The sequence below is a fragment of the Dendropsophus ebraccatus genome, chromosome 3 (genome assembly GCF_027789765.1).
Source record: "Dendropsophus ebraccatus isolate aDenEbr1 chromosome 3, aDenEbr1.pat, whole genome shotgun sequence".
NCBI lineage: Eukaryota > Metazoa > Chordata > Amphibia > Anura > Hylidae > Dendropsophus > Dendropsophus ebraccatus.
The window spans coordinates 158,215,407-158,287,495 of record NC_091456.1 but is presented as its reverse complement, the minus strand read 5'-3'; the positions used below and the strand labels follow the sequence as shown (position 1 = coordinate 158,287,495).

Genomic DNA, 72,089 nt, shown 5'->3' with positions numbered 1-72,089 from the left:
CCCAGGACATATGATAGAATATGAGGGGCAACACCCCGAAACAGCTGTCTGTGGATGAATACCTGGCCTTGGTTTTTCCCTTGTCATCACATTGACTTATAGGGCCACTTAATATGGTGGTTTTGGTTGTTTCCCTACAGGAGCCACCCCTTGGCTGGGTCCTTCCCAGAGGGATATCTGGCTAGTCCTGTGTTTCGAGACTCTTAAATGAGGCTCCACAGGCTCTTCTTTTGCATGTTCATGTTTCCCATGGAGCAATGCACTTAGGATTTCACTGCATTGAGCGCTTTAAGCAGCAGCTGGCAGTGTTATCGTTTGGCTGGTCTCCCTGAGATCAGTGATCTGTTTCCGGTATGGCTCTCCTAGGCATTGCTCCCACCTAGCCAGAATCCTGCTCTACACTGATTAGGGACAACACCCCGAAACAGCTGTCTGTGGATGGATACCTAGCCTTGGTTTATCCCTTGTCATTACATTGACTTATAGGGCCACTTAAAGGGGTAGTGCACCCAAAAAATTTTTCTTCCAAATCAACTGCTGCCATGAAGTGCCAGAGATTTGTAATTTACTTCTATTAAAAAATCTCAAGCCTTCCAGTACTTATCAGCTGCTGTGTGTCCAGCAGGAAGTGGTGTTTTCTTTCCTGTCTGACACAGTGCTCTCTGTTGCCTCCTCTGTCCATGTCAGGAAATGTCCAGAGAAGGAGCAAATCCCCATAGAAAACCTCTCCTGCTCTCCAGACTGGAAATAATACCACTTCCTGCTGGGCGTACAGCAGCTAATAAGTACTGGAAGGCTTGAGATTTTTTAATAGAAGTAAATTACAAATCTCTGGCACTTCATGGCAGCAGTTGATTTGAAAGAAAAATCTTTTTGGTGCACTACCCCTTTAATATGGTGGTTTCCCTACAGGAGCTACACCTTGGCTGGGTCCTTCCTGGAGGGATATCTGTCTAGTCCTGTGTTTCAAGACTCTTAAATGAGGCTCCACAGGCTCCTTTTTTTTGCATATTCATTTGATAGATTATGTCCTGGTAATCTTCAGAAGAGGCTTGTGCCTCGAAACGTGCTATTTTTTGGACCAATAAACTATTAATTTCTACGTATATGGCCTGTCCTATGTTTTTTGGTCTCTCTGGATGACTTATGGGAACAAGGACAGACTTGAGCAATGCCAAGTTATGTAAAGTGATGCAGAATAAGTTTGGTGTATGGATTTTGATATTCTGGGGCTGTGGCCTGTACTATATCTATATCATTTCTTCTAAGCAGTTGTGGTGGTTCACAACTGTACCAAGTAAGCGTGGACCCTGTGTCCCACTCTCTAAAATGTCTGTTTATCTGTTCACATTATAAATCCCAAATTCTCCTATCTGTATGTTTTGGAGGAAAACTGAGTATTTGAAGTAAACGCAGAAAACAGGGAGATCATACAAATTCCTTGCGGATGCTGTCCTTGGTGGGATGTGAATCCAGGACCCCAAAGCTGCCATGCTTTACTGTCCATCAACTGTCAGGAGCAGGGCTGCACTCTAACCCTGATAATTAACCCTTTAGAAGCTGCCTTCATGGCAACCGCACAGCTATTACCACCTAAAATAAGAAATGGGCCAATTCTGTCAGTAAGCTCCTCACTTATCTTTGTGTTTGCCAAATGCCATGATTTCCCATGCTACTCCCTGACATATTAAGGCTATGTTCACACTACCTAAAACTATGGCTGCAGTTCTCGCCGCTGAACTACGGCCGTAGTTTTGCGGGTTGTAACATAGTCTTATGTTCAGTGGGATCCCGGCCGGAGCGTACACACATCGTATGCGCTTCGGCCAGGATCCCATGCAGCGCCGGATAAAATTGACATGTCAGTGAATTCAGTGAATTCCGGCTGCAGAAAGACCTGTCAGCTCTGACGCTGATGCGCCCACATCAAAGCTCCGTGGCCCGGAAAGATCACCCGGCCGGTACTTAAGTACCGGCCGGGATGATCCGGGCTAAGACCGGCCGTTCCTTGACCCGGCCGGTGGTCACGGAACGGCCGGATGTTCACAGCGTGTGAACAGAGCCTAAATCAGTTATAGTTTTATAGCTTGCAGTTTTGGCAGACGCTGTCTGTTACTGAACTGTATGAGACATAGAACTTGCATTTCATCGCCTAACCTATGGAGCCCTTGTAGTTGTGATTCACCTACACATGTTGACTTTGAGGTCACTGTCCTCTTCTCATAGGTCTGCAAACAACTCTTGTATAATGTAGTTATACATATAAATCCAGTGGTGTTACTAGGTCTGAGCATCAGAGGCACATGCCTCTGTGTAAAAAAACTTTTTTTTATTTAAATAAGAACACACCCACACTCCTTGTTGACCATTTTACTAAACCAAAAACTCCACTGTTCATTGGAGTAGTCCACTGAATCGGTGTAATCCTCAGGATACCTGTATCTGAAAAACAAAAAGAGAAACACACAAAAAAGGCAGGGCCAGAACAATCATCACAGGTGTTCTGCTCCTTACAGTATGTAGACAGCTGTTTACAGTCTTGCATTCAAGGGGTTAAGTGAGAATGCATTGCATCCCTACTTAACACTTTGGATGCCATACAGAACAGTTTGGCCCCTAGTGGGTTAGGCGAGGATTCCAGCATGGTTACACAGCAATAACCAGTAGATTAACACCACCCCCCACCCCAATTCTGGCTACAGGGTCTTACTACTTTCTTAGATGTTTACAGATAACTATCAATACTTTTAACAGTGTTTCCGATGGAACAGGATTCAGTTGATGAAGAAATACATCTATAGACACAGGAATTCTAAAGTTTCTGCAGCATTTCCACTGAAAAGCACAGTGATAGATCTCTGCTGTTCTGAGGGTACGTGACATACAGGGGCACAGGAAATGTATGCAAAACTCATGTCAGGATGAGAGCGGCCTCTTATCTGAAAGTATCAGAGAAGAATTTGCATTTAGCAGCCAGGAAGCTATGCACTTGGACTTTACAATGATCAGAAGCTTCAATTGTCATGACAATTCTTTGGGTGGACGGCGGAATCCGTCTGAGCATAGAATGGACCCTATGTAACGGGCTGAACTTCAAGTGGGAGCACAACGGAAAGCGCTAGAAGTTATCCGCATGATTTCCATAGTGTGCCTATACCCTCAGGGTATGCTAACCTTTGAACAGGATCATTTCATTATTTCCCCTATTGCTATCGTTTTTTTTAATGATTGCGCTTTTCTGTGAATGTTTCATTTGAAACCCTTAGAAACAAGACGTATTCGGTCTGATCACTCTTCATGTTTTCTTAAAAAATTTAACAGATCTTACAAATTCTGCCTGGGGTATGAGAAATTATGATCACAACTGTATCTCAGAAAAAATGGAAGTCATAAGCATTAATTATCTGGTGGTAGAAAACTTGGTGGTCTCCTGGGTCTTGCACAGTTGTAAGAAGTCCCATTATATTACATAATTTCAGCTTTTTTGAATTCCTGCTTTGAAAACTTCTGTGCTTTCATGAACATACTTAGCGTTAGAAACTTTTGACTTGCTGTTTCTGTTTTTTTCCAATACTAATTTGTTCTTAGTGTACCTCTAGGTTTATAAAACCTCTCATATATTGTAGACATATCAGAGATTTTGATCTGTGAGGGTCCTGGAGCCAAGCAGAGCTTAAAGGGGCATGGTTGTTAGTTCAATAACTGATGTCAATTATGTCTCCCTCCCTATACACAAGAACATTTGGCACGACTCTTGCTGCTGTTTATCTCTCTCTTAACAAAAGGGTTGGCCGTGATTTTCCGTCACGGCCAACAACCTATCACCACAGACACCATCTGTCGGTGGTTGTTTTGGATGCCCCCACATCGGATGGTTCAGCCGTCTAAAGTTTAAGATGTATGGGGACCTTTAGCTTCAGCAGTTGATGGGGGGCTCAGAACTGCCACCCAACAAAAGGGAGGTGTCTGATGTTTGCATATTACTGTGTGTGTCTTTGGACCTAATGTCAAATTTTGATGGCTGCATTAGGCTTGACATTAGGTCCACAGCGATTTCCAAACACAGTAACATAAGTAACCAGTGGCGTAGCATGGGGAAGGCCTAGGAGGCAGTTTCCCTAGTTGCAAAATTCTAAGGGGCACAAAGTCTGGTGATGCATTCCTACCTACTGGAGGCCTCTACCTAATTTATTTATTTTATTTTATTTTTTTTGGGGGGGGGGGAGTAATTGGTAGCAATTACCTAGTGGAGGAATTATCTACCTATCGGGAGGGGGATCCACCTAATGGGGGATTTTATAACTAAGGGGGACATCTTTGTCATGGGGTGGGGGACTATCTACTAAGGGCATCTACTTATTGGGGCAGTTATCTAATGAGGGAATTATCTACCTACTGAGGACATCTAATGCTGTGGGGGAAATTACCTAGAGTACGTACTGGGGGCATGTACCTAATGGGGAGACATTACCTACCTACTAGGGGCAAATACCCAATAGGGGGGCATTATCTACTGAGGTCTTATATTTACAGGCCCAGATGTTAGGAACCCATTCTACACACCAGGGAGGAGTAAAGGCATACATAGGGAAAAGCAATCTACAACCTGCTCTCTCTTTTTTTCAGATAGCACTTACTCTTACAGTGAATTTAAAGCAACACCTGAAAACATTGTGTAGAGCACATAAAGGACTCAATGTATTTTTTATAAAGTGTTTGGAGGTATATTTCAGTGATTTTCAACCAGTGCGATTTTCAACACATGGTCGGGTGTGCTGCGGGGAAAGTTCCCCAAACTATGTTGCCCCTATGAAACAGGAGAAAACAATGGGGGAGAGAAACCTGGGGATGGGGGAGAAACAGGGGAGAGAAGCAGGGGGGAGAGAAACATAGGGATGGGGGAGAGAAACAGAGGAGATAAGCAGGGGGGAGAGAAGTTTGTTGGAGAGAAGCATGGGGGAGAGAGGCACAGGAGAGAAGCATGGGGGAGAGAAGTATGGTGGAGAGAAGTATGGTGAAGAGAAGCACAAGAGAGAAGCATGGGGGGGAGAGAAGCACAGGAGAGAAGCATGGGGGAGAGAAACAGCGGAGAGAAGCAGGGGGAGAGAAGTTTGGTGTAGAGAAGCAGGGGTTACAGAAGTATGGTGGAGAGCAGCACAGGAGAGAAGCACGGGGGAGAGAAGCACAGGAGAGAAGCACAGGAGAGAAGCAGGGGGGGGAGAAGTATGGTGGAGAGAAGCACAGGAGAGAAGCATAGGGAGAGAAGCACAGGAGAGAAGCACAGGGGGGAGAAGAAAACAGGCCCAGGTTTCACACTGAGTGAGTATAAATACATTTAGAATCTATATTATTAACTATATGTATAATATGTACTGTTTTAGTGTCATTTTGTGCCATTTTGGTTGGTGGTGTGCCCCGGGATTTTTTAAGTATAAAAAGTGTGCCGCGGCTCAAAAAAGGTTGAAAATCACTGGTATATTTAGATAGCCCTGAAATGTCAACATTGGCTAAAAATTCTGCCAAATTATGGAGTGAACATGCCAATGAGTATTATTTTCCATTGGTGAGGGAAATATGTGGATGCTAAAACAAGTAGCTATCTGTGCTGTAGTACTTATTCCAAGACTTTTTGCCCTTGGGTGGCAAAGATAATTCTTTCCAGCTGTAACCATGTCTGTAAAATCCCAGATCTTGCCTTATCTCTTCATCATCATCTTCAAGAGAAATTACCCCCCACCCATCTGCTGTAATGTCTGTTTGATAAATGCATTTGCCTGAAAATTAAAAATAAAAATCACAAAGACAGTTTTATATTTAGATCAGAGTTTACTATGGGTAAGATAAAAAGATAGGCTTCCAGACATACAGCCCTTACCTGTATATCAGCAATTCTGTCTTTGACAGGGCAGCCCTATGAGCAACGACACAAAGCTGCAGAGCCTAGGGCACACTTGTTTCTGTGGTTTTCTCACAATAATGCGTTCCATAATATCACTGGAAAAAGTAATTTATTACAGCATAATCTTTATGTCAGATGTGAAATTTACCAGAAATGACCAACAAAAAGGTGTATGGCAGGGGTGCCCTCCAGCTGATACAATTCCCATCATAGCCAAAGGGTGCCCAAGCATTATGGCTATTGTGCTCTTAAAATGGCTGGAGGGCTGGAGCAGCCGGGTGCTCACGGTTAATGGCGGGCAGCTGCGATCATGCGTTCACCTGCAGTTAACCCCTTTAGTGGATTTAACTGTCAGTGACATAGCATTGACCAGTGTATGCAATCTAGCGATTGCATGTAATAGTCCCCTAGAGGCACTTATAAAGTGTAAAGAAAAAAAAAGTAAAAAAAATATGACATAGCCCCTCCTCCAGTAAAAGTTTAAATAGCCCTCTTTCTCATTTTATATATAAAACACATAAAACAAATAAACACATTATATATTGTGGTACCAAGGAAAACTAAAAATGGTGGCACAAAAAAATAAGACCTCAAATGGTCCTGTAGGTTTAAAAATAAAAGCACTAAGGCAAGGAGGAAAAAACTAAAATGCAAAAAAGAAAATTGGTGCGGTCCTTAAAGGGAACCTGTCACCCCCCGTGCCGGGGTGACAGGCTCCCGACCCCCCGTTAGAGACCCCTATACTTACCTCATCCCGCCGGGTCCCGCTTCTGGATTCGGTCGGGTCCCGGAGATCTCAGCCGCTGCAGCCCGGCGCGCGCGCTGAGAGATGAGTCCAACACCCATAGAGAATGACAGGAGAGTCCAGCGCTCCGTCATTCTCTATGAGCGTTGGACTCATCTGTCAGCGCGCGCGCCGGGCTGCAGCGGCTGAGATCTCCGGGACCCGACCGAATCCAGAAGCGGGACCCGGCGGGATGAGGTAAGTATAGGGGTCTCTAACGGGGGGTCGGGAGCCTGTCACCCCGGCACGGGGGGTGACAGGTTCCCTTTAAGGAGATGATGATAATAATAATAATAATAATAACTAGATTTGCATTTCCAGGGAAATACATAGTGCTTGAAAAGAGCGCCCCTTTACATGTGAATTCCTTTTAACTTTAATCCTGGGTGCCGTCCCTTTAAGAGCGACTTGGGTCCCATCCCTTTAAGAGCAACTTAATGTGTAATGTGTGTTATTCTGTGAATAATTTTTTACCGCCGCACTACCCCTTTAACTCCCGTCCCTTTAAGAGCAACATGGGTCCCTTTAGGAGCGACCTGGGTCGCTTTAAGAGCGACATGGGTCCCTTTGCTCTTAAAGGGACCCAGGTCGCTCTTAACGGAACCCAGGTTGCTCTAAAAGAGACCCATTGCGCTCTTAAAGGGACCCAGGTAGCTCTTAAAGGGACCCAGGTCGCTCTTAATGGGACCCATTTCGCTCTTAAAGGGACCCATTTCGCTCTTAAAGGGACCCAGATCACTCTTATAGAGACCCAGGACGCTCTTAAAGGGATCCAGATAGCTCTTAAAGGGACCAATTTCACTCTTAAAGGGACCCAGGTCGCACTTAAAGGGACCCAGGTTGCTCTTAAAGGGACATATTTCGCTCTTAAAGGGACATATTTCACTCTTAAAGGTACCCAGGTCGCTCTTAAAGGGACCCATTTTGCTCTTAAAGGCACATATTTCGCTCTTAAAGGGACCCAGGTCGCTCTTAAAGGGACCCATTTCGCTCTTAAAGGGACCCAGATCACTCTTATAGAGACCCAGGACGCTCTTAAAGGGATCCAGATAGCTCTTAAAGGGACCAATTTCACTCTTAAAGGGACCCAGGTCGCACTTAAAGGGACCCAGGTTGCTCTTAAAGGGACATATTTCGCTCTTAAAGGGACATATTTCACTCTTAAATAGAGAGACCCTGGTCGCTCTTAAAGGGAAATATTTCGCTCTTAAAGGGCCCCAGGTCGCTCTTAGAGGGACCCAGGTCGCTCTTAAAGGGCCCCAGGTCGCTCTTAAAAGGACCCATTTCGCTCTTAAAGGGACCCAGGTAGCTTTTAAAGGGACCCATTTCGCTCCTAAGGGGACCTATTTCACTCTTAAAGGAACCCAGGTCGCTCTTAAAGGGACCCATTTCGCTATTAAAGGGACCCAGGTCGCTCTTAAAGGGACCCAGGTTGCTCTTAAAGGGACCCAGGTTGCTCTTAAAGGGACCCAGGTCGCTCTTAAAAGGACCCATTTTGCTCCTAAAGGGACATATTTCGCTCTTAAAGGGACCCAGGTAGCTCATAAAGGGACCCAGGTCGCTCTTAAAGGGATCCAGGTCCCTCTCAAAGGGACCCATTTCGCTCTTAAAGGTACCCAGGTCGCTCTTAAAGGGACACAGTTCGCTCTTAAATGGACCCAGCTCGCTCGTAAAGGGACCCAGGTCGCTCTTAAAGGGACCCAGGTCGCTCTTAAAGGGACCCAGGTCGCTCTTAAAGGGACCCAGGTCGCTCTTAAAAGGACCAATTTGACGCTTAAAGGGACCCATTTCGCTCTTAAATGGACCCAGGTCGCTCTTAAAGGGTCCCAGGTCAATCTTAAAAGGACCCATTTTGCTCTTAAAGGGACCCATTTCGCTCTTAAAGGGACCCAGGTCGCTCTTAAAAGGACCCATTTCGCTCTTAAAGGGACATATTTTGCTCTTAAAGGGACCCAGGTCGCTCTTAAAGGGACCCCTTTCGCTCTTAAAGGGACCCAGGTCACTCTTAAAGGGACCCAGGTCGCTCTTAAAGGGACCCATTTCGCTCTTAAAGGGACCCATTTCGCTCTTAAAGGGACCCAGGTCGCTCTTAAATGGACCCATTTCACTCTTTAAGGGACCCAGATCACTCTTAAAAGGGACCCAGGTTGCTCTTAAAGGGACATATTTCGCTCTTAAAGGGACATATTTCACTCTTAAATAGAGGGACCCTGGTCGCTCTTAAAGGGAAATATTTCGCTCTTAAAGGGCCCCAGGTCGCTCTTAGAGGGACCCAGGTCGCTCTTAAAGGGCCCCAGGTCGCTCTTAAAAGGACCCATTTCGCTCTTAAAGGGACCCAGGTAGCTTTTAAAGGGACCCATTTCGCTCCTAAGGGGACCTATTTCACTCTTAAAGGAACCCAGGTCGCTCTTAAAGGGACCCATTTCGCTATTAAAGGGACCCAGGTCGCTCTTAAAGGGACCCAGGTTGCTCTTAAAGGGACCCAGGTTGCTCTTAAAGGGACCCAGGTCGCTCTTAAAAGGACCCATTTTGCTCCTAAAGGGACATATTTCGCTCTTAAAGGGACCCAGGTAGCTCATAAAGGGACCCAGGTCGCTCTTAAAGGGATCCAGGTCCCTCTCAAAGGGACCCATTTCGCTCTTAAAGGTACCCAGGTCGCTCTTAAAGGGACACAGTTCGCTCTTAAATGGACCCAGCTCGCTCGTAAAGGGACCCAGGTCGCTCTTAAAGGGACCCAGGTCGCTCTTAAATGGACCCAGGTCGCTCTTAAAGGGACCCAGGTCGCTCTTAAAAGGACCAATTTGACGCTTAAAGGGACCCATTTCGCTCTTAAATGGACCCAGGTCACTCTTAAAGGGTCCCAGGTCAATCTTAAAAGGACCCATTTTGCTCTTAAAGGGACCCATTTCGCTCTTAAAGGGACCCAGGTCGCTCTTAAAAGGACCCATTTCGCTCTTAAAGGGACATATTTTGCTCTTAAAGGGACCCAGGTCGCTCTTAAAGGGACCCCTTTCGCTCTTAAAGGGACCCAGGTCACTCTTAAAGGGACCCAGGTCGCTCTTAAAGGGACCCATTTCGCTCTTAAAGGGACCCATTTCGCTCTTAAAGGGACCCAGGTCGCTCTTAAATGGACCCATTTCACTCTTTAAGGGACCCAGATCACTCTTAAAAGGGACCCAGGTTGCTATTAAAGGGACCCAGATCGCTCTTAAAGGGACCCAGGTCGCTCTTAAAGGGACCTAGGTCGCTCTTAAAGGGACCAATTTCACTCTTAAAGGGACCAATTTCACTCTTAAAGGGATCCAGGTCGCTTATAAAGTGACCCAGGTTGCTCTTTAAGGGACCCAGGTCGCTCTTAAAGGGACCCAGGTCGCTCTAGCAACATGGGTCTCTTTAAGAGCGACATGGGTCCCATACCTTTTGGAGTGACTTGGGTCCCTTTAAGAGCAACATGCGTCCCATCCGTTTAAAGGGACTAGGGTCCCGTCCCTTTAAGAGCGACTTGGATCCCGTCCCTTTAAGAGCGACTTGGGTCCCGCCCCTTTAAGAGCGACTTGGGTCCCTTTAAGAACGACTTGGGTCCCTGTAAGAGCGACATGGCTCCCGTCCCTTTAAGAGCGACTTGGGTCCCTCTTAGAGCGACTTGCGTTCCTTTAAGGGCGACCTGGGTCCCTTTAAGAGTGATCTGGGTACTTATAATGGTAAAGATCATTGCTTGGTTACCATGACAATCTTACTCATGTCAGTGAAACAAAATCATTAAAGGGGTTGGCCACTTTATAGTAAAATTGCTTAGTGTACAGTATTAGTAAGTGTACTCACTGTATATACTGACAGCAGCTCCCTGTGTACCTCATAGAGCTAATATCACACTTCCCTCCTCCAGGCTGGGCTGCCCTGCTCTGTGGTGTTTCTGTCCATAAGATTGCTTACATGGAGAAGCATGTGACCATGCCCCGCCCCCCAGTGTCCACCACACAGCCTGTGTATGTCTATGGAGAACACAGTGGACAGGGCCTGGTCACATGCTCCTCCATGTCAGCCATTTTATGGACAGAAACAAAACAGAGCAGGGCAGCACAGCCTGGTGAAGAGGAGTGTGATTTTAGCTCTATGAGGTACACAGGAAGCTGCTGTCAGTATATACAGTGAGTACACTTACTAATATTTTGTACTAACCTATTTTGCTATAAAGTAGCCAACCCCTTTAAGGACCTTCCATATGTATGTTAAGTCCACTGGGCCCCCTCAGTCCCCACAGGTGCAACCGGAGGAGAAGGCGGCTGCCAAGGAACACAAGTGTGAACAAGGTGTTACTACTCGCCATTGCACCAGCAGGTAAAATGGGAGAAAGAGGAGGTACTTTTAATATATGCACAGGTGCTGTTGTCCCCTGTTGTCACTTGCTTTGCAGGGTTGGCGGTCGCTGACTGACACAGTGTTGATTAAGTGTAGGGACTCATGTGGGCCATGGGACCTGCACGTGGTACATGAGGCAATATGGTTTGATCAAATTATATACCAACATTCTGGCGTTGGTTTTTAAATGCAGACGAGAGGCATTAGTGTCAGCCATAGGTGTGAGGTTGCAGCAGCTCCTTTCTTTCTATGTTCGTATTATATAATACAGTACTATAGACAGCAGATGGAAGGAGAAAGGGGTTAGTAAAGCACTGAATTTTAAAGGTGATATATGTGCAGAAATGATGTGCAGCAGGATTATAGCAAGGCATAAGCTGGGAATTGTGGCTTCTTATCATGACAGCTTTTGGAGTATGGTAGGAAACCAGAATGCCCAAAGGATACCCAAACATGGGGAGCACATACAAACACCTTTCAGATGCTTCATTGCAGGGCTACAATAATAACCACTGAGTCACCATGCCCATTTAGGCACTGCGCAAAGTCTCTGGCCTGCACAGCATTAGCTAAGCCCTGCCTCCCCTTCCTGCGTTCCATACTGGTCTCTCTGCTGATAGAGATGGAATTTCCTTAACAACAGGCAATGGAAGGCAGCTCGCAGGGAAGTGAGACACCTAGTGGCCAAGTCTTTAGAGCTTTAAAAAAAAAAAAAAAAAAAAAAAAAAAAAAAGCATTTAGATATATGCTTCACAGCAAGCCCAATGACATGAATGGAAAATGGTTCTGGGCATACTGTGACTTTTGGAGAGGTCGTTCCACGGGGATGAAGCTGAGCTGTCAGCTGCAGCTATTATCTGTTCTATTTACTGGTGTCACTTTTCCCTGTAAGGCTGTACAGATCATATTACAGCAGAACAGGATATTTTAGTTTAATTTCAGGTGTAGTGGTGAAAGTATAAACTGTGTGTGCAAGCGTCATGCGGGTCAGAGGAGGTGCAGGTGCACCCACACTGTCCGGTCCAGACGCCGACATGATGGAAGAGGGCAGACTTGCCCTTACATCAGGAATGGTACAGAGCAGATATTGTAAATGAACATATTGCCCAATATGGAGATAATAAGTACACACTATTGGGTTACCATCCCTGGAAGGTATGGAGTCCTATGATACTCTTAAAGGGACCTCGGACACCAACAACCTGAGGACTCCATGACGATATGTATGTATTACCAATAGGAATTTATTGATTTATCCATCTTTTTGTGTTTGCACCTGTGTTTACTTGCTCTTTCATTAACACTGCTGACACGTTTTGTATTATGAGAGCACTATACCAGCTTATATATAATATTGTACTGGGACCGCGGATACATAGCATACTATCACTAAATGGATATTTATGTTTATATCACATTGTTTCTCACATGTTTAGTATCTGAGAGTGTAATTATGTAATCACTTGTATATTGGACCCACACACATAGAGACTGAGATTTTGAAGTGTATTGTATCACTGTATTGTACACTTACAGCCCAAATGTTGCACTGGTGGTGAAGTTACTTTGGAAACGCTGTCTACTACTGCTTCTTTGGATAGTCATACACACCTGGGTTTGGTTCAGTGAGATTAGCACCCATCTACTATTGTCTTTGGTATTGCTAGGATCTGTATTGATTGTGTACTCCCTGGTTAGCTGTTTTGCCTGACTTATTGCATACAATGAAGCCTGTTGCCTGCAAGTTAGATACAGCCATCGGTGGGGGTCTCAGCACCAAACCCCTGATTGATCAGAACCTCTGAAACGTCAGTGTGACATACCAGAGAAAATGGGGGGGTCCAGCAGCACCAATAGATCGGTAGGTATTTATGTAGATCAGGAGGATGCATGTTGGGGGCGTACAATCCCATAACAGTGAACAATAACATAGAGAAATTCCAAAGTCCGACAGCGTCCACGGTGAAAGAAATCCAATTTTATTCAGCCAAGTGCCGTGCACACATCAGTGTGGCATGTCAAAAGTTTTTCTTTATACCGTGTTCCCAAAAATAATGCAGTGTCTTATAATAATTTTTGCTCCCAAAGATGCACTAGGTCTTATTTTCAGGAGACTGTAACTATCGACCACAGCAGTTCCTGGACAGTACTTGTACAGCAGGGATGGTATTGCAGCTTCAGGCCACCAGGGGGAGCTTACCACAGCACATTTGTACAGCACAGCAGGGACAGAGCGCACAGTATGGTGGCTTCTGGCCACCAGGGGGAGCTCACCACAGCATACTTGTACAGCACAGCATGGACAGTATAAGGTATGGCAACAGGCGACGGGATAACATTAGACTGTGTTCTAGGGGACAAAGGTAATGGTGGTAGGCAACGGGTCTTTTCATGCCTTGCCAGCACATTTACAAGTGACAGCCATGGAAGAGATGATCAGGGTTGGCGGCAGGCGAGGGTCTTAATGCCCTGCATGCAGCTGCTCTGCAATGGACGGTTAAGGTATGGGACATCACAGCTACATGCCCTGGTGTTCTGTTCGATGGGCATGCTTTCAAACAAAAACTTTGCTAGGTCTTACTTTCGGGGGAGGCCTTGTATATAGCAACTCAGCAAAAACTCTACTAGGTCTTATTTTCAGGGGATGTCCTATTTTCAGGGAAACAGGGTAGTTCTAAATTGACGCATGCACACTATGATAGGAATTTATCAAGGGCTTTGGGCCTATTTTTAGGTGAATAATTGGATTTTTCACCCATTTTAGGTCTAAGTTCTATATATAAACCAGTATTCGACGGGCGAATATTTTTTAGATGTGACTTTTTCTTAATCTGCCTGTTTTGAGTATTCACCCAAAAGTTTGCATAATCAGGGATTAGCGCCCAATTTATCATTTGCGACTCTTTAAAAAGTCGCGCAAACAGGTGCAGGCCTACGTCTGATCAATACCAGGTGAATATGCTTGTGCAATTTTTTGCATTTTTGCGACTTTTTACTTACATACATTCACTATGGCAGTGCTACATTTTAATAAATCAGTCACAAGTTATTGGAACAAAATATACACCAATCCCCATTAGAATAGTTGCACACATTAGACTCCATAGTAAATGTCCCCTATGTGTTCAGTGCTATACCAATCAATATTTCACAATTCAGTGGCACACCAAGTTCCTTTGCAGTGGGTTACTTTCATACACAGAATGTTCAATTTATTCACATAATGTTCAAGCTGTCATTCATCTGGCTCTGCACATAATCCTCGTGGGAGCATTGAGGTACAATAAGAAAATCCAATATCCAATAATTCAAGTAATCCACTTATACCTGGTAAATGATACCAATATGAACCCATTGGTCATCGTAACCTTTATTAACTCAGTATGAAGCTAATAAAATCAAGTTCAGATTGGAAAGGAGGGGAGGATTTTTGCCCAAACCTCAGTGTCCCTGTAGTGTGTCCGTATTCAGTATAGTCACTATAGCCCAGCTAGTTCGGGGAATGACAGTTTGAACATTATGAGAATAAAACTATCCAATTACAAAGGAACTCTGTGTGCCATTGAATTTTGGAATAAAAGTTTTTCTTTAGTAAAAGAATCTGTCAGCTCTGTACCAGGTATGGAGTGGCATATCCTGGGAGATAGGTGCTAGGGGGATAATGTAAACTATACCTTTAATTTTGCTGACTGCTGTTTGTAAAGTCAAAGGCAAACCGGTGGTGCTTGTAACTGCTGGAGTCGTGGATCCGCTTTACTACCTCTAGCGATGACGTAAGCCGCACCAGGGAGCCGATTCTAAGGGGCCGCTGGTCTTTACCACTGCCCACAGCAAGGCTGGATGGACTTACCCACCCCCACGTCGCTACCCCTTGCTTGGCTTGCCAACGGTCGGTGGGCGAGATGCAGCTGAAGACTGGTAGGCAGGCAGGAACACTGCAAGACTCACGGCTGGAACCAGAATAGCAGTCACAGGCAGAAACCACAGATAGCAGGAGTCATGGAAATCACTGAGAGCTGGGACCACAGACTTAGGAAGCATGCAGAGGCTCCAGAACCTGGGACAGGAGGAAGAAGGAATTTATAGGGAGCTGATAGGGTGCACAGACCAATTAAAGGTGTACTGCCTCTTTAAATTTCAGAGGAACGGGGTAGTGCGTCCCAGGGGTGGGAGCACGCAAGCTGACAGTGGGGACGCCAAGGACAGAAAGCAGAAGCGGAGCCACGTGAGGCTCCCTATGGGCTGAAGAGGCAGTGGTGCCGGAACCCCTGCACGTGGAAGCCGACAACCGCCGGTGACTGAGAGTGGGAGGAGCTGCAGCCGAGAGCACGGACCGCCACCACGGCTGTGACAGTGTTGAGTTGCAGCAACATGCCTCCCCATTCATTACTTTTATTGTCATACAGGGCTGCCAGCCGACCCTGAATATCAGTCATGCAGGGCAAGGTGGTGTGCCGCTACATGTCAGCACCACCAGTTTATTCAGCTGATATCAAAATAGGCCCTTCACAAACAGTGCTGGGGTATGTATAATCTGATCCCCCTAGCACCTGTGAATATGTGCTTTAACCCCTCACTGTCCGCAGCCCCGCCGCCGCATCAGCCCATCCTCGGCCGCATCCAGCAGCCCGCATCCCCCATCCCCGGCCGCATCCCCCATCCCCGGCCGCATCCCCCCATCCCCGGCCGCATCAGCCCATCCTCCGCCGCATCCAGCAGCCCGCATCCCCGGCCGCATCCTGCAGCCCGCCGCCGAGAGCATACAGTACCTGCTCGGAGGCTGTTGGCTCTGGTCCCGCTAATGAGCATGACCGGAGCCGGGGCGGGGCTGCGGACAGCAAGGGGTTAAAGCCCGCTGCGAATATGTACTATCATCGGGGTGAATAGTACCGGATCCGGAGCGGTTCTCGCTTCGAATCCGCAGAAGTGAGACCCGCTGCGGATCCGGTAGGTGTGAAGGCACCCTAAAAGGGTTATCCAGTGTTAGAAAAACATGGCCACTTTCTTCCACAGGCAGCAGCACTCTTGTCTCCAGTTTGGATGCAGGTTTTGTAACTCAGTTCTATTGAAATAAATGGAGCTTAGCAGCAAACTACACCTCAACTGAAGAAAAGAGTCATGTTGTCTCTGGAAGGAAGTGACTGTGTTTTTCTAACACTGGATAACCCCTTTAAGCTCCATACATTTCTAGCTGTATAAGTGTTGGTTAAACGCTTGATCCCCAGATACACATACACCCTCGGTTGGGCATGCATGTATTCTGAATACAGAGAGGGATGAAAGTCACTGCCAGACTCCACTGGTGCGTCTTATCTCCCTGAGAACAAAAGGATCAAGTATACTGAAATCTAGCAGGCTCAACCATTCTCTCCACTAACATCTGCCTGTGGGCAGTCAGGAGGCCACCATACGCATTAGGCAGTCATCTGATCCCCCTGACAATAGTGTGTTTGCATGACTTTTATCTAATTTCTATGTCCAATTTTTTAGGTCACTTTCTTTTTTTCTATACTTTTTTTTTTTTTTTCTTGCTTGCACAATAAGGCTATAGTTACACAGTGTTATGAATTTGGAAATCTACGGCCATATTGGTCAGCGAACACAACGGCTGTAGGTTTCCAAATTCACTTTGCTCTAATGAACATATCTATTTTCTACGGCCGCAGTTCGCGAACAACGGCTGTAGAAAATAGACTGTTCACACATGAACATCAATGGTTAATTGATTTTCATTCACACCCATACGACCAGCAGACTTCTATGGGTTGAAAAGAATGTCGTATTATCAGCCGGAGGAACGCGTAATACAGCGACCGTTGTTTGACACGCAGAACAACGGCCATTGTATTATAATGTGTGAACGTGTAAGCCTCAAGTATTTAAAAAAAAAAAAAAAAGGATAACAAAAGTAAATCTGCAAAGGTATGAGGAAAAATGCCCTGTAAAATCCACTCCACAAATCATTGCGTTTATATTCTGTATGACTCTCTCAATGCTTAAAGGGGTACCCCGGCGAAAATCTTTTTTGTTTATATCAACTGGTTTCAGAAAGTTATATAGGTTTGTAATTTACTTCTATTGAAAAATCTCCAGCCCAGTACTTCCTGTTCCTGTCTTGGATAGAGAGGTCAGCAGAGAGCACTGGGTCAGACTAGAGAGAATACACCACTTCCTGCAAGACATACAGCAGCTGATAAGTACTGGACTGGAGATTTTTAGATAGAAGTAAATTACAAATCTATATAAATTTCTGAAACCAGTTAATTTGAACAAAAAAGATTTTCGCCGGAGTACCCCTTTAAGTACAGTGGCTTTTGTAGTTGTAAAATATGAAATCATCAAATCTGTGAATATAATTTTTTTTTTATAATAACAATCAGTAAAGTTGCAGCCTGTTTCCATATTCAGACCAGACGGAAGAGACATTCGGACGCATGAGGGAGGTGAATGTTGCCTTTGGCCTAAGGTACTAAACATGTCAGACAATTTCGAGGGCACACTGTGTTTTCAGAATTGCTCCTTGAAAAAGCCAAGTCTGGAATGATCAGCAGACAGGATTATCTCTTCTCAAGGTTATTTCTTGTGCTTTCAGAAAAGGAATTTCCTGTATATAATAAATAATTAGAAAATATCATAAATTAATGAACCATTTCTGGAAATACTGAAGATCGCTGTATTAGAGGTTTAGGACATTTTTAATATATTGTGCAACCAAAAGTCAATGTAATGTTAGACAACGGTGTCTAAAGTGTGCGAAATGTAACAAACAGCATGAGCCACTGTGATAAATCTGGCATATGGTACTTTTACACGGAGCGATAATTCGCCCGTTCGCACGATTAACGATTTTGAATGAACGATGTTTTTTTTATAACGATCAGCGTTTAGACGGAACGATACATCGTACGGAAAATCTCACACATAGGGAAAATCGTTGAAAGACTGTTTACACTGAACGATCTGCGAATTTTTTGCGAACGATCAACGATGATTTAAGAACATGTTGAAAGATCAAAATGACTGATTTCTCACTCTTCGTTTGATCGTTTGCAGCGTTTACACGTACGATTATCGTTCGAATTCAACCGTTATCGTGCAAAAACGAACGATAATCGCCCCATGTAAAAGGACCACAAGGGTCCTATTACACGGCCCGATCATAAAGTGTAAGGAGTGCCAATGTATCTGCTAGATCGGTGCTCATTTACTGAGCAATTACAAGGGCCAACTATCGGGGAGCAAGGGCTGGACAGACATTGTTAGTGATGTCTGTGCAGCCCTTGCCTATAGTGTAAAATAATAAACTTTTTACTTACCTTACCATGTTCCTGGGTGTCCTCAGGCCTTCTCCGCCTTCTTTTCCCTTCTGGTCTTTGCACTGACAGGCTGCTTAGCCAATTACTGGCAGCGGTCCTGTCTAGGCCAGTGATTGGCTGACTGGCGTATCAGTGCACAGACTGGACCAGAACGGAACAGAAGTCAGAGCTGCTTTATTATTTTATACTACAGTCATCAGCCATCGGCCGTGCATTGCTATTATATCTAGGTCTGGACAATATTAGGTCTGGACTTAAAGAAACACTTAGCCGATGATAGTTTTATTGGCTGAGTGTTCTCTCTTTTACACGGAGTGGATAATCGGCATTGGTGCACTGCAGGGATTGTATATGAGGTTGTGTTGTGACCCACAAATGGCTGCAAATCAGTGGATCAATGGAGATGGATTTCTTGCCACTGTCAGGTCATGTCCATTTCTGGGTCACTCCTAGCACTTACTTTGGCTGTGAAGCAGCACAATCCCTGCAAGTGACATGTAAATCTTCACCTGTGTGATTAAGGGCCAAAGTTACCCTAGACTGACTAGTTTAAAGGGGTACTCCACAAAGTAGTAATCATTTATTTAATACATTACTTTAACAAAGTTATTACTTTGTACTATAACTTTATTAGAATAACTGTATTATTTTTTATTTATACATCATTTTACGGTGAGTGACAGCAGTAAGAGACAATGAAGCAATATGGGCCTCTTTGCTGCCGCCACTGTTAGTGTGGGTAACTGCAGGGTTGTCCAAGTCCTGTCCCAGCTCCCCTGCTCTGATCCAGCAGTGCCACATGACATAGATACAGAGCAGCCCTCCACCAACCTATGTAGTTTATATTATTATTAGAATATACAATACACATGGAGCTGTCTGTCAGTATCACTCTGCACAGTGATCAATAATCACCATGCACTGTGCATTTTTGGAGGCATGAAACAGATGTTTTTTACCTCAAAATGAGGTTGAAAAAACAACATATGTACATAGCCTCACATGTGCCTGGGAAAATTAATATGGAGAATTAAACCAATAAAGCTGTGTCTTTGATCTTTATAAATCCATGAATAGCTTGTCTTATTTTCAGATGAATTAGGTGTGTCCAATGATAAAGGACATAATAAGTTACTGTTCGCTATCATGACTTTTACACTTATGTATAAAACTACTAACAACACTCATAAATACTTTGGGATTGAATATAAGAATCGAGAATCACCATCAACTATGTTGTATATTTTTTTCTAAAAGCGAATGTACTATCAGGTACATTAGTACATTACTTTGGGTTTTTTACCGTAGCGGATCAGCGCTGACATGGGATGCTGGTGGCGCAGACTTTTTTTTTAACCTCCACCCACTTCCTGCGCACTGAGCAGTGGGGGCAGGCCCGCCAGCCCCCAATATGAACATATCCCCTCCCCTCTGTGACAAAGCTCCATTAGAATCATTGTAACCACGTCACAGAGAAGGAGGGGGGTTCGCCACACTGGGGGGTGGCGGGCTAGCCCGCACTGCTCCGTGCTGGTGCTCGGTAACAGAGCCAGGTGGCGGTTTGAAAAAAGGACCGTGCCACCCGCATCCCTGTGTCGGCACCGATCTGTTAAGGAAAAAACCCACAAGGGATTTACCTGATGGTACATTTGCTTTAACCCCTTCTCGCCACAGAAGTTTTCCCTTTCATTTCTTTATCTCCTTTCCTTCTAAGTTCAAGAACATATTTATTTTTCCATCCACATAGGGCTTTCTACTTTTGAAGTTGTACTTTTTAATGACACCCTTAATTTTACCGTAATATAGGGTAAAACACAAACACAGCACCTTAAAGGGGTGACAGGCTCCCGACCCCCCGCTACAGCCCCCTATACTTACCTGATCCCGCCGGCACGGGGGGTGACAGGTTCCCTTTAAGTCAAGCCCCTTCCCTTATTTTTTTGAAATTATTGCGAAACAGGTGGAACGTTTTTTTTTATCTCTGCTTTTATATCTGATAGATTTCCTTTAACAATTCTCAAATTTACATAGTGCGAACCTGGCCTAAGGTTTATAGATGTCTTATATAAGTCTGTGTGGACAGAGCTGGAAGAGAATGTGTTCAGCCGGTACTTCTCCTGGCTATTAGCGATTAGTAGGGGTCCACTGAGACCATCGAATGACATGGCAAAGGTTTTCTGAAGTGACAGTGCCCATTAAAGCACGTTTTGGATGACACAATGGTTATACAAATTGTTTAAGCTTTGAAAAGGTAAATGTTTTGCTATTTTTTCATCACGTTACACCAAATCTAAATTAAACCTCTTACCTTTCTAGGGTGCGTTCACACCTACCGCATCCGCAGCTTATTTTTCCGCGGAAATCCGCAGGTCTGGTAGTGCAGATTTTAACCTGCGAGAAATCCGCGTATGTGTGCGTTTTGCGGTTTTTCTGCAGCAAGTTTATCGCAACTGAAATGTCCGTTTAGAATGAGAGACATTTTAAACGGACATTTCAGTTGCGATAAACTTGCTGCGGAAAAAACGCAAAACGCACACATACGCGGATTTCTCGCAGGTTAAAATCTGCACTACCAGACCTGCGGATTTCCGCGGAAAAATAAGCTGCGGATGCGGTAGGTGTGAACGCACCCCTAGTGTTTTGGTTAAATATATAAAAAAAAGTATAATTAAAAAATAACTTGTGTTGAGTCAGCACTAAAATGCACGAGTGTTCATTACGCAAGTCCTTGAGTACTCGACTCAAGTAACTAGCCCCACTGAAATCAATGGGAGACGCATTTACCAGATGCCCCCTACTGCGGCAAAGCGGAGAGTGTCTGGCTCAACTATTGAATTTTTTTATTCTAATTTTTGTATATTTCGTTTCTTGGAAAACACGTGTAAAAGAAATATACAAAATTTTTAAAACATTATACAGTTTTGGGGCTCCTGGCATCATAATGACTGATGATGCTGGGAGCTCCGAAACTCTTTTAATATTTGTCCTACTGCACTGACACACTGTGTCAGTATAGTAGTGCAGATATTTAAAGAGCACCCTAAGAAGCTCAGACAAGAACTATGCTTAACCAAACATGTTCGCTCAACACTAAAAATAATGTTTGTTAAGAAACCAGATATGATATGTGTAAGTATTTCGTTTTTGGCTGCTCGGGGCGGTATTGTCTTTCCCTCATGCTTTAGATTGAAAATTAATACTAGTTTGTTTAGGAGCTGTTTTCCACGTGATTGACCTCTTTTAGATACTATCATTGTCTGGTTAACCACTGTTTGTTGTGAAATTGTTAGCATCTAGTTCTGGTTGCGATTTGTATCATGAACATGTAAGGCTGGGTTCACACCGTGTTTTTGCAATCCGTTTAACCCCTTAACGACATCGGGCGTAAACTTACGCCCTCGCGCCCTGGTACTTGGCGCATCAGGGCGTAAATTTACGCCCGATGTTTCCCCGATCGCTGCGTGTTCGCACACAGCGATCGGGGAAGATGGCCTGCTATAAATCATAGCAGGCCATCTTAGCTTCTCGGCACGGGGGGTGGTTAACACCCCCCGTGCTTACGATCGCCGCTATAGGCTGATGAATTCAGATCAGCCAATAGCGGCGATCGGAACCTTTCCGGGTCATTGGTGACCCGATGACCCGGAAAAAAATGGCGGTCGGTGCTGTCCGAGGACGGCACCGACCGCCATTACTGTAAAAAGTAATGGTGGTCACCGTGCCACCGGCCCGATCGCCGTGAACGGCCGGCCGGCCGTTCACGGCGATCGGGCCGGTGGCACGGCGATCAGAGTCCCACAAAATAATAAATACCTGCCCTGGACCCCTCAGCTAGGTAGCCGAGGGGTCCAGAGCAGGTATTTGTACATTACTCACCTGTCCCGGGCTCCTGATCGGCGTCTTCCGGGTTCGCGGCGTCCTCCATCTTTCCGTTCGGTCTTCGGATCTTTCCGGCGGTCCCCGTCGTCTTCTCTCGGTTATTTTCGGCTCCAGCCTCGTCATTTTCCGGAATTTGCGCTCTGCTGCCCTCTAGCGGCTGATAATACACGTATCAGCCACTATAGGGATGTTCAGAATGTAGAAAAAGTTTTTTTTTTTTTCCAAATTTTTTTTTTCTATTTTCCGCACCCTATCGCCGCTGAGTGTTGATCAGCATCGCACGAAAGTGCGCTGCTAATCAGCAACTCCTCCTTTTTGGCGTAGGGTGTTTTTTTTCTATATTCTACTGCCACGGTCTGCTGATAAGTGCCGCACATAAGTGCGGCATTTATCAGCAACTCCTTTGTTGGCGTAGGTTTTTTTTTATACTTACTGTAAAAAAAACACGTAAAAAACACTACATTACACCACACTACATTGAATAAAGTTTGACACTACACCACTACATACCCCATATACCAATCCCCATATAAAGATGGCCCCCAGGGTGTTTTCGGCGTCAGAGGGATACGTTATTATTGCCTCCGACACCGAAACAGCCAGTGAGGATGAATGGGGGGATCCTTCTTTCCTCCATTCATCCTCATCATCCTCATCATCCTGTGACGTGTCTGGGGGTAGCGTAGCGTACGCTGCCCCCCAGACACGTCTGTTCCGCCAGTACTGCCCCAATAAGAGATGACGGTATGGTGTGAAATTCTACAAACTCTGTGAGCGTACCTCAGGGTACTCTTACAGATTTAGGGTACGTGCACACTGCGGAATGGCGAAGGATAACCCTTCGTGCATTCCGCAGCTGGCACCCGCATGTCTCGTGTCATAGACTCCATGTTATGCACAGGCGGATTCCGTCGTCCATCCAAAGAATGAATACGTTGGACGGAGAGCGGAATCCGCCCGTGCATAGAATGGAGTCTATGACACGGATGGAGACGTGCGCCTGCATCAGTCCGCCGGCGGGTGCCAACTGCGGAATGCACGAAGGGTTATCTGTCGCGATCCCGCAGTGTGCACGTACCCTTAGAGTGTATGTAGGAAGGGACACCCGAATGCAGCCCCCAGATGCCCCCTCCCCCCCCCATCCTCGGAACAAGTGGGAAGATCATCCGGGAACTGATCTTCCCACTGCTTGATAAAGGTCACCACCTGTACGGGGATAACTTTTATACCAGCACCCCCTCTTCCGGTCCCTCGCTGCCCGAGCTACTGTAGCTTGCGGCACGATACGAAAATATCAGAAGTAGTAATAGCGCCCTAATATTTAGTAGCCATATAGCGGACCCAGCGCTTCTGGATATGAAGGACCCCGTATCGCACCAGGACAACATTTTCCAGGTGACGTCCCCCACACTGGAGAACAGGAGACCCCAGAAGAAGTGCAGAGTGGGGTGTAACAGGGGGATCAGGAAGGACACCATTTTCCCGTGTCACACCTGTCCTGATCGCCCCGACCTCTGCATACTGGATCGCTGCAAGGCGCACCACACGTCATCGGACTTCTACATTATCTAAATTCTGTCCCTTATTCCTATTTCAGGGGTCACGTTGATCCAGGGATTATTCTGATCGCCATTATGGAGTCGGGAAGGAATTTTTCCCCTGTGATGAGGCTACTGTCGTCTGCCTCACAAGGGGTTTTTGCCTTCCTCTGGATCAACACAGGTTGAGTTTGATGGACACCTGTCATTTTCAACCTTATAAACTAATAATTGGCCTAATACTCCCAAATAAATTAGAATTGTCCCTTTTCCCCAGCTAAATAGGTATGGCCGCCATTCCCATTAGAGGATGCCATGATGCAATTACAAAGCCTCTGTGCGGCCAGGACAGTAGAAACCCCCCACAAGTGACCCCATTCTGAAAACTACACCCCATAAGGAATCTAACAAAGGGGGCAGCGGGGATATGGCCCCCTGGTGACGGCCACATTTGGGACGTGAAAATAAAAAAAAAATGGTATTTTTTATTTTCTCGGCATATGTTCTACGTAAGTGACTGTCACCAGTGGGGTCCATATCCTCACTGCACCCCTTGTTAGATTCCTTATGGGGTGTAGTTTCCAGAATGGGGTCACTTGTCGGGGGTTTCTACTGACCTGGCAGCACAGGAGCTTTGTAATTGCGACATGGCGTCCATCCTCCATTCCAGCCTCTAAATGGCGCTCTGTTCCTTTGGTGACTTGCCCTGTGCCCATATGGCACATTATGCCCACATGTGGGGTATTTTCGTACTCAGGGGAAATTACCCTACACGTTTTGTGTTCATTTTCTTTTTAAACCCCTTGTGGAAATGGAAAAAATCAAGGCTAGACCAACATTTAGTGTAATTTTTGTAAAGTTTTTACTCTAAATCATTAATCTTGTCATGATTTTTTCATTTTCACAAGGGGCTAAAAGATAAAAAAAAACAATAAATGTGTAGAGCAATTTCCCCTGAGTACGGAAATACCCCACATGTGGACATAAAGCGCCATGCGGGTGCAGGGTAAGCCTCCGAAGGGAAGGAGCGCCATTTCGTTTTTGAAGGCTGGATTTGAATGGAATGGATTTCAAGGGGCCATGTTGCATTTAAAAGGCCTCTGTGTTGCCAAGACAGTTGAAACCCCCCAGAAGTGACCCCATTATGGAAACTACACCCCTCAAGGAATGTAACAAGGGGTGTAGTGAGCATATGGACCCCACTGGTGACGGGCACAAATGTGGAACAATGTGGCGTGAAAATGAAATATTACATTTTTTACACTATAATGTTGGTTTAGCCTTGAATTTATCATTTTCACAAGGGGTTAAAAGAGAAAAAAACACACAATATGTGTAGAGCAATTTCCCCCGAGTCTGTAAATACACCACATGTGGACATAAAGCGCCATGTGGGCGCAGGGCAAGCCTCTGAAGGGAAGGAGCGCCATTTGGATTTTGGAGGTTGGATTTGGCTAGAATGGATGATGAACGCCATGTCGCATTTACAGAGCCCTCGTGCTGCCAAAACACTGGAAACCCCCCACAAGTGACCCCATTCTGGAAACTGCACCCCTCAGGGAATCTAACAAGGGGTGCAGTGAGGATATGGACCCCTTGATGACGGGCACATTTGTGCCATGAAAGTGAAAAAATAAAATTTTTTACTTTTACGTCACATTGTTCCACATTTGTGCCCGTCACCAGTGGGGTCCATATGCTCACTGCCCCCTTGTTAGATTCCTTGAAGGGTGTAGTTTCCAGAATGGGGTCACTTGTGGGGGGTTTCCAGTGTCTTGGCAGCACGAGGGCTCTGTAAATGCGACATGGCCCTTGAAATCCTTTCCAGTGAAATTCAGCTTCCAAAAGCCAATTGGCGCTCCTTCCCTTTGGAGGCTCGTCCTGCGCCCCCTTGGCACTTTATCGCCACATGTGGGGTATTTCCGTACTCGGGAGAAACTGCGCTACACATTTTGTGTCTTTTTTTTCCTCTTATCCCTTTAAGAAAATGAAAAATTGAAGGCTAGAACAACATTTTAGTGTAAAAAAATTTTTTTTCTTTTTTCACGCCATATTGTTCGGAAAATCTGTGAAGCACCTGTGGGGTCCAGATGCTCACCGCACCCCTTGTTACATTCCTTGAGGGGTGTAGTTTTCTAAATGGTGTCCCTTTAGGGGTGTTTTTTTAGGTTTTGGCACCCCAAAGCCTCTGCCAACCTGAAGTGGTACAGTCAGAAATGACCAAATATAACGGAGGCATTGAAATTCACTAGGCGCTCCTTTGTATCTGAGGCTTGTGGTTGCGTCAAATAGCGCAATAGGGCCACATATGGGGTATTTCTATAAACTGCAGAAACGGGGCAATAATTATTGGGGTGCATTTCTCTGGTAATAGGTTTATAATTATGAAAAATATTGGATTACAATTAAATCTCTGCACAGAAAATTTAAATTTTCAAATTTCTTACACACTTAGCTTTTATTTCTGTGACTCCCCTAAAGGGTTAAAACACTTTCTGGATATGCTTTTGCAGAGTGTGGGGGGTGCAGTTTCTGAAATGGGGTGCTTTGTGGGGCTTTCTAACATACAGGCCCCTCAAATACACTTTAAACCTGTGCAGGTCCCTAAAAATATCTGATTTTGAAATTTTACTGAAAATTTGGAAATTTGCTGCTAATGTTTTAAGCTTCCTATCGTCTAAAAAAAATGAAAGATCGTTTAATAAATGCCGCCAACATAAAGTAGACATGTTGCTTATGCTATTTAATATATAATTTATGTGGTATAGCCAATTTCTGTATACGCAAAAAAGTTTCAAAGTTGGAAAAATGCAGTTTTTCACATTTTTTCACATTATTTGGGTTTTTTTCATAAAGATTCATTATGAGTATCGACTCCAATTTACCAGAAATGTGAAGTACCATATGTCACGAGAAAACAATCTCAGAATTAGCCGGATAGGTAAAAGCATCCCGAAGTTATTAATGAATAAAGTGACACAGGTCATATTCATAAAATTTGTCTCTGTCATTAAGGCCATTTCAGGCTCTGTCCTTAAGGGGTTAATGGATCTGTTTTTTTTTAACGGACAAAAAAAATAGTGTCAGCAACGTTTTTGTGTCTGTCAAGAAAAACGGATGCGTTTTGATCCGTTTTTTTTTATAATGGAAGTCAATGGAAAAACGGATCAAAACGGATGCACACAACTGCATCCGTTTTTTTTCAAAAAACGGATGAAAAAAACAGATTGCAAAAACGCAGTGTGAACCCAGCCTTATATAAAGAGGAGCGTGCATATCTGCATCATGTATTAATTATTAAGTAATTTCCTACTTAGAAAACTGGTTGATTTGATAATAAATCGCTAAGAAATGAATGATTTAAATTCTTTCTCCAACGACATAAAAGTTTATTTAGGAGAAGAAAGCTGGTAAAATGTAGCTTGTATATAAGTAGGTGCTATCCCTTTAACATTACCCAGAAAATTAAGGGTCCTATTACACGGGGCGACTATGGCCCGTTCATTTTAGTAAACGTGCGCCCATCTCCTAAATCAGCGCTTGTTTACTGGACCTATTAGACAGCCCGATAATTGGGCAGTAAGGACTGCATGGACATCGTTATCAATGTCCATGCAGTGCTTGCCCAAACACCTTAACTCTCCCCACTTCAGGTCTTCTCTCCTGTGCTCTGCAGCTTCCCGGTCCTAGCTGACAGGCCGCTCAGCCAATCCCAGGATGGGACTTTTGTGGCCTGAGATTGGCTGAACAGCCTGTCAGCTGAAAGGACGCTCAGATGCTACTGCTGCCAGGACCGGGAAGCTGCAGAGCAAAGGAGAGAAGACCGGGAGCGGGGAGAGGCAAGGTATCAGGTGTTTGGGCAATCGTCAGCAGTCGGTTGTGCATTGCTATTACACGTAAGTTTCAGAAAGTTATATAGCTTTGTAATTTACTTCTATTTACAAATCTCAAGGCCCCCAGTACTTATCAGCTGCTGTATGTCCTGCAGGAAGTGGTGCATTCTCTCGTCTGACACAGTGCTCTCTGCTGCCACCTCTGTCCGAGTCAGGAACTGTCCAAAGCAGTAGAAAGTCCCCATAGAAAACCTCTCCCTGCTCTGGACAGTTCCTGTCTCGGACAGATGTGGCAGCAGAGAGCACTGCGTCAGACTGAAAAGAAAACACCATTTCCTGCAGCACCTACAGCAGCTGATATGTATGGGAAGACTTAGGATTTTTAAATAGAAGTAAATTACAAATTTATATAACTTTAAGAAACCAGTTGATTTGAAATAAAAAAAGATATTCGCCGGAGTACCCCTTTAACGACTTTATGGCCAGCTCAATGATATACGAACAAATTTTCATTAGTCGTTTGACCGTTGTCCAAGCACACACAAAGATTATTACCTAAATTTGAACTATATACCGATTGTTCACACAATAATCTTTCCATGTAATAGGAAATCCCCTAGGATGCTATAAAGATGCATTTTCACTTCATGTAAGCCTCCATTTTATGGGGAAGTCAAGGATTTGTCAAACAATAGGAGCTGAGACACAGAAACAAAAATAATGAGTCTCTTGGTAACTATTTGCAAACAGTGTAAACTGCCCCACCACGATAAGGTGGACTCATATCAAGGCAGATCCTACACTACTATGGCCTCTCCATGGCGTGTAATACGCCTATGCTCTGGGCATGCAAGATCCGTCTAATACCTGCAAAATAATTGCACCACCTGGGTGGGACAGGTGGAGTGCACGACCAAGTAGAGGCAGCCAGTCCCCCAACTGGAACACAGAGCCATCGGAGCTGAGAGCCATCTTTTATGAACAGCTAGCTTACGTTCTTTCTGCTGGTTTCTTAGATTCTTTCTGTACATAGTCTTATTTCTTTTGTCATTATCACAAATATATTAATAGAAAAGACATAAAATTTCAGAAATTTAAATTCTCGTTTAATTTCCTTTTTGGGCCATAACCTTTATTTCCACTCATTATTACGCTCCAGGAGACCTTGCACCCTTCTAGTTAAGAGAATGTTTTCACCAAATTCTTTTACCAAGGTCCTGTATGAAAACCCTCCAGCCTCTATTTTTCCTCTAAATACACAGTCATTATTATGACCACTTAGAGAGAGTGTGTGTGTGTTATTGTGGTGTAAGCACAATAGCTACTGTGGTGGAAGCGTATTGTGAGTGGATAAATGGCGCCATTGCAAATAAGCAATATGGAAACTGGAGCACCATGTACCACTGATGTGGTACACGAGAGGTGAACGTTGGCTATGTGGGCTGACATGCTACATGTGGGCAGCTAAACTGCCAATATGAACCAGGGGGCTACCAGATGGGTGTCTATAGTTCATCCAACCCTACAACATATAGGGCTCCAAAGCAGATGGTCACGGCACCTTTGCTACTGAAGCTGCATCAGCCATATTAGAATTATAGAATTCTCAGATAAGTCACGTTTTCTGCTTCATTGAAGGGATGGACACTGGCGTGTCAGGCGGGCAACATTGGGGAACAAACACCCACATGGTTATGGTATATGGAAAGTTTTCATGGCATTCTCATCCATTGGGAAGGCGCTTTTAATGGATTCGGATGTAAATCCATCTTTGCAGATAACATACGCCTATACATGCTCATTGTTCTTGTCCCCCATTCCGACGACTATAGGGCGCAACATCATAGGTGCCCCATCTCCGCACTGCTATGTCAGCTACTGCCCGCTTAAGTGGGGAGTGTTACATAAGTGGGGAGATTTATCAAACATGGTGTAGAGTGAAACTGGCTCAGTTGCCCCTAGCAACCAATCAGATTCCACCTTTCATTCCTCACAGACTCTTTGGAAAATGAAAGGTGGAATCTGATTGGTTGCTAGGGGCAACTGAGCCAGTTTCACTTTACATCATGTTTGATAAATCTCCCCCATGGTGTACATATCTGAAATATTTGACATGTTTAAGCCAATACCAGTAGTGAAACCAATACAGGGAGTAACTATAAGGTTATTTTCATACAGGCAGATTTGTTGCAGAAATTTCTGTGACTGAAAATGTTTCATACCTGCGAATAGGGTTTTATCTGCACTATATGCAACTGTGATGAGTCAGTCACAGAAATTTTGCAACAAACTGAGCACATGTGAATACACCCTAAGGCTATGTTCACACTACGTAAGTCTCCGGACGTAGCGCGTTCCGTGAATAAGCGGCCAGAGATTTACGTAGTTTGCGTACAATGGAAAGTATACGATCTACGCCTGCACAGTTCACACTACGTAAGAACTTACGCCAGGATCGTACGCGGCGCCGTATAAAATGAACCAGACCGTTGTTTGAGGACGAAAATGCCGTAACTTACGCCCGTAGCGTAACATGCGGTCCCGTACGTAGTGGTGATTTCTTCAATTTGCCAGCTTTTTGTGCCGATCCAAAAGGTTCTGTGGGGTGTCCGGGGCTAGCCGAAGATTTCCAAGTAAAAGACCGTTGTCAGATCGCTACGTAGGGCGCTCGGGAAGCATAAGTAGCCTTCGGGCGTAAGTTCACGCTCCGTACATAGCCGGCCGCAAGTAGCGTAAATCCCCGGCCGGAGTTTACAGCGTATATGTCCGGCCGCGAAAATATGCGGCCGGACATATACGCAGTGTGAACATAGCCTAAGGGTGCCTTCACATCACGCAGCGGATCTCATTTCTGCGGATTTGCAGCGGGATCAGCAGCGGATCCAGTATCATTCACCCCTATGATAGCACATACTCGCAGCGGGATTGACATCCCACTTTGAGTATGTGCTTTAGCTCCCTGGTGCCCGCAGCCCCGCCGCCGGCATCCTCCATCCCTATCCCATCATCCCGCCGCCGGCATCCTCCATGCCGCCTCCGAGAGCATACATTACCTGCTCGGCGGCTCAGCTACAGTGAGGCTCACGGCTCCAGTGCACTGATTGGCTGAGCGGGACCGGAGTCGGGAGCCTCACTGCAGCCGCCGCCGCGCAGGTAATGTATGCTCTCGGCGGCGGGCTGCAGGATGCGGGCGCGGGGATGGATGATGCTGGGGATGAAGGATGCCTGGGACGGGGATGGAGGATGCCTGGGACGGGGATGGAGGATGATGGGACGGGGATGGAGGATGCCGGGGATGAAGGATGCTGGGGATGAAGGATGCCTGGGACGGGGATGGAGGATGCCTGGGACGGGGATGGAGGATGCCGGGGATGAAGGATGCCTGGGACGGGGATGGAGGATGCCTGGGACGGGGATGGAGGATGCCGGGGATGAAGGATGCCTGGGACGGGGATGGAGGATGCGAGTATGTGATATGATAGGGGTGAATGATACTGGATCCGCAGCTGATCCGGTAGGTGTGAAGGCACCCTAATGGAAAGATTTGTGCCCTTTCCTACGTTTTGTGTAACGGCCCTATTACACCAACAGATTATCTGACAGATTTTTTGGAGCCAAAGTCAGGAACAGACTATAAACAGAGAACAGGCAATAAAGGAAAGACTGAGATTTCTCCGCTTTCTCCGGTTTAAAAAAATCTGTCAGATAATCTGTTGGTGTAATAGGGCCCTAAGTCTAATATCCATATGCTGCGTTTTCACGGAACGATTATCGTACGAATTTGCGCGATAACGATCAAATTCAATGTATGTGTAAACGCAGAGAACGATCAAGCGACGAGTGAGAAATCATTCATTTTGATCTTACAACATGTTCTAAAATCGTCGTTCGCAAAAAATTCGCAGATCGTTCCGTGTAAATAGTTGTTCACCGATTTTACCTATGTGCGAGATAAGCTTAAGCGATCGCAAAAACGATTTTTCCGTACGTTATATCGTTCCGTCTAAACGCTGATTGTTCTAAAAAAAAACATTGTTCGATATCGTTAATCGTACGATCGGGCGAATTATCGCTCCGTGTAAACGCAGCATTAGGGTGCTATTAGACAAAGCAATTTTTCTTTTTCTCTGAATAACAATCGCAAATGAACGCTTCTGCTAAGAACCTGAAATCATTTACCATCCTACGCGGTATGACAGTCATTAGTTATGATTGCAACTAAGATCACTTGTACACTTGTAGTTTTGTTCTGTTCTACTACCGGTCACACACTGAGGTGGTAGCGGTGACGGCACTTCTATAGTGGTGGGTAGTGCTGTACAGCCTAGCCAGTGATGGTACTGTCGTGACGCCAGTGCTAGTTCATCACACAGGTGTGATTGTATACCTGCTTTTAGTTGTGGCTGGCTGTACTGTTCCCCAGTGGTCTGTGACCTGCCGAGCTGTGATGGGTCCCTTGGGCTCGTCACAGAGTGGGGAGATGACCCACCCAGACTGTCAGTACCAACACCCACAGAAAGGGGAGTGTGACCCAAGGAATGTGTAGGTGCTGGTGCAACTGAGTCCCAGTAGAGTAAATAGAATGGCTTTACTAACAGTCTCTTGTAATACAGGATACGCTGGTAACAGATAACATCTTGAGTACAGACTTGTGTTCACTGGATCTGTGCTGGGAGATACTGTGCTGAGTTAAACAGCAGTGCTAGCGTAGCTTAGTGTTGAGCAGTGAAGAGGAGTTTGTCATGAGAGCCCCAATCCACGGGTACTTGTGCCCGTGTTTCATCTAACCACCTTCTGCCCTGCAGTGTTGGGGGACCCATCCTATCAGGGTGACACAAGCCCCAGACTAGGTTACTTGGGCGAATCTAAGTGTCCGAGGGTGTCCCGGTTTCACCTGCCCTGCAAAATAGAGTACGTAGACCTTCGTATGATTGCTTTGCTCTATCCAGGTCAGTTCCTCTGTCCTAGGACACTGCCTTGCACTGTTTAGAGAGGTTCATGCCATGGGCTGGGGTGATCTTTGACTTGTCCTCCTTTTGGGGTCTAACACTGCATAGTGTCTGTAGTTATACTTTTAGAAGTGAAGGTCTCTGAACTCTCTAAACACGTGTCTCTGACCAACTAACACAGCTGGACTGTCCCGGACAGGGATTCTGACAGAGCCAGACCCTGGCTAAGTTCAGCAGGGATGCCTGTTCTGTGTGTGTCCTACTCCCCAGAGAGTCAGAGGGAAACTGATACTACACTTCCTCTACCCAAGTGACTACTTCCTATCAAGGTATGTAAGAGCCCCTGTGAGTGGTGGAGAAGAGAGTGTGTAAAGAAAGAAGTATAGAATACTGACATCTGGTGGCGAAACTCATAAATATATTAATCACAACCATATTTTTGAGTACAAGGTTTTTGCGACAGGTGCCATACAAGGAAGACCCGTGGTGGGACACCACACACTCTTATATACGAACGATGGTAATAATGAATGGTAAGCTCAAAAGATGTAATGAATGACATACAAAGTTTTGTGAAGGCTGTATTACACTGCAAAATTTGATAGCCTTAGAAAGCGCCGACCTGTCAGGGGAGGAGTGGAGCAGCTGCCCAGAAGATCCTTAGATTGTCTTAGATTTAAGTCAGCAGCAGTCTGCCGCTGCCACTGCCCTATTACTCAGTGACAGGCAGCAGTCCCGTCACTGACATGATAGGGCCCGGTTCAACATATTGAAAAACCACTATCAGCAGTTATCATACAGTACATGTCAGCTGATCGTGGTCTTTTAACATTACGCTATTACGCCAAGCGGTCCGTAATGGCCGATAATCTTTTGGTGTAATATGGCCTTTAGTCGTTTGATCGTTGCCCGCACACACAAGAAAAGATTATCGCTTAAAGGGAACCTGTCAACCCCGTTGCCGGGGTGACGGGCTCCCGACCCCCCGCTGGAGCACCCTATACTCACCTGATCCCGCCGGCTTCCGCTTCTTGAGCCGGTCGGGTGACTGAGATATCAGCGCCTGAAGCCCGGAGCGCGCACTCCTCAGATGAGTCCAACGCTCATAGAGAATGGCAGAGCGTCGGACTCACCTGTCATTCTCTATGAGCGTTGGACTCATCTGAGGAGCACACGACCGGCTCAAAAAGCGGGACCCAGCGGGATCAGGTGAGTATAGGGTGCTCCAGCGGGGGGGTTGGGAGCCTGTCACCCCGGCACCGGGGGTGACAGGTCCTCTTTAAGTAAGAACAATTTAACGACTTTTCGCACGATAATCTTCCCACGTAATAGGGTCCTAAATTGTTTCACGTTTTCAGAAGGTGTAAAATGGCGACTACACTGAAGCAACACAGAACTTCAGTGGCAAGGTACCCTGGGAAATGTACAATGTAAGTAATCTGCAGTGGAAGCTGTGACTGACCCTATTATAATCAATGGCATCTGTCGGGCGCTGCTGGTGTTAGTCACACCTCATAGCTATATATATATATATATGTTATCTCTTCATGTCATGTTACAAATACACAAGTCCCATCATGTCCTGACAGAATATGGGAGCTGTGGTGCTGTAAGAGCCATAAGATGGTGAACACTGCAGTAGAATATGAGCAGGTTACAGAGAGGGCAGCAGATGGGGCACAGGATGGCACTATCTCCTATATAATCCATTGTCTCCTATGGAGCCTGGGCTGGCGGCAGGGCACCGGTCCCTCCTCACCACAGACATGCACATAGAAGGGCAGGAGGCGGCTGAGGCGGCACGTCCCTGTCCCGGTTGCCTCACACGACCTCTGCTGCAGCTCTCTGGTTACAGTATGCCCCCTCCCCCGCCTGGCACTCAGCCACGTCTGTGCAGCAGCCTGGCGGAAGGTTCAGGCCTCGGCTCCCGACCAATCTCTCGTCCCCTGAACGTGCGGCGGAGAAGTGACGCTGGCGGGCGCCAATCCCTGTCCGCACAGAGCGGAGGGGCTGCTCCCTGTCTGCAGAATGGGGATCATACGAGGACTGAGCTCTCGTAGAGGAGGGGGCGCTCCTGCACCCCACCCGCAGCAGCAGCAGGAGGAGGAGGAGCTGCGCCCCGGGAAGGGCCGGCCTGCAGGCGGCGCCAGTGCGCACCATTGGCTGCCAGGCTCTGGCTAGCAGACTGTGGGGGACTTTGAGTTGCAGATTATTGCAGACTAAGCAGTCTGGCTGTGCAGCAGCAGCGGCAGCACAAGCGCTGGGAAGCCGGCCAGGCAGCATCAGGGTCGGCTCGGTAGTAACCGGCGGGGAGAGGCCCGGCCTCCTCTGCTGCTCCTCTTCTTCCTCGGAGTCCCAGCACCCCTCCGTGCAGCAGCATGCCCCCCATGCGGCCACCCCTCTGCTAACTATGTACAAGTGAGGACTGAGCGGAGCCGTCTGCCTGTGAGTATGGTCCGGTGTCCCCGGTGCCCTAATGCCGGCTGGTACCGGGAGCGCGCACTCAATGGCTTTACCGGCTGCTACTAGTTGCAGAAGAGCAGGATGACGTCACCCCCGGCTCCCTGGGCTGACAGCTCCAGTCACTTCTATGGCATTGTATGGGCAATGGATTAGCACAGTCCTGTATAACTGCTGCTCCTGGACTATGCATGCATTACTATTACTATATATATTCCTATATATTCATTATAACTGTGACCTCCCCATACAATGAGCAGACTGCCATCTCTATGGGATCACTAGGACCTAGAAGCAAAGTTGGATGATTGACAGGTCTGATCCGTATACAGCCGGTACTGGAATAGGTGGTGATATTCCTTGAGGTCTATGTCTTTTACCATATTTTATATCAAATTTCCTAAAAATAACAACCGGTGTCAGGATCTGGGTTATTGTTCTGCCATGATCAGCCCATAGATAATCCCCTGGGGGGGGATTGTGGTTTTTGGCTGATCCTGTCGGTGAATCACTAGGTGCACTTCAAAGTTGTGAACGTGTCTATTTATAGAGCAGCTCTGCAAGGACATGCCGCCAATGGGGGGGAGACGCCGCCAATGGGGGGGGGGGGGGAGACGGCAATGGGGGGGGGGGGGAGACGGCAATGGGGGGGGGGGGGGGGGAGACGCCGCCGGCATCCTGGAGATGGAAGACAGAATAGTCTCATGTCCCCGCACCTTCTGATAATATGAATGATATAGTGTGTGAGATTGAATTATATTTGTATTTTGTCCTGGCAGATTGGTCATGGATTGATACATGTATCCTGGCAGATTGGTCATGGAATATTACATGTATCTTATCCTGGCAGATTGGTCATGGAATGATACACGTGGAATGATACATGTATATTATCTTATAAGATTGGTCATAGAATATTACATGTATGTTATCCTAACAGATTGGTCATGAAATATTACATGTATGTTATCCTTGCAGATTGGACATAGGATAACATACATGTAATATTCTCTGTCCAATATGCAAGGATAACATACATGTATTACTCCATGACCAATCTGATAGGATAACCTACATTTATTTTCTATCAGATTGGACATAAAATATTACATGTATCTTATCCTGACAGATTGGACATAGAATATTACATGTATGTTATCCTGACAGATTGGACATAGAATATTACATGTATGTTATCCTGACAGATTGGACATAAAATATTACATGTATCTTATCCTGACAGATTGGACATAAAATATTACATGTATCTTATCCTGACAGATTGGTCATAGAATATTACATGTATGTTATCCTGACAGATTGGTCATGAAATATTACATGTATGTTATCCTTGCAGATTGGACATAGGATAACATACATGTAATATTCTCTGTCCAATATGCAAGGATAACATACATGTATTACTCCATGACCAATCTGATAGGATAACATACATGTAATATTCTATCAGATAGAACATAATCTATTACATATATGTTATCCTGACAGATTGGACATAAAATATTACATGTATCTTATTCTGACAGATTGGTCATAGAATATTACATGTATCTTATCCTGACAGATTGGACATGGAATGATACATGTATATTATCTTATAAGATTGGTCATAGAATATTACATGTATGTTATCCTGACAGATTGGACATGGAATATTACATGTATCTTATCCTGACAGATTGGACATGGAATGATACACGTGGAATGATACATGTATATTATCTTATAAGATTGGTCATAGAATATTACATGTATGTTATCCTGACAGATTGGACATGGAATGATACATGTATGTTATCCTTGCAGATGGACACGTGTGTTATCCTGGGGATGGAATAATACACACACCTTATTATGTATGTATACTTATATTTTGCTTTTCTTTCTGCAGATTGTTCTCCCTGTGGTCATGGCCACAATGCAGCCTCCACACTGCTGCCGGCTTGTTAGAGTGGTAAGATCCCTTAGCCATCAATCTCTTTGTATTCTTTCTATGATTGTGTTGAATAAACCTAGTATATGTGATTGCTGTATAACAGTTATATCCTTGTCCCATGCTTCAGCCCTGCCTTCTCATACATAATGTGGCTTCGCTCCTCCTCCGGCTCCTGGTTCCTTCGGGGACAATAGCTGCTCGCAGTCTTCACTTGGCGTGATGCAATGTTTCTTTTCTGAACCCAGAGATGACTAGGGAAGGATATGATAACATAGCTTGTCATTCTTACAGAATTAGGTCAGCGGTGCGGAATGAAGTTGGTATGTGTCATTAGATGGATTACGCCGCTGTTTACACACACAAAGCGTCTATTGGGATTCCCTAGGTAATTTAGTACTTGACCCTGCCGACACAGTAACAATGCTGAAACGTATACTGTAACAAGACCTCTCCTGCCATTGTTACTTATATGTCCTGAAATTGAATCCTATCTGTTACTTGATGTGCACGCAGTCCTATATTTAGCTTATAGTAAAATGACCTTACAATGAAAGTTAAAGGGGTTATCCAGGGAAAATCTTTTTCTTTCAAATAAACTGATATGATAAAGTTATATAGATTTGTAATTTACTTCCATTAAAAAAATTTAAGTCTTACCATACTTATAAGCTGCTGTATGTCCTGCAGGAAATTTTGTATTTTCAGTCTGGCATAGTGCTATCTGCTGACATCTCTCTTGTTTTTCTATGAATCCCCATAGAAAACCTCTCCTGCTCTGAACAGTTCCTGTCTCGGCCAGAGATGTCAGCAGAGAGCACTGAGTCAGGCTGAAAATAAAACATTTCCTGCAGGACATACAGCAGCTGAGTATGAGAAGACTTGAGATTTTTTAATAAAAGTAAATTACAAATCTAAATAACTTTCTGAAACCAGTTGATATGAAAGAAAAAGATTTTCGCTTTACAACCCCTTTAATGCTTCTATTATAATACTGGAGGCAGGTAACACAGAATCATACCAATGAAAATGGGGGAGGGTCACAGCTCCCCCTCCCTGTGCAACGACTTTTCCAAAGCAGTTCGTGAAACATTCAAACACCAATTTCAGATGTCTATGTAGCTTCTACAAAGCAAGTATCTGCACCAGCATCCTCTTATTCTAGCGACAGATTGGAGGACTCAATGCCCACACTGATCAAGACTTCTGATAAGTCTCTATACTGAAACTTTAGATATACATTAAAGGGGTAGTACACAAAAAATTGTTTCAAATCAACTGGTTCCAGCAAGTGCCAGAGATTTGTAATTCACTTCTATTAAAAAATCTCAAGTCTTCCAGTACTTTTCAGCTGCTGCATGTCCTGCAGGGAGTGGGATGCTTTCCAGTCTGGAGAGCAGGAGAGGTTTTCTCTTTCAATCTTTTTATAAAATGTTCACACAATAAATGTCATAAGTACAACATTATATTAAAGTTTCGTCAAAGATATTTGAGCTATATCATAAACAAATCAAGTCAGCAACAATGTATATAGAATAGCATGAGATTTATATATATCTAAAACAGTGTTCATCGGCATAGAGGGATTTGCTGCTGCTCTGGGCAGTTCCTGACATGGACAGAGGTGGCGGCAGAGAGCACTGTGTCAGACTGAAAAGAATAAACCACTTCCTGCAGGACATACAGCAGCTGATAAGTACTGGAAGACTTGAGTTTTGTAATAGAAATAAAATACAAATCTCTGGTACTTTCCGGCACCAGGTTGTTGTTTTTTTTTTTTTCTTTAAGCATTCTTACTTTGGAACACTGAGAGGTGCCGTCTTGATGCATGTAAACAAAAAGGGCAGCATCTACCTGAGTAGTCCATTGGCCAATCGCAGGCAGCTGGCACCTTTAGTCTGCTGGCAGTATCTGCGGAGGAGATATGAGGTTCTTTGGAGCATTGCACGGTTAGTATAGGATTTCTCCAGCTTACAGAGGGAGGGATTTTAATAATGTGCTATGAAGTAACTCCTGATAAGAGAATTCCAGAAGAGAATATTTCACGTTGGAGCCTGGTGTTCATCTTCCTGGCATGCTGTGTACTGCTCTTGGAAGCTGGCCAATATTCCATATAGTGCAGACACAGCCATCTCACACTGAGAGTTTCTGACATGTTTTAAGATCTGTGTGATAAGTGTTGTTACATTTACGTTTAAAATGTGCAAATAATCTCACCAAGGAAGGGGGAAGGGTGTAACATAGAGATAGAATAGAATGGATACAAGAAAACATTCTATAATAGAACCAGTCACTTAAAGGGAATCTGACAGCTGTAATTCAGGTTCCAAACTGCTGACACTATTAGTGTCAAGAAGACACTTGGTATCTTTTATATATTTGTCTGTGCTTCCATAAAGTAGAAACATGCTTGATTTACAGACATCTAGAAGCGTAGCCTTAAGCAGGGATAGTGATGAGAGGGAGAGGCATTCTAGTTTGTTTCAATTCAGGAGATTGGGTAAGAGTGTGTTTACACAGACAAATTTATCTGAAAGATTATTGAAGCCAAAGCCAGGAATGCATTTGAAAAGAGAAATCTCAGTCTGTTCTTTATGGCCTATTTTCTGTTTATAGCCTGTTCCTGGCTTTGGCTTCAATAATCTGTTAGATAAATCTGTCTGTGTAAACGCACCTTAACCCCTTTGTGCTGCAGCTAGTTTGGGCCTTAATGACCAGGCTAATTTTTCAAAATCTGACCTGTCTCACTTTATGCTCTTATAGCTCAGTGATGCTTTAACGTATGCTAGCGATTCTGAGATTGTTTTTTCGTGACATATGGCACTTTATGTTAGTGGCAAAATTTGGTCACTACTTTGTGTGTTTTTTGTGAAAAACATCAAAATATCATGAAAAATTAAAAAAATTTGCATTTTATGAACTTTGAAATTCTCTGCTTCTAAAAAAAGAAAGTCGTAGCACATAAATTAGGTACTAAGTCACATTACCAATATGTCTTCTTTATTCTGGCATAATTTGGTAAACATATTTTACTTTTTTAGGGTGTTATGGGGCTTAGAAATTTATCAGCAAATTATCACATTTTCGTGAAACTGATTTTTTTAGGGACCAGTTCTTTTTTTAAATGGATTTAGAAGTCTGGTATCCTGAAAACCCCCATAAGTGACCCCATTTTGGAAACTACACACCTTAAAGAATTAATCTAGGGGTATAATGAGCATTTTAACCCTACAGGGGCTGGAGGAAAGTATTCACAATTAGGCAGTAAAAAAAATTGAAAATTTAAATTTTCCAATAATATATACGTTTAGATTAAAGTTTCTCATTTTCAAAAGGAACATGAGAGAAAAAGCACCCCAAAATTTGTAATGCAGGTTCTCTTGAGTACAACGGTACCCCATATGTGGGCGTAAACCACTGTATGGGCACACAGCAGGGCTCAGAAGGAAGGGAGCGCCAATTAGCTTTTCCAATGCAGATTTTGCTGAAGAAGTTTCTGAGCGCCAGGTGCGTTTGCAGTGCCCCTGTAGTGTCAGCAGAGAGAAAACCCCCCATAAGTCACCCCATTTTGGAAAGTACACCCCTCAAAGAATTCATCTTGGTGTGTGGTGACCATTTTGACCCCACAGGTATTACAGGAAAGTATTCAAAAGAAGACAGTAAAAATGAAAAACTCGAATTCTTCCAATAATATGTTCGTTTAGTTTGAAATTTCTCAATTTCACGAGGAACAAGAGGAAAAAAGTACCCCAAAATTTGTAACGCAGGTTCTCCTGAGTACAATGGTACCCCATATGTGGGCATAAACCACTGCATGGGCACACAGGAGGGCTCAGAAGGGAAGGAGCGCCAATTAGCTTTTTCAATGCAGATTTTGCTGCAGAAGTTTCCGAGCGCCAGGTGCGTTTGCAGTGCCCCTGTAGTGCCAGCGGAGTAAAATCTCGCCATAAGTCACTCCATTTTGGAAAGTGCACCCCTCAAAGTATTCATCTTGGTGTGTGGTGACCATTTTGACCCCACAGGTATTAGAGGAAAGTATTCAAAAGTAGACAGTAAAAATGAAAAACTCAAATTTTTCCAATATTATGTTCTTTTAGTTTGAAATTTCTCAATTTCACGAGGAACAAGAGGAAAAAAGTACCACAAAATTTGTAACGCAGGTTCTCCTGAGTACAATGGTACCCCATATGTGGGCGTAAACCACTGTATGGGCACACAGGAGGGCTCAAAAGGGAAGGAGCGCCAATTAGCTTTATCAATGCAGATTTTGCTGAAGAAGTTTCCGAGTGCCAGGTGCGTTTGCAGAGCCCCTGTAGTGTCCACAGAGTAAAATCTCCCAATAAGTCACTCCATTTTGGAAAGTGCACCCCTCATAGAATATATTTTGGGGTGTGGTGAGCATTTTGACCCCACAGGTATTTGAGGAAAGTATTCAAAAGTAGACAGTAAAAATGAAAAACTCGAATTTTTCCAATAATATGTTCCTTTAGTTTGAAATTTCTCAATTTCACGAGGAACAGGAGAGAAATGTCACCCCAATATATGTAAAGCAGGTTCTCCTGCGTAGAACGGTACCCCATATGTGGGCATAAACCACTGCATGGGCACACAGCCGGGCTCAGAAGGGAAGGAGCGCCAATTAGCATTTTCAGTGCAGATTTTTCTGAAGAAGTTTCTGAGCGCCAGGTGCGTTTGCTGAGCCCCTGTAGTGTCAGCAGAATAGATTCCCCCCAAAAGTCACCACATTTTGGAAAGAGCACCCCTCAAAGAATTCATCTTGGTGTGTGGTGACCATTTTTACCCCACAGGTATTAGAGGAAAGTATTCAAAATTGGCCAGTAAAAATGAAAAACTCGAATTTTTCCAATAATATGTTGGTTTAGTTTGAAATTTCTCAATTTGACGAGGAACAGGAGAGAAAATTCACCCCAAAATCTGTAACGCAGGTTCTCCTGAGTAAAACGGTACCTCATATGTGGGCATAAACCACTGTATGGGCACACAGCAGGGCTCAGAAGGGAAGGAGCGCCAATTTACAGGAGCAAAACCGCAGCTAGTAATGGTTATTAGAATAGCGCAGTTACTAAAATAAAATAAAAAAAATGAGATTACAGGTAATGTGGGGTGGTTACGGGCAACCAGGGGTGGTTATGGGCAACCTGAGGTGGTTACAGGTAATCTGGGGTGGTTACGGACAACATGGGGTGGTCACGGGCAACCTGCTGTGGTTACAGGCAACGTGGGGTGGTTACAGGCAACGCGGGGTGGTTACGGGCAACGTGTGGTGGTTATGGGCAACGTGTGGTGGTCACGGGCAACCTGCTGTGGTTACGGCAACGTGGGGTGGTTACAGGCAACGTGGGCTGGTTACAGGCAACGTGGGCTGGTTACAGGCAACGTGGGCTGGTTACAGGCAACGTGGGCTGGTTACAGGCAACGTGGGCTGGTTACAGGCAATGTGGGCTGGTAACGGGCAACGTGGGCTGGTTACGGGCAACCTGCTGTGCTTACAGACAATCTGGGATGGTTACGGGAAACGTGGGGTGGTTACGGGCAACCTGCAGTGCTTACAGACAATCTGGGGTGGATACGGGCAACGTGGGGTGGTTACGGGCAACCTGCAGTGCTTACAGACAATCTGGGGTGGTTACAGGCAACGTGGGCTGGTTACGGGCAACCTGCTGTGCTTACAGACAATCTGGGGTGGTTACGGGCAACGTGGGGTGGTTACGGGCAATGTGGGGTGGTTATGGATAAACTGAAGTTCTTATAGGCAATCTGGGGTGGGTACCTGTAATCTGACATGGGCACCGCAATCTGGAGGGGGTCATTGGCAATTTGGGGTGGTCAGAGGCGACGTGTGGTGGTCAGAGGCGACGTGTGGTGGTCAGAGGCGAAGTGTGGTGGTCAGAGGCGACGTGCGGTGGTCAGAGGCATCGTGGCGTGGTCAGAGGCATCGTGGCGTGGTCAGAGGCATCGTGGCGTGGTCAGAGGCATCGTGGCGTGGTCAGAGGCAACGCGCGGTGGTTACGTGCAATCTGGGGGGGGTTACATGTAATCTGGCATGATTACGGGGAACCTGGGGGGGTTATGTGCAACCTGGAAGGGTTACAGACAATCTGGGATTGTTACTGATAAACTGAAGTGCTTATAGGTAATCTGGGGTGGGTACATGTAATTTGGGGTGGTTACGGGCAATCTGGAGGGGGTCACTGGCAATTTGCGGTGGTTACGGGCAACGTGCGGTGGTTACGGGCAACGTGCGGTGGTTACGGGCAACGTGCGGTGGTTACGGGCAACGTGCGGTGGTAACGGGCAACGTGCGGTGGTTACGAGCAACGTGCGGTGGTTACGGGTAATCTGGGGAGGGGTTAGGGGTAATTTGGGAGTAAACTGCAATTATTACTATAATAAAAAGTGTGTGTTTTATTTTTTTGTATGTTTGTCACTTTTTGTACTTTATACATTCATTTTCACTGTATTACTATGATTACTGTGATATTTTCTATCACAGTAATCATAGTTCAGTGACAGAGACCAAATTGGTCTCTGTCACTTTAAATTTTCAGAGCTTGGCTGGTTGTGAAGCGCATGCGCACTTCATAACCAGCCAGGACGTCGAGGAGGAAGGAGCTCCAGGAGCAGGTAACGTATATGGGGAAGGGGGGGTGACTGGGGGACGGGGGTGACAGGGGGGGGTGGGGGGCGAGTTGGGGGGGGGGGGGACATCACTTTTTATCCCCTGTCACCAATCATTTATGGTGACAGGGGATAAAAAGTGCCGGGAGCACATGGTACAAGCGATCAGCGGTATATAGTATATACCGCTGATCGCTTGTACCGGGACCCCACAGGGGGGTCCCCGATGACTGCCCCATGCTCTCCGCTACCTCCGGTGGCGGAGAGCATGGGGCTTTCATTCATTTTAACTTTTTAATCGCTGTGAACCGACGTTAGTCGGTTCACAGCGATGGCGGCGGCCATCTTGGAAATGATGGCCGCCGGGGGAGGGGGGTTAGTTATCGGGGCACTAGGGGGGTCTGATCTGGGGTCTGATATACACTTATTTCATCTCCCCCCGCCGTAGATTCACGGCGGGGGGAGATGAAAGGCGGCGGCAGCACCGGTAATCCCCTTTACCGACAGCCGCCGCTATAACGTTAATAGCGGCGATCGTCGGTAAGGGGGGGGGCCGGGACGGACCTCACACACTGCCCCAACCCCTCAGCTACCTCCGGTAGCCGGGGGGATGGGGTGGGGGCCGTCCCGGCCCCGCAGCCTTATTCTCTGCCATCGCCGTAAAAAGCTGATGGCAGCAGAATAAGGCCCATTAGTGACCGCCGTAGAAAGCCGTATCGGCGGTCACTAAGGGGTTAAAGCGTAACTGTCATATTTTTTTTTATTGCAGAAATCAGTAGTATAAGCGATTTTAAGAAACTCTGTAATAGGTTTCATCAGCCAAAAAAGCCTCCTTCTGTACTCAAGAAGCAATCTCCCAGCCTCCCCCCCTGACTTCTTATCTGTGCATTATCAGGCAAACACTTCTTCATTACAGAGAAGCCAGTGAAGACGGGTTCTGCTCTCCCATTCTATCCTTATGGAGGGGGGAGGGGCCGAGGGACATGAGGGAGCAGGAAGAGGTGACATGAAGGTCAGCTGTTTGTAGACTGTCTGGGCACCTAAAACGCAGGATTCTGGGGTCAGAAAGGTCAGTGCTTATCTATGAACTTACTGAGAGAAGATTGCAGGATGTTGTGCTTTGCAAGACTGCTCCGTGCTCAGTCACTCCTAACAGCCCCTCCCCTCTCCATAGCCACATAATGGACACAGAAATCCTGCTTCTTCTGAAGTGAGGGGGGAGGCTGGGAGATTGCTTTTTCAGTCCAGAAGGAAACTCTTTTGGTTTATAAAACCTATTACAGAGTTTCTTAAAATCGCTTGTACTGTTGATATTTAATGTTTTAAAAAAAATGACCCTGAAATGACAGTTACGCTTTAAGTCTCTCTGACACTTTGCATAGGAGAATAGAAGCATTTTCTACATTATGGAAGCCCAGACGGATATATGACAGATACCATGTGTCTCCTTGACCTGCTGGCTATCCTACAGTCCTTTTTTATTGTATGAATGCATATTAGTGAAGAATAAAGCAATATGTGCAATAGGTCTTGACTATAGAATGTCTTATCATTTTGTGTTTACAGCTCCTATGCTGAACTATTCTTTTCCATTGGAACAGACTACAGACTATCCATATGTAGGCTTGTTGTGGAGACACTCTCTTCCATATGCTTCCCGACATCTTGTTAGCCTACTATTTATTAGTAAATCGTAGGATCAGACTATAACTTGCAGTCTTTTAACATGAAGCCGAATAGACCTGCAGAGGAGCTGTAGAAGCCAAATAATACAACCGTTTTAGTTAAAGGGGTATCTCGCTCAGGTAAAGTACATGTTGGAGACTAAGAATTTGTTCCATACTTGTTTTTGTCTTTTCAGTCTCCTTCCCCTAGTTTTGAGCCTGCTACTTTGTGCTGAAGACACAGAAAAAATGTGTGCACTGTTCTCCTTGTCTCCGCTCTGCAGAGGGTTAAATCACAGTGAGGTCACCAGCAACTTGACCTCAGATTAACAGCAGTATCACAGACTTCTGGTCATGGACACTGTTTACAGGAGTGGATTCAGAGTGGAGAGTGAACAGCTCACACACAGTTTTCTGTGTCTTCAGCACAAAGGAGAAGGCTCAGAACTGAGGGAAGGAGACTGAAAAGGTCATAAGACGTATGGAACAAATTGTTGGGGTGGGTGTAATTCAACATGTATTTTACCTGAGCAGAATACCCTTTTAAGCTTTATTTGCAAAGTTGCTTAATTTTTATTTTTTTTTATTAAAGGGGTTATCCCACAATTAAGTTACTAGCTGATGTATGGTGGGGTCTAACTGATGGGACACCCACCGATGATAAAAAAAAAGGTGGTAAAATGCTCCCTGGAATAAACAGAGCCCACCTCTCCATTCATTCTTTCATTCTCCATAGTGCTTCCGAGGATAGCTGAGCTCAGCACCCGCCTATGTTCCATAGCACTGCAGTGTACTCATTTTTGGGTTGGGGGGGCACCTTTGTTTTCTGTGGGAGTCTCATTGGAAAAAGGGCATTTTTAAATTGTGGGATTTAAAAAAAAAAAGTAACATTTAAAAAATGGTAAAATTTACAAAAGTTAAAGGGGTTGGCCACTTTATAGTATAATTGTTCAGTGTACAGTATTAGTAAGTGCACTTATTGTATATACTGACAGCAGCTCCCTCATACCATATAGAGCTAAAATCAGACCCCCCTCCTCCAGACTGTGCTGTCCTGCTCTGTGGTGAGTCTGTCCATAAGATGGCTGACATGGAGGAGCATGTGACCATATCCCGCCCCCTTTGTCCAATACTGAGCCTGTGTATGCCTATGGGGGACACAGGGGACGGGACATGGTCACATGCTCCTCCATGTCAGCCATCTTATGGACAGACTCACCACTGAGCAGGACAGCACAGTCTGGAGAAGGAGAGTCTGATGTTAGCTCTATGAGGTACACAGGGAGCTGCTGTCAGTATATACAGTGAGTATACTTACTAATACTGTACACTGAACTCTTTTACTGTAAAGTGGCCAACCCCTTTAAATTTAGATGGGCAATACCAGGCACTAAGAGCCCTAATCTGCAGACCCCATAACTGTAGATATGATTGCATATTGTCTCCCCTGCCAGCTTAATTAAATAGGGTTTGTCTCCAATAAAGATCAGGGAGATGAGCGGTACAGTTGTCAACTCTCCAACTCCTAGGAAGTTTCACGTACAATCCCTTTTCTGGTGAGCAGGACTTGTGCACAGAACTTCCTGGGCGTTGGGCTGTTGGTTCCCTGCAGTAATCTTTGCAGAATGGGCAAGAGATGAACTCTGGATTTTAAATGGGCCCTGTCTTTTAAACAGAATTTGCATAAATCAACTATACAACTAAATACAATAAACTTTGTAATATATTTTAAAGAAAAAGGCCTCCTATTCCCCCTATTGGGCTTCTTTCCTGCCAACTCAGCATTCAGTTTATAAAACCAGTAAAATTTGTCTTGAGATGGAGCAGCTCACTGAGGGATCGGGTTACTTGGATCTTTTAAGATTCTGTGGAGAGTGTAGGAGGGAGAGAGGCGGGAATTTGTAGAGAGGGTCGGAAGGAGCCTGGCTGGGGAGACAGAACCAGATAAAGACAGAGAAACATAGCTGCACCTTTGTAGGTATCAGCACTTGTTTGCTCCTCGTTCGCTGTCACCGCTACTCCACGCGGCAGCAGTGAGTCGGGGGGGCGGGGAGTTGCGGGGGGGGGTTGTCCGGGTGATCGCTAGATCATCGGGGCAGCCCATATAGGATAGCGGCGGTCAGCTGCCGTCATTCCTATTCCACGGAGCGACTGCAGCAGATCGCTGCTATATCAGTCGCTTGTTTTTCAACATGTTTGAAAAACAAGCGACGCAATGATCAGCCGACATGAACGATGTCGGCTGATCGTTGCCCTCTATTCCACGGGATGATTATCGGCCGAATACAGCTGATAATTGTTCCATGGAATGGGGCCTTAAGTCTTCTATCTTATTCCAGTGCTGGATTCATAGCTTAGACTACTCAGTACTGCTCTATGATCTCCACCTGCTGCTACTACTTCTGAAGATGTTCTATATAAATATAGTAGAGCAGAATCCCTTCTTTCTTTGTGTGCAGTGTATTGCCTGTGTGTGCAGTCTGTTGCCACTGCTCCTATTGCACCGGCTAGCAGACCATCGCTAGTGGGATTGTTATTTTGGTTCATGCTTTAAAGGAGAAGTCAGCTAAACTTTTTATTAAAGTATTGTATTGCCCCCCAAAAGTTATACAAATCACCAATATACACTTATTACGGGAAATGCACATACAGTGCTTTTTCCCTGCACTTAACTACTGTAGCAAGGCTTCACTTCCTGGATAACATGGTGATGTCACTTCCTGGATAACATGGTGATGTCACGACCCAACTCCCAGAGCTGTGCGGGCTGTGGCTGCTGGAGATGATGATGGCAGAGGCATGCTCAGTGTCCCTCCAGTGCCCTGTGTCCCTCAGTGTCCTCCTGCCATCATCCTCTTCAGCAGCCACAGCCCGCACAGCTCTGGAAATCGGGTCGTGACATCACTATTTTATCCAGGAAGTGAAGCCTTGATGCAGTAATAAGTGTATATTGGTGATTTGGGGGGAAATACAATACATTAATAAAAATTTTCACCGGACTTATGCTTTAAAAAAACGATCAACCGACATTGTGCATGTGGGCTGATCGTCGCCTTTAAACATGAACTGTTACACTGAACAATTATCTGCCAGAACGGCCGGTAATTGGCCAGGTAAGGCTGATAATCATCTGGTGTAATAGGCCCCTAACACTGCTGCATCTGTATGTCTCTGAAGTAATCACGCTTTAGCCACATTTTGAACTTTGTGAAGGGATTTCTAAGTCTTGAAAAAGAATAACTTTTAATCCTCTTGTTTTAATCTTGAAAACATATAATCCCTTCAGTCTTTTATCAAAGTATTTAAATGTAGATAGAGTGGTGACTGTTCTCTTCACCAGTCCAGGTAAATCCACAGAGTTCATCCACATGTCTTCAGATTCTACAGTTCAGTAATCATTCTCACTATATAACGTCAACTCCGACAGAATGTACAGATTTGTATGAGAAATTCCCCGATATGATGTTCTCCAGCAGCTTGGGCTACATGTGGTGTATTAAAAAAATGGAAACTTTGAGACAGTGAGTAATTGACATTGTTTCCCTCTTTCAAAGAGAATTTGCTGGCATAGCTATTACAAAACCACTTTAAGGGCCTCTGGCTGCTGTTACTCCTCCTCTCCATTGCCCTCTCTTTTTTCTGCCCAGCCCATGCTATTATATTGCTTCCTATTTAAGGGCCAGTTCACACTGAGTAAAATCGGCAGAATACAGCCTGCCTCAGTTTCACAAAGTGTCCATACGGGAGGGCTCGCGTGCCTCTGCTCCCGCCACTCTCTGCGCAAAGAATCGACATGTCAATTCTTTAAACGGAAAAAAACGGAAGCGGACATGCCCGCACCCTCCCATAGGGGCTCCGTTTGAGACTGAGACAGGCTGGATTCCGTGTCGGAGTTGATTCCATATTTAGGCTATATTCACACAACGTAAGAAACCGTCCGTTCCGTGACCCGGAACGGCCAGTCTCGAAAAAGATCATCCCTGCCGGTACTGCAGTACCAGCCAGATGATCTTTAGTGCCACCGAGTTCTGCATCAGAACTGCCCACTGCACATTTTGGAGCGAGCGGCCAGAGCCGCTCGCTCCATAGTGTGCACTGACAGGGTTTTCTGCAGCCGTTATTCACTGAATAGCGGCCGCAGAAAACTGACATATCAGTTTTTTACGGCGCCGTGATAGGTCCTGGACAGAGCGTATACTATGTGTATACGCTCCGGCCAGGATTCCATAGAAGGCAAGGCAACATACATTTTCGTTAAAAGTACGGCTGATGTTGCTGATTGCAACAAAGGCCGTACTTTTATGAAAATATACGTTGTGTGAACATGGCCTTAATGTTAATAATGGATACAGAAATGGTTGTAATTGTTAGATGAGATGACACTCATATTTGTATGCAGAGGTAGGAATGCAAATGTTTGAAAGATGACTGAAATCTCCCACAAACTGTGCCAACACAGACAGACAACATCAGGCCTGTCATGCTTCAGGATATTATCATAGTTTTAACCAAATAAAAATGCATAAAACCAGGAGAGGTGACACATGAGTTGGATGGAAATACAATGCATTTGTGTTTTCTTATATTGGAGCCTTGTGCTAAAAGGAAAAAAATATATATGTTTTTCTCATCATTCAGCACTTAATACCCTATAATGACCAAAGAAAAACAGAATGCTTGAAATCTTTGCTAAATTATTGGAAATTAGAGGGGAATTCCACTCAAACATAACTTTTGATCTGTTGCTGCCCCTTGTGAGACAAACAATTCCTTCCATATTTGTTATTAACTATTTAGTCACCTTCCCCCAGTTCTGAGCTGCTGCTTTCTGCTAAAGACACAAAAATCTGTGTGAGCCTTTCTCTCTGTACCCCCCTTCTCCATTTTGAGAAGGCTTATGTAAACACACCCCTGACTGGTTTTATCTGCAACACTGTAGTTCCTTTGTAATGCTGGGAGGGTTTTTTTGAGGTCTCAGTTGCTAACAGACTCAGTGATTACCCCTACCAGCATTACAATGAAGCTACAATGTTGCAGATAAAGCCAGTCAGGGACTTGTTTACATAATCTGTCTCAGAAGAGAGAGGGAGGAGGGGGAGACAAAGATAGAGGCTCACACAGAGATTTTTGTGACTTCAGCAGAAAGCAGTAGCTGAGAACTAGGGGAAGGAGACTGAATAGATAATAACAAGTATAGAATAAATTGTTAGTCTCACAATGGGCAGCAGCATATCAAAAGTTATGTTTGAGTGGAATTCAGCCAGTCTCTGAAGTGAAAAGCCACTCAGTCAATCACTGACCGGGACGAGACCGTCCTGGCCAGTGATTGGCTGAGTGGCCTGTCACTTCAAAGACCGGATCAGAAGTTTAAGTGGCTGCTGCAGGCAGAAGCGAGAAGAGCACTGGACATCATGGAAAGGTATGTAAAAACTTTTAAAGCAAGGCCTGCACAGACATCGCTAAGATATATACACAGCCCTTGCTGCACAATTATGGAGCAGTGTAATAGGCTCAGTAAGTAATAACTGATCGTGCCATGTAATATGGCCCTAAATCACACCCAATCCACATATTTACCCCAGTGTTTGGGGGGGCAGAAGGCGCAGAAGCATCTTAAAGTTAATCAAGAGAAGTGGGAGGCCCCAGAGCTATACTTGGTGTCATAGCAAAGGCTCTGAATACTTACACCCATGTGAAATTTTAGTTTTTCATTTTTAATAAACCTGAAAAAATTCTGTTTTCACGTTCTCATTATACAGTAATGAGTGCATATTGATAGGGAAAATTTTAGATTTTTTTTATTATTAAAGCTCACAGCATCAAAATAGTGAAATAGATTCATAGTGAAAATAGTAAAAAGGACTTTCCAAATGCATTGTGTATTCTTTTGTTCAGAATTGCTCCCTTCTCGGATGATGCTACTACTGTAGAGCAGGGAGGCCAATGTTAAAATCAGCTGAGAGAGATATTGCTGTAGGGCAACAACTCACATATAGACCAGAAGAAAAACAGAGGAAGATGGTATGTCCAAGGCTAATATATTGTGAGAAGTCAGTGGGGTCAGTAGGACAGCTATATGCTACAGTCATGGCCAAAAGTTTTGAGAAAGATACAAATATTAATTTTTACAAAGTCTACTGTTTCAGTTTTTAAAATGGCAATTTGCATATACTCCAGAATGTTATAAAGAGTGATCAGCTTAACAGCAATTACTTGCAAAGTCAATATTTGCTTAGAAAATGAACTTTATCCCCCAAAACACATTTCAACATCATTGCAGCCCTGCCTTAAAAGGACCAGCTAACATTGTTTCAGTGATTGCTCCATTAACACAGGTGTGGGTGTTGATGAGGACAGGGCTGGAGATCAATCTGTCATGATTAAGTAAGAATGACATCACTGGACACTTTAAAAGGAGGCTGGTGCTTGGCATCATTGTTTCTCTTCTGTTAACCATGGTTATCTCTAAAGAAACACGTGCAGTCATCATTGCACTGCACAAAAATGGCCTATCAGGGAAGAGTATCGCAGCTACAAAGATTGCACCTCAGTCAACTATCTATCGCATCATCAAGAACTTCAACGAGAGAGGTTCCATAGTTGCCAAAAAGGCTCCAGGGCACACAAGAAAGACCAGCAAGCGCCAGGACGTCTCTTAAAAGTGTTTCAGCTGCGGGATCGGGCTACCAGCAGTGCAGAGCTTGCTCAGGAATGGCAGCAGGCAGGTGTGAGTGCATCTTCACGCACTGTGAGGCGAAGACTCTTGGAGCAAGGCCTGGTCTCAAGGAGGGCAGCAAAGAAGCCACTTGTCTCCAGAAAAAACATCAGGGACAGTCTGATATTCTGCAAAAGGTACAGGGAGTGGACTGCTAAGGACTGGGGTAAAGTCATTTTCTCTGATGAATCCCCTTTCCGATTGTTTGGGACATCTGGAAAACAGCTTATTCAGAGAAGACGAGGTGAGCGCTACCACCAGTCTTGTCTCATGCAAACTGTAAAGCATCCTGAAACCATTCATGTGTGGGGTTGCTTCTCAGCCAAGGGAATCTGCTCTCTCACAGTCTTGCCTAAAAACACAGCCATGAATAAAGAATGGTACCAGAATGTCCTCCAAGAGCAACTTCTCCCAACCGTCCAAGAGCAGTTTGGCGATCAACAATGCCTTTTCCAGCATGATGGAGCACCTTGCCATAAAGCAAAGGGAATAACTAAATGGCTCAGGGAACAAAACATAGAGATATTGGGTCCATGGCCTGGAAACTCCCCAGATCTTAATCCCATTGAAAAGAGACGGGTGGACAAACAAAAACCAACAAATTCTGACAAAATGCAAGCATTGATTGTGCAAGAATGGACTGCTATCAGTCAGGATTTGGTCCAGTTTATTAAGAGCATGCCAGGGAGAATTGCAGAGGTCCTGAATAGAGATGAGCGAATTTGCCGAAGTTCGGGTTCGTATGAACCTGAACTATCGTCTTCTGATTCCCGCTGTCTGCAGCCTCCGTGAACAGGGTGGATACAGCCTGAGGACCGCCTGGAAAACTGGGATACTGACATTGGCATAGGCTGTATCCCAGTTTTCCAGCCTGTTCACAGAGGCTGCAGACAGCGGGAATCAGAAGCCGATAGTTCAGGTTCTTACGAACCCAAACTTCGGCAAATTCGCTCATCTCTAGTCCTGAACAAGAAGGGCCAACACTGCAAATATTGACTTGCTGCATTAACTCATTCTAACTGTCAATATAAGCTTTTGTTACTCATAATATGATTGCAATTATATTTCTATATGTGATAAAAACATCTGACAAACACACATACAAACCAGAGGGCAGCAGATCATGTGAAAATATAATATTGGTGTCATTCTCAAAACTTTTGGCCATGACTGTAGAACTGTGGAGACAAATACAGTATTGTTGTATAAAGGGCTTGTGCTGAGTCATGGAAGCTTTGACTATAGTAGTTAGTTTTATTTTATTTCATGCACATTCCCTATGTCATAACCTTTCCGCTTTCTTTTATCAAGTCTGGGACATGTTTGTTCTTGTAACCTTGTAGAATCATCAGCATGATACCCTTTGTAACAAATGATGTCTTGCTCAGCAGTACACTGTGTATTTCACATTTATAATCCAGAAGCAACATATAAATACTCTGTTCACATCATTCCATCATATTGGACATAAAAATGATGGACATCAATACAAAACACGATATAAGACATAGTTGTCGGCCAGGCGCCACTGTTGTCTATCATGTGATGGATCTCTTACAACCTGAATTCTGTTTTAATGCTCATATGATTAATAGAAAAATGTAATTTACAGCTCGGATGTAAACAAGTTTTATCTTCCTTATTGTAATGCAACTATTATAATTGTCATTACAGGGATACCATCCGCCTCTAGCAATCTGTGGTACAGATGACACATGTGAAACCTCGCTGATAGATGGAAGGTTTCCTAAGGTAACATAAGTGTGCTGTTTAAGGTACCATATTAGTTGTTTAATGGAGTCGTAGATCTGCCAAAGGTGTTCTCCAAGTAGAAGAGATTGTTAGCAACAAAAATAAAACTGTAGACCTAACACCTAATTGTTACATGGTATGTAGTCTGGACTTTTTGGGTAGTCCTGTCTGCAGTTGTGGACATGCCATTGTGGACAGAACATAGGTCCAATGTTTTTCAATGGCTCTGTTCACACATCCACACGTACACTCGTCCAGAACAGGAGAGGTTTTCTATGAGAATTTGCTGCTCTGGACAGTTCTTGTCTCAGACAGAGGTGGCAGCAGAGAGCGCTGTGTCAGACTGAAAAGAAAACACATACAGCAGCTGATAAGTACTGGAAAACTTGAAAATTTTAAATAGAACTAAATTACAAATCTATATAACATTCTGAAACCGGTTGATTTGAAAAAAAGATTTTTGCCCCTTTAATGTAGTGCTCCGTGAAGTACTGATGCACATTCACCGGCTGCACTACGAACGTGTGCAAAGAGGAACCTGTCAGCAAGTGTTCAGATTCTCTTCAGCACCACAACAGGGGAAATGTATCATTACATGATAAGGGAATATGTTATCAGAAAATAACCTATTGTTTAAATGGCCGCTGTCACTTTAAATAAAAATCTTTTGACATGTCATAAAGACATGTCAAAATTATTGATCAGTCTACACACCGTCAAGCTTTTCTCTATTAAAATTGAGACAGAGATCGCTTTTCTTCTGGCTCCATGAAATGATCGGTGGGGGTCTGGAAAGTCAAAACAAAGTTTTTGAAAAGTAGGGGGACAGGATATGTTAAAAGTTTATTTTTGAATTGAGTTTGTACGTTAAACTTATTATTAAGAATGTTTGCAATGTTTTTTTTTCCTCTAAATTTTCATTTGACTATCTAGATTATAAAACAATGCTGAAATCTTGTAGTTTTCCTTCTGGCCACTAAACATAATAATAACCAGACACTTCCTGCTCTGTAAAAATTACTTTTCAGAAATTTCCTCCTTATCATCACAAATAAGATTACAGTGAAGTTAACACCAGCTTCTTGATGATAGAATCAGACTATTAACAATAGATGATGTTTAGAGCTCAACCATCCCCCTCCCTGTAAAATGACCTCAGAGCACAGAGGTCACAGAGCATGCCTGAAAAATACCCTCCTATAAAATTGACAAGCCTATTACGCTTGCGGTAATGCATATCTATAAATGCTGGTAAAACTAGTTAAGGCCAGATGGCTGCCTCCATTATAATCTACTAAAATAAAATAAAAAATACAGACTAATGAAAAAACATGTTTCAGTATCTGCCTCTGAATCTAGGCGATACATCAACTTTAGATCAGTGTTTATTCCCTATAATGTATGGTCATGCTTTCAGATGGATGAACTTTGTATTGTAGCTGCTCTTCACTACATCCAATGGACAGAAGTTCTCACCACTGTAGCCCTGCTTGGTTATTACATGGTGTAATAAATTAAAAGAAAAGTTGGGACATAAAACACTACAATACATATAGTGTTAGCAGTGGGCTACAGGAGACGGACCAAATCAGGTATCCCTTTCCTAAATGCCACTGTAGTGACAGTATATAAGAAATGATTTAAGAATGGAAGATTACCTTTACTGGGGAAAACTGCACAGTAAAGAGAAGGCTTTGATATTCTGTTGGGCTCCCTTATGCCTCAATACACGCTATAGTACACTTCATCATGGAGGCATAGAGGTTCTTTATTGCATGTTGTGGTACATTTGCCCATGGATGCCTCGCACGCCTCCGCTCTCCGCGTAGGAGTTCCGCACAGAATTTCGACATCAATTTCGTAGTGTGAACAGGCCCTAAGGGTGGGTTCATGCATAACGGATCCGCAGCAGATTTCATGCTGCAAGTTTGCAGCGAAATCCGGTGTGGATCCCTTCACTGTCACTTTCAATAGGATTACATGCTCGCATGTAATATCGCTGAGCTAATATCGCTGAGCCAATCAGTGCGCTGCCCTGCCACAGCCAAGCATAGGGCAGGAGAAGACCTGGAGTGTCGAGAGGTAATGTGTTAATCGTTAGCCGACGGCTGCACATTGCTATAAAATGTAGTAATGCCTGCCTGGGGGCTGATGATTTTAGGTCCGGAACCTAAAGACACGATCAGCCGATTGTTGTCATTGACTGATCGTTGTCTCTATAACATGGAGCAATAAGCCTCATTTGCTGATTATCGCTCCGTGTAAAAGGGCCCTTAGGCTGAATTTGCCCTCTGCTACATACTAGGTACATATAGTGTTTCTTGGAGATAAAAAAGACAAGTGAAGGACTGTTCTACACGTATACAAGATGTCCTTATGCCTTCCAGTAATGTACAGTCTAGCACATTTAATTAGTACAGTTAACATGTTCTCATTTTGCAAAAAGAAACTTGAACAATCCAAACAAGATTGATAGACCGCTTAAGAGATCAATGTGATCGAATCTGTCTTGCTTTGGAAAAAAAGCCAACACAAATATCAAGCGGCCAAGGTCTTGAAGTGTAATCCTGGGGGAAAAAAAATCTATCCCTCATGCCCTTACTTGCCTTAGCCAAAGCATTATTGTACCTTGTCCATGCCCTTTTTACTATAGGGTGTCTGAGGGGCCTTTAATTTGAGAGTTGGGTCCTGTGTAGTTGTATGTGCCAAACGTTACAGTTTATGGCTATTATGTAAACTGACCAGCCCTGTAAAGCTTTCCCAACAAAAGGAGTGACAACTATTTCTCTTTCTGGATTAGAAGTTGATGTACTTGTTGAGGGTTTTGATGACAGATCTGTGTAACTTTTGTTCTCGGAGTCTGGTTGTTGGATGAGTCATGTTGGCTTTCGTTTATTCTGGAAGATTATCTGGCAGATATTTCAAAATGTGACTAAACCGAGCAGAATGTTTCTTTCTTCTTCCCTATTAGTCTGGGCGGTTTTACTAACCAGTCTGTTGGTTTATGATATTGAGAGCTAATTTCTGGGTGTATAACCTGTGTGAGCTTATGGGGTCTATTTTCTATTTGTTTTGGAACATCTCTTAATATAAAGAAGCTGGACTTACCCACTGTAAGGGTATTTTCACACTGAGTAAAATTGGCGTAATTCCGCTGCGGAACTCTGCTGCGGAATTACACCTGCCTCAGTGTGTCATATAATCTCAATGGGAGAGAGCATGCTCCTCCGCAGCCGCCGGTCTCCGTTCAAAGAAGTGGCATGTCACTTCTTCGAGCGGAGAAGCGCATGCCCTCTCATTCACACTGAGCATGGTGGGAGTTTACCATATTTGCTCAGTGTGAACATACTCTTAGGCATAGAGTTTGTACCTATGGCCGATAAATTGTTGATTCATCAAAGCTTTTAAGAAAATGAGCTAGATACTAAGCATGTGCCGCTGGTTTCCCCCTGAGCTCTTAAAGTGAATGTACAGTATCTCTAGATTACTGGGTCAGATACTAAAACATGTTCTTTTTCTCTATTCTGTTTCTATGATCGTAGGCATTTAGAGAAAAACAAAAGAAGTTGTATGTGAACTGCTACTTTTTTTAAAGGGGCTTTATGGCATATTCCCATCATGTAATTTAACAACGTATTGCTAGAATATACCACATTATTATGATCCTTAGGGGTTTGATTTTTAGGGCACCTGTTTATCCTGAGTATTAAAGGAGAAGGCCAGCCATTTATAAAACCCAGCAGCTGGCAGGAGGGAATTTAATAAACTATGAACTTACCTTTCCCTGTGCCCAGGGTGAGTGGCGGGAACGGCTTCAAAACCCACATCGGGCTCCAGGATCTCATCACTGCACATGTCAATACCTGGCTGATAGACTGGCCACTCAGCTAGTCAGTGACTCATTGGCTGAGCGGCCAGTCCATCAGCCAGGACAAGCATTTTGATGATGTCACAAAACAGAGGGGGGGGGGTGACTTCTGGTGGGGGTCCTGAGGCTGGTCCTGCTGCTCACCGCGGGCACAGGGAGAGGTGAGTGTCTACTTGTTATCACATTCCCCCCTGCCGGCTGCCGGATTTTATTAATGGCGGCAGCAGACCACTATCTTCAATGGGTAGCCTGAACTATCTAAGGATCGTCATCCCCTCCTACAGCTCTTCACGGCCCCTCCCTCTTGCTGTCTGTGCGTGTAATAGCACAGACAGGGACCGGGGAACAAGTGCCATATAATGCATCCTTTTAATGTTTTGTGGGGGGAAAAATTGTATACGCTGTAGCTACTTGATTGAACTCCCTGCTCATTTTGGGCTTAGAAGTCCAGTGGGTGCTCCAGCAGTTTCAAGCTCTCCTCCCTGTCTTCATGGTTTTCTATGGAGAGGGGAAGAGTGGAGAGAGATGAGGCACTAAAACAGGACAACAAAGAGTTAATTTACAGCTACATCACCGGGCTATCTCCTCTGAAGTCAGCACTGACCTTTCTGACCTCTGAATACCGACTTTTACACAGCTCCCACTGTGTAATCCTTTGTTCTCTGCTCTCTGCCTGTGACTAATCTCCCTCCTACCCCCTGCCCTCTCCATAGGTTACACAGGGCTTGACTGATGTAAAAGTATTCCTGATAATGAGCAGTGAAAGAGAGAGAGAGAGAGGAGGGGGGGGGCCTGGGGAAAGTCTTTTTGAATGCAGATAATGGCATATTTGCCTAATAAACCCAATTACAAAGTTTCTTAAAATCGCCTGGACTATTGATTTCTGCAACAACAAAAAAAAAAGGAAAAATGACAGTGACACTTTAAAGGGGTTATCCAGCGCTACAAAAACATGGCCACTTTCCCCCCTCTCTTGTCTCCAGATTGGGTGGGGTTTCAAACTCAGTTCCATTGAAGTAAATGGAGCTTAATTGCAAACTACACCTGAAATGGAGACAAGAGAGTGGGAAAAGCGTCCATGTTTTTGTAGCACTGGATAACCCCTTTAAAGAGGATGTACCATCAGGTACACTCTTTTTAAAATTACACATGAATCGGATGGCACGGGCACGGGGAAGCTTGTGCAGCGGTCCTTTTTTTTTTTTCAAAAAAAGGACCGCGGCATCGGCTTCCCCGTGTCGGCACCGTCCGATTCATATGTATTTCTAAAGATAGTGTACCTGATGGTACATCCTCTTTAATATAAAAGTTAGAAGTTCTACAGGTTTTTTTTTCGACAAAACTATATCAATCACCTTAAATCCTCCTCCTCTTTGACATGAGTCAGGTAGATATGATTGCATTTTCAAGGTGATAGGTACCTTTACAGGTCCTTTGCTTATTGATGTGAGAATGGCTATGCATGTGAAATTCCATTAATACTACAATATATACTTATTGGTGGAGGGCTACACGCCTGCCCAAGGTCTGCAGATGCTGATTATACCACATTATTCTACAGCCTTGGATCTTATTATCAGCACTTTATGACTTTAGATAAGTCACTGTGTTGCTTTGTGTCTGAGTCAAACTACCACCTACCACTTTTCACTTTGTTTTAAATGTGCGTGGGCAGCCTAATAAGTACTGTTTGCCGTTTCCCTGACTTAAAGAATCCATTTTTATAAAAGATATTGAAGATTTTTCTGCCACATAATAGTGCTTAAAATGTTATGTTCATTTTCAAGAGAAAACTTGTGAAAACATGGAAAGTACAAATTACTTGTACTAATATCAGGCAATCTATATCAAAAGCACACTTTACAGAAATATACCATGTAACCCAAAAAAAATTATATATATAAAAAAAAAAAAAAAAAAAATATATATATATATATATATATATATATATATATATATATTAATAACAATCAAAGACTTTGTGGCAACATAGCTAAAGGATGGGGCCAACATGCTACTAGAAATTGGGGCTGGGGCATATTGAGAAATATTGGGATTTTTATACTAGTGCTTTACATTCCAAAAATCATGGGACCAGGTTTTCTAGAATGTCAGGCTAACTGATTAAAGAAGAAGTCCGGGTGTTTTTAAAATCTGGCAGGGGCAGGGGGGGATCAGTAGTATGAACTTACTTCTCCCCTTGGGACCCCCACTGGGCTTTGGGATCTCCAGCGCTGTCACGCCACGACCCAGGCCTTTTCCCCCCTGAGTCGTGACGTCATCACAACTCGGTGAAAATGCCTTTCGGCAGGGTCCCAAGGTCAGTCTCGCTGCTCACCGCGGCCTCGGGGAAAGGTAAGTTCATACTCCTGATTCCCCCCGGCCGGCTGCCAGATTTTAAAAACGTCCAGACTTCTCCTTAAATTTACAAGGACATTGATTTTGCAGGCCAGTTTTCATTTCTAATTGTTCAGTGAAACCAGGAATCAGGAAGGTCCTCTGTAGCCTTTCCCTACCCTTCCTGCCTTGACTGGTGTCTAAACAGGGAGAGAGATCTGTCAGTCAAGGCTGGTGGTGCAGGGAGAAGCTGGCAGGGGCTATCTTGATGTGTCCTGGTCTGGACAGCATCAAAGTGATGAGAGGTTCCCTGTGGCCAGTTTAAAGCCTCTGATTCATGGACAGTTATGTATGTTTTTGTAAATCTGCCCCCGCTGTCTTAAAATATAGTTTTTTTTTACTATTTGGCTGCACGTCTTTATATTTGTATATGTAGTGCCATAAACGAGTACCACTTAGTGAGATTGGCGCTTGTTTGAGGCTTTACAAGGTTCATTCGTGCGGTATATAATAGTCACTCGCACATTCCTTTTTAAGGAAGATGTTCGGGTGACTACTAATGGATTTAATGCTCAAACAGTGGGATTGTCCAACGAGCGAGAGATTTTTGATCCTTTTAAACGAGCCACTTATCTGCAGTGAGTACTCCTGTCCGTTAATCAGGACCCTTCCATTCACAGTCCCTATTTAAAGAAGGTTACAGCCTTGTTGGCTGTTTGGGGGGGGGGGGGGGGGGGGGCTGGAACGTGGACCACCCTAAGAGAGCCCCTATTTCATCCTGTTTGTTGGCATGGCAGTAGTGCAATTTGGCCAAATTGGAAACAGGTTATTTTAGGCACCCAAGCGAAACCACAGATTCAGGCTGTGTGTGGGCAGTAGTGCTTCCTATAATAGACTGACCATCTTTTATAACTTTCATGTATTTAGAGTTTTTACATCCTGTTTTTAAGTGAGCTAGTGGAAATCTCTGAAACATCACGTTTCCTCTGAAGTTTGAAAGCAGAAAAAAACTTTCACAAGTAAACACGTGTTGTCTCCTCATCAATATTCTGCATAGAAGAAATGAATAGTAGTCATAGTTTTTTTTATTTTATATTGTTCCAGTGCTTTCCAGCTCTTTTTACTTTATTACAAGGAAAACATTGTAACTTCTAGTTTGGAAAGGTCCCATCACATTTGAGCAAGCGATTTACCTTTCATGTTCCTAAATATTTTCACAGCTGAAAGGAACTGCCCCACACAATACTTTGGGAAGTTTTCCCAGACTGCAGTCTGTATGCAGTTGATGTTGCTGCCACCCACATCCTGCAGCACAGCCGGGCTGGAAGAAAAACACCCTCTTTGCCTTAAAAAAAAAAATCTATTTTCTGACAAGAAAGACAGCTCTGTTGATTGAATCATTTTTTAATGAGAAATACATATTAGTGTGTTCCTTCTGGCTAATTTGGATGATAAACTCTAATAAGTATAAACAAGAACTATTAAAGATTAATTATTTGCCGCAGCATGCGTCTTTGCTCTGGATACTATTCTAGGCTAGGATGCTATTGGTTCACAATCTGCTGGGCACGAAGACAGTCCAACAGAACTCTACGTCAGTTCTCATGGATGGAATCGTTGCCAATGATTTTTTTCCTGCAGATTTGTAGATGGAAAATCTCTCCAGATCTGCGGCTCGCGCCTCATGTCAATTCTTCCGAGTGGAGAGGCGCAGACAGAGGAGGCATGCAAGCCCTCCCATAGACTTGGCTTTACTAGGCATTGCTCCCACCTAGCAAGAATCCTGCTTCACACTGATGAGGGGCAACACCCCGAAACAGCTGTCTCTGAATGGATACCTGGCCTTGATTTTTTTCATTGTCATTACATTGACTTATAGGGCCACTTAATAGGGTGGTTTTGGGGGTTTCCCCACAGGAGACACCTTCCCGGAGGGATATCTGGCTAGTCCTGTATTTTGAGACTCTTAAATGAGGCTCCACAGGTTCTTTTTTTTTTTTTTTTGCAAATACATCTGTGCAAAACATCTTCTTACCTATGTCACACTTGGTAGATGTGTGTTCAGTAATATTTTCTTCTTTTACAACCGGCAATGTAGCTATGTCACGGTTAGTAGATGTGTGAAGGACCCTACATGTTACACAAAAGTGATGCTCTTTTTTTCTCTTTATCAGGAGACCCTCCATCTACCTCGAAGCGCCAACCACAAGGAGAACAATGGAGCAGACCGACTCCGGGCGCCAGAAAATGGTTGCGGACATCATTTCACTGAAATTAATTACCTCTTCCTTTTTTAATTGTATCTCTTCCATGTGTAGTACATTTGGTTTATGGTTGTTGACACGCTCATGATGTCATATATTGGGAACCGTTCCTGTGTATATCATCAAGTGTAAGAATATATGGGACTCTGAGCCTTGCTTTAGAGAATTACCACAGACAAAGTTGTACTATAACTCAGTTTTTACCGCCTAGGTCAGGTGAATCTCTTCACACTGTGAATCCATGTTTACACACAGTACAGGTGGGCCTTGTGGCCTGTTTCTACCACAGCAACGTCTTCCTCTTCTCAAACACCTCCGTTCACAATAAACCGGTAACTTAAAGCCTTCAATTTCAGTAACAGTTTGCTAATTTTTTGTACCTGTTGGTTACTCACGGCAGAGGCGGCCATTTTACGAGCCAAAATAACATTGATAAGACAAACTAACGGCAATGCTTACACATTGTGTTGTAGGGTATACCTTAATAGTGTTATTAGTCCTTAGGAAAACAGTAAGCCGAATGTTAGTTTAACTCCAGAAATGGCCGCCACCACAGTGTGTAAGTGATGGATGCAGTTTGACACTTTACCCACCCTCTCTGAGGCTAAGAGTCCCCCTTATATCATGTATTACGTTCACCTAGATGTAGCATACTCGCTTTCTTTATTTTCATCCATTGTCTGTATATCTCTATATTTTATTCATGTACACTTTTTCAATGTATAGAAATAGTTGTTTGAAACACATTGTTTCCTTGTGGTAAGTGACAGAGAAGCTGCCACAGGATATGAGACACTGATGAATGGTGCTATTTTGGACTTTTAAACATGCTCCTTGGCAAGGTAGCTCTGATGGGAGTTTTTTTTTTCTTTTTTTTTTTTCATGTTCTAAGAAGGTGTTGGTATTTTTTCCTGATTGTTGTTCTATAGGCGGAACTGACTTTCTTGTCTGCAGTGCGGCTTTTATAGGGTAAATAACTGCTAACAGGGCAAGTCAGGCGAGTACAGTAGTTTTTTTTTCTCTACTTTTGTTTTTTACCAATTCAGGGTAGATACACCAACGTACAGCTATTCTAGTGGGAGCAATCACAAAACTGTAATTTATCTAATCTTGATAACCCCCTCTTCCTATAGTACATTCGATAACTATAGCAATAATATTTCACTAACCTTGTAGAAATCTTTCTTTTTTTTTCTCCCCCCCCCCCCCCCCCCCTCTGTTTTAAAGAAGGTGTATGTCGGAAAAGGGCATGTTTTTGTAAATGTCCTGGGTCTGTGGCAAGTATTAATTTTAGGAACGTGGCAGCTAATAATTTTGCATATTTTTCCTTTTTTTGTTGCAAGATGAAAAAAAAGAGTTTTTTAAAATTATTATTTTACACTTTTGTTCTTGCTCTCAGTGACAAATAAAGTAACCTACTCTTGAAATGCTGTTGTGTTAGACACAATCTGGAAGCCCACCTTAACATTTTTTATTGTTTTTGTGTTATTAAATATACCACAGTCTTTAGCTCTTCCTTACACAGTGCAGACTATATTCTGAGCTGTTTTAGCTTTTGACTGTTATAGACAGTGCATGCTTAGCCTATGATTTCTTATCTTGTAATTTTCTTTTTCTTTTATGTTTTTTGAGTGTCCTATTGTATATGAATAGAAAGATATCAGCTGTGCTGTATATAATAGAGCAATTTTAATCAATATTAAGCAGTCGTGGCATATATGTATGGTTGCAGTTGTGTATTGATAAAAGGCAAGCTTTTGTAATAATGTGATCTCTAATAATGCACTTCAAGTACCCAATGTATTTTAACTATTTTAGTAGAATTTGTTCAATAAACCTGCAAGCTCTAACAGTTTCAACACGTGTTCTCTTTTGTCCAGTTTTTTTTAACACAGTGCTACAGTGGTAGAAGAAAGATGTGAAATATAAATGAGTTATTAGGCCATATAAAAGTGACAGCCTAGCTTCAGTCCTACCTCCACCCCCTCCGATCATCTGTTTTGAAGAGGACCAAGTGCCTTTGAAGGTGGTGCAACCTCATCAGCACTCATATCTGCCTTTCTATACTAGTAATAGTAGTAGTTAAGGTACTACAGCTTTCTCCCATTGAGGAGAATAGGGAAATGCTGTAGAATGTTGCTGCCTCACTACTAAAGGATGCAGGATGAGAACTGTGGCCCCTCCAAACAGCTGATCTGTGTCCAGCCGGTGTTCAGACCCCTGACGATATTGATGGCTTATCTCTTGTGCCACTCTTATGAAGAAAACAGAGACCCTTGGGTTTCTGGATGTTTTTTAAATGTTTTATATAGATAGGACAATAGGTGAGGCTCACAACTCAGCCCCCCATCTCCCCAGAATGATTTCTGGAGAGATCACAGAACTATTCATGTCAGTTGAACAGTTCCTGTCTATTTTTCCCTATATCCATATGTGTTGCTATAAAGCATTTCTCTAGCTGCTCAGGCAAGATGGCTGCCCTCAGAATAATGGACAAAAATTGAATAAAAAAATCACCATCAGAAAGAAAAAAACATTTGAAAATCTGTTCGCTCCCCCAGTAGTTTATAGCCCCCGTGTGCGCTCCCCCAGTAGTTTATAGCCCCCCATGTGCGCTCCCCCAGTAGTATATAGCCCCCCTTTGTGCTCCCCCAGTAGTATATAGACCCCCGCCTTGTGCTCCCCAGTAGTATATAGCCCCCATATGCGCTCCCCCAGTATAGGCCCCTGTGCGGTCCCCAAGTAGTATATAGACCCATGCTTTGTGCTCCCCAGTAGTATATAGCCCCCCTGTGCTCCCCCTCCCATATAGTATATAACATAAAAAAAACTTATACTCACCTGGGTCAAGCATCTCCTCTTCTCTCCCCCTCTTTTGGCCACACTGCAGCGGTCACAAGAGACCGCTCTCCCCTTGTCTTGGCGTCGGCGCTCCAGTGACCTCACTAGAGTACCAGCACCAGAGACAGAGAGCAGCCTCTTTTGACCGCCGCGGCCTCAAGAAAGACTGACAGGGATGGAGCCAATGGTTCCCTCTCTGCCAGTGCTGCTGCACGGTAACTATGAGCATTCGTTACGAGCGCAGCTCAGTATACAGGTATAAACTAACCACCGATCCTGCTGCTTCCACCATTAGATGCATTCGAAATATATTTCCAAGCCACTTTGACAACAATTGTTCTTTGTAGATTGAATAAAAAGTTCATACTTTACCTTTTTCCTATCTTGTAAGATCTACCATAAATGACTTTAAAAGTGCACATTGTGTAGTTTTTCCAGTTTTAAGCCTTTTAGTTGCTGAGAAACACCTACTGCTAAGTGTTTCCATGGTCACCTGTTCTGATATTAATGTAATGGATACTTAGCAAATGTATGACAAAATGTCCAGTAACAAAGAGATATAAAGTATAGCTGCCCCCTAAGGTAACTTTTCAGTATGTGCTGTGCTGTCCTGTGTGTATACATAAGCGCTGTAGCAAACCTCAGAAGTCCCCAAACCAGTACTGAGCAGCCTGACCTGTGATTTCAGCCTTTTCTCTGACCAGAAACCTTGCACCCACTCTGTCTGCTTCCTACCACTCGCTGCTCACTCATCCCCCCCCCCCCATCCTTCCAAAGGGTTGCAAGGGCAGCATCACTCTGCTGTTAAAGGGGTACTTTTTCTTTCCAATCAACTGGTGCAAGGAATTGCCAGAGATTTGTAATTCACTTCTGTTTAAAAATCTTTCAGTATGTATCAGCTGCTGTGTGGCCTGCAGGAAGTGGTGTATTGTTTCCAGTCTGTAGAGCAAGAGAGGTTTTCTATAGGGATTTGCTACTGCTCTGGACAGTTCCTGACATGGACAGAGGTGGCAGCAGAGAGCACTGTGTTAGACTGGAAAGAATACATTACTTCCTGCAGGATATACAGCTTCTAGAGTACCCCTTTAATTTCTTTTAAGTGGTGATGAACAAATAAGAAGACTTGTGAAAACAGAAGGACGCTCTTATGCCCAATGATGAAAATGCTTCTAAAAAGGCTTAATTGTACACTGGGCTGTATAGCTAGAGGTATAACCAGTAGGTGTGATCCCGCTGTATAGAGCTCTGTGTCCAGTTCTGGAGACCACATCTACAAAAAGATACAGATAAATAGAACAGGTCCAAAATGAGTGATACAAACATGGTGAAAGCTCTCAAGCATAAAACCAAGCCAGACTTAAAGAGGACCTGTCACCCCCGTGCCGGGGTGACAGGCTCCCGACCCCGTTAGATCCCCCTATACATACCTCATTGCGCCGGGTCCTGCTTCCTGAGACAGTCGGGTGACTGAGATTTCAGCGCCCGAAGCCTGGCGCGTGCGCTCACAGGAGAGTCAGATGCTCATAGAGAATGAAAGGAAAGTCCGATGCTCCGTCTCTATGGGCATCGGACTCCTGTGAGCGCGCGCGCCGGGCTTCAGGCGCTGAAATCTCAGTCACCCGACCGGCTCAGGAAGTGGGACCCGACGCGATGAGGTAAGTATAGGGGGATCTAACAGGGTCGGGAGCCTGTCACCCCGGCATGGGGGGTGACAGGTTTCCTTTAAAAGTGATACTGTCTTCTTACTCTAAGTGCAGTTCTCTGCACCATCCACAAGCTTAGATGCAACACATTTGACATACCTGTATAAAACTTGACCGCATCTTCATTCTGCTCTAAAATCGCAAATTATTAATTGGTACTTCCAATCTGATAGAGTAAAACAAATAACTTGATAATGAAATCCAATCCCATTTATTGCACACATCACCTGGTGGTACAGAAGGACATCAGCCCCCAGCACAGATAACGCCAACTTCCAATCTGATGTATTAGTTTAACTAAATGCCATTTGAAACATCTTGCTCATAAATGTTATGTTTATAATGGGAAAGACCATGGTTTTTGGGCATGAAAAATATGCAGAAGTGCTCAACTTTCATTGACAGTTTTCTTGTGAAACATGAGCATTTCATTATGCAAATTATACTGCAAAGTGCAGATTAGGTTTGTCAACTGGTCACAGAAAGCTTTGTGCTCTCTCTGCAGAACAGTCTCTAGATAGGAATCAGATTAACCACTGATTCCATCAGATCCCATGCAGATTAACTATGTAAGTATTTACATTTACTTGCATCACTAATCTTCCTAAATATTTCACATTACATTGAAAGGTTTATTAGTGATATGTATATATACTGTATTTTCCGGCATAAGGCGACTGGGCGTATAAGACGACCCCTGACTTTTAAGAAGATTGTCGGGTTCGTCTTATGCACCAGAAAATATTAACCTCTGCCTGACCCCAGTCCTGCTTCGGTCAGGCAGGGGTTAACTGCAGCTAAATAAAAAAAAATAAAAACAGTTAACTCACCTGTGACCTGTTCCGGCAGCTGCGCGTCTTCTGTCTCGTTCCCGTCGCAGGCAGTTCCTGAGACCTCTGTCATCCTCCCAAAGCTCTCTTGGCAGCCGAGCGTCTCCGATCTTCTCCGAGTAGACGCTCGACTGCTCGGGAGAGCTTTGAGGATCTCCAGCGCAGGCAGTGTACACCACACTGCCTACGCCGGGAATGGGACAGAAGACGCGCAGCTGCTGGAACGGGTCACAGGTGAGTTAACTGTTTGCTTTTACAGTGGGGATGCGGCCATTTTTGAGCTCCCCCTCCATATGGGGCGACCATACCCTGCGTATAAGACAACCCCCAACTTCTAAGAAGATTTTTCGGGGTTAAAAAGTCATCCTATATGCTGGAAAATACGGTAAATATACTGGTTTCACTGCCTGGGCAATATCAGATTTGCAATTCACAGCTACAATGATGATTGTACGTGAAGAAATTACTTCCCAAATGTTGATAGATGAAACTGGGGACAATAACTTGTTGCCTGGCGAGGTCACTTAGTGGAAAATTACCGTCATGTTTATACTTAGTAAAGCTGTAAGTAAATCATGTGAAGCTGAATACATTTCACAATAGCTATGCTATCACAATAAATAATGTTATTCCACTTAGTAGAACCGATATGTCATCTACCTGTCATCTTTTTGATGGTGCATCAGTCTTTTTGATTAATATAGCCCTAATAGTGGTGTAGGTACCATTTATCTATGTAGGTTTTGTGTAGCCTGTGTGTAATTTACAAAAAGTTGCACAGATTGGTGCAAATCTAAGCTTACAAGAAGGACAGCTCATAGTTTGTGTAGGTTTGTGAAACAAATAGTTGCCCACAGGCTCGGACTGGCCTACAGGGGAATCCCCCGGTGGGCCCTACCCGTTGGTGGGCCCCTGGCAGGAGGTGGGCCTCCCTGTCTGACTCTTTCTACCAGAGAATAAAAACAATTTCTATGCTATAGAAGCACAGACAAATATATATAAGGTACCATGAGTCTTCTTGCCCTAACAGCATCTAACAGTGTCAGCAGTTTGGAACGCGAATTACAGCTGACAGAAGTCTCGTAACAAATGATAGTCAGGCAGTGGAGTGGGGGAAGATAATAAAAAACTATACTCACCAGTCCCTGTGCCCTTGGACCGCGCTCTCTCCCACAGCTGCTGGAAGCTTTTCAGTCATTTTCGAACAGTTTCTGTGTATGTCACGGCCCCAGCTCAATGGCACATACTCCCCTGATGGATTGCCTGCTCAGCAAGTCAATAACTGCAGCGGTGTCCATCCCCAGTCAGTGATTGGCTGAGCGAGCACATTAAGGAAGAGCTTTGGGGGCACAGGGATGGGTAAGTACACTTTCTTTATTATGTTCCTGCACCCCCCCCCCTGCCTACCTGAGATTTGTTAGTTTCATGGGACTTCTCCTTTCAAGAAAATTAAGTGGCTGTTCGCATAGACTGACTGAAGAGTTACTAGTAGTGAGCCAGCATCGCTGGTCACGTACACAGCTCTGTGCAAGGTCACTATAGTAATGTGAAAGGTTTGGCCCTTATTATATCTGGTGTAAGGTATGGTGAGCCCCAAGAATCAAATTCCCAGGTGGGCCAATGGTGGTGCTCCCCCTAAAATCCATAGGATAGGGGATGTCAAGCTAAGTAAAAAATCTTTCAAATCAACTGGTGTCACAAAGTTATATATATTTTTAATTTACTTCTACTAAAAAGCCCTCAAGCCTTCCAGTACTTATCATCTGCTGTATGTCCTGCAGGAAGTGGTGTATTCTTTTCAGTCTGACACATTGCTCTCTGCTTCCACCTTTGTCCATGCCAGGAACTTACTTTGGACAGTTACTTACTTTGGCAGCAGATATTAATGTGTCAGACTGGAAAGAATAACCACTTCCTGCTGAACATACAGCAGCTAATAAGTACTGGAAGACTGGAGATTTTTTTGGTAGAAGTAAAGTACAAATTTCTGGCACCAGTTTATTTGAAATCATTTTTTTGCTGGAGTACCCCTTTAATACTGTGGACTATTTTACTTTTAAACAACTTGACAGCCCCTTTTGTACAGTCAGTGCAGTTTCTCCATTGATCAACTAATCGGGTGATCACCGATTTCCTATGACAGCCTGGGAAATGTAGTAATACTCTTTAGCTGCCCTTTCCACATACAACGAAATCAGATTGTCAGCCGTCTCATTCATGTTAACAAATCCGCCATATATAACTGTATACTATAAACTGTGTATAGAAATGTCTGTGAACCACAAGTGTCCCTCCAAAAAGATGGGAGATATGGAGGAAGGGCTGACTGCAAAGCATTATGGGGAAGCTTGATGTCATGTGTTTTCAGTCATCATCATCATCATCATCATCATCATCATAAGATTTTACAGCATTGGAGCAGCTTTATCAACCTGCCAGAGACAAAACACAATCTGATTCGCCTATAGCAACCAATCACAGATCACCTTTCATATATTAACAAGCTCTTATAAAATTAAAGCTGATATTTGATTGGTTGCTATGGGCAAGTTAGACTGTCTAAATTGTGCATGGCAACCAATCACAGTTCAGCTTTTATTTTACCAGAGTAATTTGATAAAGGAAAGCTGAGCTGTGATTGGTTGCTATGGGCCACATCAAACCATATTATTTAGTGTTCTTAGTGTGGCCTAACCATAGGCTGTTTGCTTGGTCACAAGTGTGTTTTGTGATCTCTGCAGTAAAGCACATCGCCAGTCATTAATGGGTTAATGCTTCAGATGTGTTTACCTGCAGTAACCATGGCAACCATGCATTGTGATGACAAGCGCTTATGTCATAAAGAAGGTTCCATAAAGCAATGCACCGAGCCCTGATCAGTGCCATCTTGGATGTGGCAGAGGACCTTGAGCTTGACTAATTTACTGCCCCCGACCCTTGATGAAATTTGAAGGTTCTAGCAGGGGACCTGGATCTGTGAAGGAGAAGAGAAACAGCCGCCAGCCATCAATAAGGTGACAGATATTGCAGCTTCATCTCCCTCACATCCAGTTTATTATACTTATAGTATGGTATTACCCTCTAAGCCCAGGGGAGGGGCAGCTCTCCAGCCATGGCTCCCTCGAGGTTTCCCCCACAGGGGGTTTTTCCTCGCCTGAGTGCTGGAGGGTGACTCTTTGTGAGTCGGGGGTCTGCCATTTCAGTGTCATGTAATTTTAAATAAAATTGGGACCTTTTGACACCTGATTAAAATGTGTTGTGTCTTTATTTTGCGTTCTTTGGTTTACCTTGGGGGAGTTGGGGGTCCATCACATATTGCAGAGTTATAAAGCTGGACATCTGCCTGCTACACAGATCTATCACCTGCGCACAATGCGCAAAAGTAGTATAGAGCGGTGGCTGGTGGAACTCCTGCTTGTATGTATGTATCCCTGGATTAAAGGAACACTCACATCTTGAAGAAAAAACACAAGGTTTATACTTACATCTACAAGGCTTGGCAAAAGGTTTTATCAAGTCACACCAATCATAGCAACACGGACACCACCATAAATATACATCATATATACATAACCCAGTGGCTCTTGTGTGTGTGGGCAGGATCAGGGGCAAGGCAGAGTATTGTGCCCCCACACCTATACATGCAGGTGTGGGCTAGGTAGCTGCCCCCCCCCCCCCTGCAAAATCCACAGGATAGGGGATATCAAGCTGATTGGTTGGGGTCCCAGTGGTTTTGAGAATGTGGGAAACATATCCCCCTCAAATAAACAGTGGGGACAGTGCTCCATTAATTCTCTATAGTTCTTGTTATCCCTTTTCCTGTGAATAACTAGGAGAGGGGTATGTTCTCATGTACTATATGGCTGGACTCAGACTAGGCTTTTTTCAGAAATATGTCATATGGCATTTTTGGGGTTCAAAAACGCAGAGACCAGATGTTAGTCAGTAGGGAAAATCGAAACACAGCACCCATAGGACATTTTTCTGCTATGGTGGGTTTTTTTGTGTTTTGCCACAAGCTTCTATAGGGGGGAATATTGTCATGTCTATATGGAAATTAGTGTTTTTTTTCCCCAGTTCTTCAACATAAAACCTGGAATCACATGATAAAGAATCACATGATTTGTACCGAAAAAGCCCCACAGGGAATAAAATGAGAACTAAAATGAGAACATGGCAGAAAAAATGCCAGAAAAAACACCTAAAAGCAGGAAGATGTGCAACAGTCTTAATCTTGGTTCACATTTGTAGTGAATTCAGTAGAATTAAATTGGTACTTTTTTTTCTTTCAAATCAACTGGTGTATAAAGATTTGTATTTAACTTTTATAAAAAAAAAAACTGTACTTATCAGCTGCTGTATGTCCTGCAGGAAGTGGTGTAGTCTCTCCAGTCTGACTCAGTGTTCTCTGCTGCCACGTCTGTTCATGACACAAACTGTCCAGAGTAGAAGAGGTTTTCTTTGGCGATTTGCTACTGCTCTGGAGAGTTCCTGTCATAGACAGA

At 44.2% G+C, this 72,089-nt stretch overlaps 1 long non-coding RNA gene across 1 annotated transcript; it reads left to right on the top strand.

Annotated features, from left to right (window-relative positions):
• Positions 1–34,486: 34,486 nt before the first annotated feature.
• Positions 34,487–64,069, top strand: LOC138787401 (uncharacterized). Its single transcript, XR_011362367.1, has 4 exons — positions 34,487–35,002; positions 36,930–36,992; positions 53,664–53,741; positions 62,121–64,069. It is a non-coding gene; the product is annotated as an uncharacterized lncRNA (long non-coding RNA).
• Positions 64,070–72,089: the final 8,020 nt, after the last annotated feature.